The sequence below is a fragment of the Amblyomma americanum genome, chromosome 7, assembly GCF_052857255.1.
Source record: "Amblyomma americanum isolate KBUSLIRL-KWMA chromosome 7, ASM5285725v1, whole genome shotgun sequence".
NCBI classification, from domain to species: Eukaryota; Metazoa; Arthropoda; class Arachnida; order Ixodida; family Ixodidae; genus Amblyomma; species Amblyomma americanum.
In genome coordinates, this window is record NC_135503.1 from 67,306,559 (window position 1) to 67,378,647 (window position 72,089).

At 48.7% G+C, this 72,089-nt stretch overlaps 1 protein-coding gene across 4 annotated transcripts; it reads right to left on the bottom strand.

Moving 5' to 3' along the window:
* Positions 1-11,074: 11,074 nt before the first annotated feature.
* Positions 11,075-59,609, bottom strand: LOC144099265 (uncharacterized). 4 transcript variants are annotated; one of them, XM_077632450.1, is made up of 6 exons: positions 59,295-59,609; positions 42,019-43,287; positions 28,862-29,025; positions 25,936-26,061; positions 17,005-17,341; positions 11,075-15,246 (listed from the first exon to the last, which is right to left on the bottom strand). In XM_077632450.1, exons 2-6 carry the CDS (start codon positions 43,244-43,246, stop codon positions 14,933-14,935), a joined length of 2,169 nt encoding a protein of 722 aa, XP_077488576.1. In that variant the 5' UTR covers positions 43,247-43,287; positions 59,295-59,609; the 3' UTR covers positions 11,075-14,932. The 4 variants fall into 4 exon arrangements, with proteins under 4 accessions (XP_077488576.1, XP_077488574.1, XP_077488577.1 ...); XM_077632448.1 differs by having other exon boundaries at positions 28,850-29,025; positions 59,295-59,607; XM_077632451.1 differs by lacking the exon at positions 59,295-59,609 and adding an exon at positions 45,054-45,501.
* Positions 59,610-72,089: the final 12,480 nt, after the last annotated feature.

Genomic DNA, 72,089 nt, shown 5'->3' on the forward strand with positions numbered 1-72,089 from the left:
GCACAGTACACGGACCTCTAGCATTTCGCCATCGAAATGTGACCGCCGGGGCCAGGATCCAACCCGCATCTTACGGGCCGGTAGCCGAACACCGTAACCACTGAGCCACCCTGGCGGCTGAGAAGAAAAAGAAAAGAGAAACGCATGGGCAGTATGAATTGCCGCAGCCAAAGCACATAAATGCATACAGTTCAAGGTACAATAAGGAGCGGCACTGACAGATCGCTGGCACATTTACGCTCTCTTTGTTCTTCTATGACAAGATTTTAATACCTCTCGTGGCTCTGTATTGCAGCTTCTGCCCGGGATTGTTATCTTGTGAAACCATTTCTCACGCATTTCGCCGTGGGAGCAAAGCTGGCATAAACGCGTCCCTCCAGGCATCCTATAGCGACCACTAATGTTTCCTTGCACGTTCATTATCGCACCGTCTGACTTATGTATGCCTTCCCGCAGGTCAGTGTGATCTCATATATGACCCTTGACAATACTCCGCATACCATGTGGCATGTTTTCTTTCTTGCATCTGTTCTTTCTTATCGAGGGAGATGTGAAAGTAATGTTGCGCGTGCTTTCGAGGAGCTCAAAACACCGCTGATCTCCCCCTGTCTATCTTCTTTCCCTCTCTCCACATGTAGGGAAGAGGAGGTAGACGCCGGACGAAGAATGACTCAGCAAGATTTAAAATCACTAAAGACAGCAACTGGCCAACGAGCAAAATTTTTACATATCGTAAGCGCACAATAATTGAGTGGCAGGCTTCCCTGAAACACTTGGTTTAACCTCCCAAAACGACTAAGGCTATGAGAGGCGCCGCAGTGGAGGCCGTGCAATGTCAGTGTGCACTCACATCGCACAATAAACGGACCTCTGTCATTTCACCTCCATCGCAATGCCACCGCCGCGGCCGGGACAGAACCCGAGTATTTCGGGTCAGCAGCCGAACGCCGTAACCACCGAGACACCGTGGCGGCTCGTAGAGTTAGGTCTGGCATGGGCTGATTAGGAGACATGTTTAAGGAGGATAAGTTGAGTGTCAATAATGCAGCGTGAACAGAGAGAGAGTAGGAATTTCATTCTCGCTCAGTACTAGGCGTCCAGGATGTCCAGCACCTGAATCACCTAGAAGTAACCAAGGAGCTATGACACCTCTGTCGTACGCCCTTTTATGTGGTTGTTTACTGGTACGAATGATAACTTTCTCTCGCGACATCTACATTAGGATATCGGGTTACCAGCACAGGCGTCTAGCTGTGATGTCATATGGGGCGCTTTCTGCAAGACATAGCCATCTGGCGGTCTCTGGCTGCCCAAGATTCACCGTGCCACGTCACCACTGTATGTCTAGAATGTTGTCGCGGGTGTTGTAAAATACTTCTTTTTGTATGCTCACGTGCTAGTGACTGTCGTTTGACAATCCTGCGCGACCTGAGCAGATTGAACGTTCTGTTGGACGACATGTCTCGCATCGACTGATGGCTCACAAACTGAGCGGCGAACAGGGACAAAAACTCCCTTGAAATTTTTAGAGGACACTAACCTTATACAAGCGTAGCAGACAGATCAATTAAACGCCTCAGGCGGGAAAATTGCCGACGCTCACTGTAGGCTCACGCGCCTCTACATGAACACAGCACTGCTAACCGAGCAGCTGGCGTGCAAAGTAGAAGGCTTTTCAAACTGCATATTTCTTACAATGCTCAAGATACGAGGGGATTTGCGCAGTCAGTCCATTAATTTTACAGCTCCCAAATACACTTTCACTGCCAGAGGGCCTAAAACAGGCCCATCAGGGGTTTCTATAGCGTATGTTTACAAGTAATGTGATGGCTGAAGATTGCTTATCAGTTGGAACAGGGCTCTTATATTTAGGAGCTGTTTTCCCTCGCAACTTCTCCTGGAATTCTCGTGTGCATAACCTGAAGCTTAACGCTAGATACGTGTTAAAATTCTTCTGATACTATTTTAAGCAGGCACCGTTTATTCTAAGATAACCATTATATTTGTCAAATGTTTGTCCCGTACTTGAAAAGGCTTGAAAAGCATGGGACCTTTCAGCAAAGTCCCACATCGAACAAACTGAACGCATGCAGCCACGTTTAGCCCGCATTGTGACAGGCGATTGCGGTTTCCAAACAGATCCCGCGATATTTACGAAAAGCTCCGGTAGCCTCTCCTCAAAGTAAGAAGAAAATACCTGCACTTGAAGTTGACACCTAACACCCTCAGTAGTAGTCTGGGCGGCCATAAAAAATAAATAGGAAAAAACAGTACCAACGAAAGATATATGAATGCGCGCATTATTTGAATTTGTCGTCGTTTTTTCACGTCATAATCACGCATCAGCGCCAAGAAATGAAGATAAAAAAGATTTTTACAACCAAATTTGTGTATCCGCGCCTACCGACCATTCTTTGAGGGTCAGTGTACTTGCAGGACAAGCTTAATTAAGTACAAGTTTTGTTCCCAAGGGCAATGCATGAGTGTAACGCGTTACCACAAGAAATTTGAGAAAAATTTTAGAAAACTTATTTTTAAATAAGTCCACCGCTTTCTGCTTACAATTTTTTAACGTTTTGTCGCACTTAACGCCCAGAAATTTTACAGTACAGCAACATGTGTCAGTGCGTGATTCAAGGGTGCAAAAATCGCAGGCAGACACTAGCACTCTATTAATCTTCTTGTCGTTGATTAGAAACCAACTCTCAGATGCCATATATTATCTAATGTTGTTTCTTTCTCACCCCTGTAGTTGCCATAAAGGTGCTATAAGTAGCTGTATAAATAAATAAACAAATGCTTATAACAACGCGTCAGTTAACCATGCCGAAAACATTTAGGTAAAATTAATGCGTCTGTCCCACCATCAGAACGCTTACTGCTTGCCACAGCTGTTCACTATAGTCGGAGACAACTCAAGAACCAAGCGGCTTTTCCCTGGCAAAGGACCCCACTCCAGCCAATGGCGTCGGCTGATTCTCATGAACCTGCTTGCATGGCAATGGAAGTAGCTGCGTGATAATACAGGGACTATTCCCGACCATGGAAGGAGGGGATTACCCCTTTCATCTGCCACTCCCTGCGCTGCGGCGCTGGCAGGCTGATGTGACTCGACCGACGCCATTGGCTGGAAGAGATTACTTTGACGGGGGAAAGCCGCTTCGTTCTTGAGTTGTATTCGGCTATAACTCATTCGTTGTGCATAACAAACATAATAAAGAGTGAAACTGTTACGCAGTGCGCTTCTCGCATTTTTCGGTCTACCTCTGAAGCCAGCTTCCCTGTCGTGCCCGAAGATCACTCGCCCACCTTCCCACATGTACAATTCGTTTACGGCTGTGCTCGTATTGAGCGACAGAAAAGTTATTAGTAATAAATATTTCTTCTTTGGTTAAGCTGTGGCCGCTACGGACTACGAATAGGGTAGCCAGTAGGCTTCAATTCAGCATTGCGTCTTTAGTCCTGCCGGACTTTACTAATGCGCAACCTTCATCAAACATCCGCACTTTCATTCACGTGGCGCCATCTATGAACAACCTGTAGAAGATAGTCACCCAAGGAAGGAGACAGTTTCGGTTTCGGTTTTCTCTGCGTGGTCACCGTTCCCTTTTGATTGCATAAATGTGAAGGGCAATACTTGGATGCGTGGTTTCAAAAAATCAAGGTCGTGCAGACTTCCGTATATACTTCGGAATTTTGTTTTCGTACTTTCCTCGTGGGCATATCTTTTGAAATTCTTCGTTTCTTTTCCGCATTCCAAATGGCATCCCATCCTACTGCTTGTTCTGAGATGTAAATGTACTGACTTGTTGATTTAGCATTGCAAAAACAGCGCAAGAGCTCTACAGGAGAACTACCCACCACAACAGCGCTTAAGCAGCTGTGCGTTTTCTCTCTTTTTTTACAGCAACGTGCCTTTGCAGCAAACACGCCCCAATTCCCGAGGTTGCGTACGTTGGTGTTGTGGTCCGCACAGAGGTGGTGGTGATAAACTTTAATAAATATTGAGCCATATCTGAAACTATTCTTGGGTTGACTCTTGGTCGCGTGAAGTGGTCGGCAGTCGGTGACGTCCAACGGCTTCCAAAGCACAGCCCACCAGGTGCTTTTGGACAGCTGGGTCGGAGCTGGACACCGCGACCTCCCATCGCTCTAGGTCAGTGAGTTTCCACTCTGATGGCTGCTGGAACTCAGGGCATATGTACAGTATGTGATGGAAATCAGCTCTTGGGGCTCCGCATAGGGTACACTCTGGAGAGAACAGCCCTGGGTGCATTAGTGCTAAAAGGGCGGGGAAGAGAAAAGTGCGAGATTGTAGCTGGCGCCACGTCAGCGGAGGATAGCGGAGTCGTTGCTCTCTGTAGTGGAGTGAAATTTCGTGGTATGTGATCAATCGGTCACGGGCGCTCCCTGGCTCGGCGGCTTGCCCTGCTCGGTTGACGTACGCTCGAGCGGCGTCATGGGCGGCTCCGTTGCCTGGATGGCCCGCATGCGCGGGGACCCATATGAGCTGAATGAGCCTAGTGGGGGGAGGGGGGGGGGGGGGGCTGAGAGGAAGGAGTTGAGAATTTTATGGGCGACGGCATGCGTCCGTCCTTTTGCAAAGTTTCTGATCGCGGTTTTTGGATCACTAAATACGAGCGTGGCAGTGGTGGAGGAGATTGCAAGGGTAATTGCAGCTTCTTCGGCTTCTAGCGAGGTGTGCGTTAGGACCGATACAGCTGCTAGAGGTGAAAGATTGTGGCCGATTGCGGAAATGGCAAAGGCCGGCTGAGCGGTGTATGCCGCGGCATCTACGTAGACAGCCTCCGTGTGTTGGTTATAGCGTTTGTGTAGTGCCTGAGTTCTTGCTGCGCGTCGAGCTTGGCGGTGGACTGGGTGCATGTTTTTTGGGAGTGGATGTACTGTTAGAAGCTTTTTTGATAACATCAGCCACTCCGCCATCCTAGAAGCGCTCTCGGCACTAGGAACCGGCCCGCGCACCTTCAACTACATTTCAGCTTACCTAAGACACCTCACAGCAGAAATCTGCTTCGGGTCTCTCTCCTCTCCAACCTTCGCACTCGGCAGCAGAGGCACCCCGCAAGGGTCAGTCCTCTCTCCGCTGCTCTTCATTACCATGACCAAGGCGTTAAACGCAGTACCTAATCTCTCGCACTCCTTCTATGCCGACCACATTACACTTTGGACAACCACAGGAAATGCCGGAGCCATAGAACAAACATTGTCCGCACAGAGGAAAAGCTGCCGCCGCGGTGGCTCAGTGGTTAATGGCGCTCGGCTGCTGACCCGAAAGACGCGTCTGCGCCGGTCGAATTTCGATGGAGGCGAAATTCTAGAGGCCCGTGTTCTGTGCGATGTCAGTGCACGTTAAAGAACCCCAGGTGGTCGAAATTTCCGGTGCCTTTCACTACGGCGTTCCTCATAGCCTGAGTCTCTACGGGACGTTAAACCCCCATGACCCATAAACCAAACCACAGAGAAAAAGGGTGGAAAGGGAGAGAGAAGGCACCGAGAAGTGTGAAGACTGACGCGCCTGAGCCGAGGAAAGCCAGTGTGGCTACACCATTTTCGCGGCGTGCGTTCGCACCATGCGTGTCAGCGCACGTGGTGTGAGTGTGCCGTGGTGTGAGGCTCGCGCTATTTATGCCTCATCCTAGGTGAGCATCTACAGCAGCGCTGCTTGCGCGGGTCGCGCATGGGTTTGTGCGCATATGAGAGCACCGGCAAATGTTGAGACAGTGCTTTTGCGAGGTGAATGTTCACGCCACCACCAAGTAAGATCAGTAAGCCGTAGCTTGTGAGGACAGCCGGACAAGCGGCCGTGCAAGTTCGCTCCACCGTGAAAGAATGTAAGATGCCGGCCGTGAAGTTTCTTTATATGCACAGCACACTTACCCCCGCCCCCTGAACATCATCTAATGGCCTCGAAAGAGGCACTTTTCGATGATATCCTGAGCAAATAAATAAAAAATACCGCATGAAGTCGATGCCACGTCAGCGCCAAGAAACTAGTTCGAGCTGTCATTCGTGTGTTTCATCGTTTATAAAACGGTGGTGCGTCCTAAGTTGCGGTTTGAGGCTGGAAACATTTTCTAACAGCTTCCGCTAGAATTGTCGTTGAGTGGTAAAATGGCTGTCAATTTCTCGTTGAATTCTGTTCTGGTACCGCGTCGTCTATTCAACGCGGTTTGTTCTCATGTTTTAAACTCCCTTCCTTTGTTATGGGCAAATAGAAAACGTGCGTAAATCCACAAGTCAACTATTTAATAACAAAGAAATCCAAGTCTGATAAATGTAACTAGGCTGCCTAGACTGTTTTCCGCCAGCAGCTCTGCCATTCAAAAGCGCCGTTTTGTTTTGATCCAGGCGTCTGTTTCTCAATGGCTAATGGCTTTTCAATTTCTGTCCTTTCTTTGCCACAGATATTAAGGCAAATAAGCTGTTCTTCAGTCTTCTCTCAACCCCATGCCAAAAAACAAACGCTGTAATGCTGCTGCCAACCCCTGATCCCGTTTCCACGTGTTTTTTTTTTAAATTATTATTCTCCACAGGCCACCCTTACCCTTTTCAATACCAGGCTAACCGGCCTTATCACGTACGCTGATTGAACTTCGCAGTTTTGCTACTCACGTCTGAAAAACACGGTTACATACTAGTCGATGGGTTTTTGTATGACGTATGACGCAAATAATTGTGGAGGTCGTGCTCATAGTTTTTACGCGAAACGCTTCGCTGCGCTAGGTAAAGCAGTCGGCCGGAGAATGACCCTGAACGACCTTCAGCTCAACCACGTTAGCCGTGTATGGCCATATGTTGTAGTTATGTGTGGTACACTTATGTCGAACCCTTGACCCCTGACGTTGACCCATGACCTTTAGTTGACCTTTGACATTGGGTGACCTTCCGGTTGACCTTTGACCTTAAGAGCATCTGATTGGTGATGTGAAGCCACGTGATGACATCCGATGGAGGTGTCGTAAGACCATGTGATACCATGTCATAGCCACGTGGTCGTGGGGGTATATATAGAACGGCTGTCGAGAGCATGCAGCGCAGCTGCCATGGACGAGCCTCAGACGCTTAACAAGCGTCGTTGCTTTTCGCTGAATTCCAGGGTTAGCCAAGTTAAGCCACTGCCAATTTTTAGTATAGCATCTCTTTTTCTTCTTTGTAAACTACTCGTCAGTTTCTTATGATCGCGAACATTGTGCGAACAGTCTCTGTATATCACACTCGTTCCAGTTAAAACGAACCAACAAGCTTTTCTTGGCGCAGAGATCAGTTAGCCCGTCGCAAACATGAGAGCGCAGGCTAGAAGAATCCTTTGCCTAGCTAAGCTCACGTATTCGCAGCATCTTTATTGGGAAAATAAAGTGTCGGATCAGTATAACCGAGTTGGTTAAACCTCAAGTGATGACTTCTCGATCGCTTTAAACCGCACACGTAAGATATCTAGACCTATTTTGTTACAACTAAACATTTTGCCGTTCACTAACAAAAGGGCGACTTCCTTACAACGAGAATTTTCAATCCAAAGAGCCACGCTTCATTTGGGAGATAGATGAGTGAGCTGGAAGCTCTTGTCCATAACTGGCGAGCATGGTTATGTTATTGAAAGTCAATTAATGTCAATTAAAAGTCAGCATAAACTTAACACAACCTCCTGCAGCCACTTCTAACTCCTGCTCTGCCGTTTGGTCGCTCCAGGTGCGCCGAATCGACGCCTGGTGCCATCAGAAACAAGCCAGATGTGAGTGTGAAGTACTAAGCTATGCCTTCCACGCAGATGCTTAAAGCACCACGGAACACCGGCCATAATTTGGCGGAATCGATGGCACCCTTAACTGAATGTATTATTTGCAGATAACCTACAGAACAGTCATTCAATCCTAGTATCAGCGGAGGAAAGAATTCGATTCGTTTCTTTTGCAAGAGGGTTATGAGTTCGCTCGTATTCTTCCAGGAGCTGTTCACGTAACACTTGTTTTTCGCAGGATTGATATGAACGCCTCGATGCCTGCCTGCTGTATTACTATAAAACCGAAGAATATCTTAATATCTGAGTCATTTGGCTGTAGCGAGAACGTGCAGCGTTAAAGATTTACTGAAACCTTGCAATGAATTATTAACTTTTAAGACAGAGGTAGGCCTTTGGCCATGATGGGGGATAGAGAAGAGGAGGATCCGTTACATGAAGTAATAATTCAGTTACAGGTCATAGGGCTGCAATTCGGAAAGGAGAAGGAAGAAGAAGAGGAAAAGCAGGTGGGTTAACTGGTAGAATAATCGGTTGGCTACCCTGCACGGGGGGAAAGGGGTGAGGGGATAAAAATTGAAAGAGAAAAGAGAGCCACTATGAAAAGTCAGCATTCGTTAAAGTTACAGCCTATCGTGCAGGCCAGAAGTTTTCAAGAAGCGGAGCAGTGCCTTGGAGGCTTTCGCCACCAGCGATCGTCGCGGCCAGTGGCCGAGAACATTCATTTCTGTCAGTGGGCGTGGATCTAGACGCTCCAGCGCACGACAGAACGGCTGCCTTTCGGCGCTGTAGGCAGGGCAGACACAAAGAATGTGGGATATAGCCTCGTCATACCCTGAAATGGCACATGCAGGGCTATCAGCCATACTGATTAAGAACGAGTAATGGTTGGTGAAAGCTGCATCAAGCCACAAGCGACACAGCAAAGTATCTTCACGTTGTGGTAGGCCGTATGGAAGCCGGAGCTTCAGTTCTGGGTCCAAGGCTTTTAAACGTGAATTGAAGAATTGGTCGGAATTCCATGCGGCAAGCGTGATGTCCTGCGCAAGATTGCGAAGCCTGCCCGCTGCGTCTGATCTCGAAGAGGGTATCGACACAAAATCGCAGTCGGGGTGATCAGTTCGCGCGACCTCGTCCGCGCGGTAATTACCTGCTATGCCCTTGTGCCCCGGTAGCCATTGATGTCGTGCCCTTTATTTATAGCACAGTGATGTAGTTGCCGGATTTCCGCGACCAGTTGTTCATGGACTCCACAGGTAAGAGAAGTTTGTAAGGCTTGGAGGGCAGTTCTTGGATCGGTGAAAATAGACCACCGCTGAGGGCGCTGCTGACTGATGTGTTCAATGGCGACACGAAGAGTGGTCAGTTCTGCACCCGTCGAAGAAGTCTGGTGAGCTATCCTAACTGTAATTTCTGTAGTTCTTGCCGGGATGACCACAGAGACCGAAGAACTAGTAGGGTTCACTGAGCCGTCGGTGTAGACGTGCACCCGGTTTGCATGGCGCTCATGGAAATACTCAAGAGTGACTAGTTTTAGTTCTATCGGCGATAAATCGATCTTCCTTCTACTAGGTATTGAAAGAAGCACATGGGGATTGTGTAGGCTCCAAAGTGGCGAGGTTGGTATAGGGGCGGGTGTAAACTGGGACGGCAGAATGGCGCGATGTGCATCAATGGCGACTGTAAACGATGTGCACGGCCTGGTAATAGGTAGACTGGCAAGATGGTGAGAGGTTACCCGGGATATATGTCGAAAATGTGCCCTCAATGCGTCAGCTGTTAGGTAGGTATGAATTGGATGCTCCTGGGCGATGAGTAGAGATGCTACCATAGAGGCACATTTCGGCAATCCTAGACAAGTCCGGAGAGCTTGAGCTTGGACGCTTTACAGACTTCGTATGTTTTGTTTTTCGAATGTTTCCAACTGCAAAGAGGCTGTAGCAAAGAAATCACATGAATAAGGCATTGTATAGCTGCATCATCGACCGCACTGACGCTCTCCACGACTTTCCCCAAGAAAGGCGAGAACGTGAGAAATCTCTGTCAGTCTTCTTTGTCATGTCTGAAATATGGGGGGTCCGTGAGAGATTTCGGTCGATGATTACTCCCATAAACCGATGGCTCTTTGCGTAGGGTAATGCTGTGCCGTTTATGCATACGGTATAATGAGAAATGTTCTTGCGTGTAAAGGCAACAAGCGAGCACTTTTCGGTTGAAATATGTATCCCTTGCAGATGGAGGTAGACCGCAAGAATACTTCACGCCTTTTGAAGTCTTGCTCGAACTTTTGGCGCGTAACTCCAGCTGCCCAGGTACAGGTGTCATCCGCATAGATTGAGAGTTGCGCCGACTGTTGTAGTATGCCGACAAACCCAACAAGTGTAAGGTTAAACAGCGTAGGGCTAAGCACTCCACCATGCGGGACTCCATGGGAAGTGAACTGAGAAGATGTTGGGCCATCCTCAGTCTGCACAAAGAGAGATCTCTTGGATAAATGACTACGTATCCAGCAGAACACGCGACCACCAAGCTCGGCAGCTTCCACAGCGTCCAAAATAGCCTGGTGGGTTACATTGTCGTATGCGCCCTTTATATCCAAGAACAATGCCGCGGTCAAGCGCTTCAAATATTTTTTTTGGCGCTGGATGGATGACACCACGTCAATTCGGAAAGGGGGTAAGAGTAACCCACTAAGTGGGGTGAGAACTTAAGCGCCACCTCACACTGATCTTATAAGGTCACTTTGTCTACCATAGGCAGCAAATTGCTCATTTATGCTGTTGAAGCATAAAGAAAGCAGTTAACTGTAAGCATAACGTGGCTCTTTGCGGTCCTCTACAAATGAACTGCGGTGCCCCTACAATATTCAACGCAGCTTTTCTTCAGAATTTCTCACTTGCCGCTTATTTCATGATGATGATGATGGTGATTTGATTTTTGTGGCGCAAGGGCTACTTTGGCCAAAAAGCCCAGGGCACAAGGTCTTTTTCGTGTAGACAAAGTGTGGTCGAAGAACCATTTTCCATCCATTCGCATTTAAGAAGCGGAGTATCCGGCCAGGTGAAAGCTAACCATTTTTTCACCGCTGGGTACCCGGTGGCACTGTGGTTCAAACCCCGCACCTGCTGCTTGCAAGGCAGATACTCAAGCCACTAGGCCACCAGTGCGGTTGGGCTGACGGCCTTTTTTTTTTCAAGGCTTAAATGCGATTAATGCTGCCATATCAGTGCTACTGCAGAGTACATGATCTCTCAGCAAAATGCATGGCCTTTGGGACAATGTTCGTTTGCAGACAAAACAAAACAACGCACACCGTTTCCTGAGCAAAATTTATTGAACCCAAGAAATAAAACGTGAAGAAACAAATTCGACAAAAGAGTGGCACACAAGCTAGTGTACGAACAATTCTTTTGGACGTTCTTACCCGTTTCTTTTTGGATCTAAAAAGAAAAAAAACGCCCTTCATTTGCTCTTATAAGCGTTGCCAGCAAGACTGAATGCAAATAAACAAGCACATCAGGGGCAGAAAAACGAAATGGGTGATGACAATACATGGGCTTACAGTTAACGACATTGCTACCACAACACAAAAGCGCGGCGAGATCTTCCTAGTTTAGGCTGTTAATCTAGCCAAATCACATCAAATAAGAGCGCCCTTTTTAAGATGACAGCATGCACGCTCACACAGTTACTCAACAACTAAATTCCCAACATTTCAAATAACTCAAAAAGGAACACAATACGACACACAAAAAAAGAGCAATTGCCCCAATAAATCACTGTGAATGCAACACAAAGAAAATTTCTTTGGCAAATAAAGCACTGCTACCGATTCGAAATACTGTTCTTGAGGCACAGTATTTACTAGTATATTAAGGCACAAAATCCAACTGCGCACCTTTCATTATCCACTCCTTGCTGGAATAAACGACTTAGCTCGCACGCACCCCGTTCGTTCCTCAAACTAGCGGGTTATCACTGCGGCTATACGGTGTCTCTGATAAGGCCGAGGATAAAACGGCCGCCCTGAATGCCGAATGAGTGCCAACATGTTCTCGTGCAACTGGAGACAAAGACCAGGCAAAGGTGAGGAGGGCAAGAAATCTCGTTGTGTGGCTGTATAATGCACGCCGTCGTTAGGTACAGTAAAAAGGCACTTTGATATGAGCACGCGGTGTTGGCGGCTCTGATAAGAAAAACGCGCACGCGATAAGGCCGGTCACACTCTTCAGCTTTAGGGCTCAGCAGAACCCAGTGCACAGCAATTTTTAAGAAACTCCTTAAGTTCCACTAGTGGCGAATGAAAAGTCTTCCGATGATTTGTTCTTTTCCAGTGCTCGTTGCAAAATCTTCTCTATAAAGCCTATATTATACTTCTCTCCTGAAAAGCCTTCCGAATACGAAAGTGGTGCGGAGCTTCCTAAACCTGTCAGGCCTTAAGCCAGACATGCCAGCAAAAGCTAAAAAAAAACATGCATTTGAGCAAGTTTGATTTTTTTTTTCATGCCACATTGTTCGTGCGCCTGTGCTGACACATACTTGAGATTGGTTATCTGACAACGCCAGGAAGGTGTAGACAAAAAAAAAAGACTAAATGCCGCGAAATGAGGCAACATTCACGTATTGCTTTGGTGGGGAAGCTGTGCTCAGGCAGAAGAAATAGCTGACAGTTAAACGAACGTCCCCTTACACAAACTTGAGTTGCGCCCACTACAGCATTCCAAGCAATTCAGGCACACACACACGCACACAAACTCGCTGCAGAAAAGCAGCTTTATGCAAAACTCGAGTATGAGCAAGGCACCTTGTGACTCTGGAGAGATAATTCGCTAAAACGAACACGGCCACAGTGATGCCTATGTAAACTGAGCAACATCGAGCGTTTTGGCACAGTAGCGAGTATTTCATTTTTATACACATAAAACCATTTCTTCACACTGTGTCACATGAGCGCACACTTTTTTCGAGGCGCCACCTTAGCCATGGCCTAAAGTACTTGCCCGAGAGAAGAAGATTATAGTCTCTCTCGAGTACTGGATTTGACCTCAGAACTCAGCTTTGTACTCTATGGAAAAGTATAGACTGACACTCGCGAATACGACCTGTTGCATAATACACAGCATACACATAGACTCTGGGCGCCACGATAGGATAAGCGCGCAAAAAATAAATTGGCACCTGTCAGCACTAAGTTTCTAACAAATAATGCAATTAGCAACCACTACAGAAGGTTCAATTTAGTACCCGACACTTAATGAACTAACACTAATAAAAAGTGGCAGGACAGCGCGACTGATGTGGTTTTCAGAATAAAGCACATGTGGAAAAAATTCATTTTACCCACTGAAGCGTAAAGTGCTTCCAACTGAAAACATTCAGTGACATTCCACCTATTCAGAAAACAAACCAAACATTAGAATACCATGCAACACAGATTAAACAAACATTATTGCAACATTAGTCTCTGTACAGCACTTCACAAAGACACTGTTCACTTGCACTGCACTTCCTGGTCAAGACCAACTACACACACAGAGGCCTAGCCTTGTAGCTTCTCGACGAATTTTCTCGGCCTTGTGACATGCAAGGTTTTCAAGCCAAGAAACCTCTAAATATTGCACATTTAAGCAGGAAAAGTTGCAACTTGCGTTATTAAAAATTCACTGGGTGGATCCCTGCAGTTAGTTTTTGCCCCCCATAAAAATATTATTGCACTCTCATATTCTGCAACCAGCCTAGTCGATAGTGTATAGCAATGAACAAGTGAGTGTCACAGAAAACGCTCGCATGTCTCTTTCCTGATCGCTGGTCTTGAATTAAAGTTCACTCAATTGTCCACAATTACCATGTACATAATCATCCCACACTGCCATTCTATAGTGAATGGTTTTGATTGGCACTCCAACTATATAAGACACACTTCAAAGGCACCAAATCAATATTGAACACAAGCAAAACACTCCGCATTCCAGAGTCCATTCTCACAAGCACAGTGCCAGCATGCCACACTGACATGTCAGCTGTTCTTCCTGAAAAAATAAGTTGTGCCTGTAATTCTTTTCAATGCTCAATCTATGCACATTTAAAACACGTTCCAAGAATGAAAGGCATTGGGCGCGTGTTATGCTAAATGTCTAGGCAAACACATGCGACAGTGTGCCGGTTAAGGCATGCGGAACACGCCTTACCAGACATCGTGAACAGACCAGAACATTAAACTTCTTATCTTACTCTAAATGTTCCCCTTATAAGGCGATGAATGTAAGCAGCTTCATCACTGCGTCATGCTGGTCCGTCACATGATACAACGCTACTTTCAAGCGCAGCGCGAGCATAATAGGGCTTATGTTTTGTACTATGGTCTGTCCAGTACTTGATCAACTCTGTGCACTAAGAAAATTAGAGGAAAACTAGGGAGAGGAAGCTAGGATTATTTTAGTTTATTTTATTTCTACTTTTTTTGTTCCTAGGTATTAAATTCCTCCCTTTATCACTCGTTTCCTTTCTGCATGCAGTGCAAAAGAGATGATACTGGAAGCCTGTAATGCCGGTCCGGTGATGCCGATGCTCGGCCAATTTTCATAAGCCTTGAACATACCGACGCTCCTAACGAAATCTAAGGCAAATATTACTGGGCACTTCACAGCAGTGTCCATGGTAGTTGATTTCCCAGAAGCACTCTTGCACAAGGAAACGATTTGGTAGCACAAGCTAATCCGCTTTGTACTCTTGTAGAAGCAGAGCAGAAATCTCATGCTCATGCCTTGAATCTTCTCAACACACAAACCGGAATGCTTCCGAGCTCCGCACATTGGAACTGACACACATCACTTCTCCGGTTCCAGCTTAAACAACGACATCACCAGGGCAGGCCGCCATGAATGGTCGCGAGCGCTGACGTCACTAAGTACGACAAAATCCACACGGTGTGAACATTCAAGAGTCACGGAAGAGGCTGCTAAAAGCCTCATGCGTCTCTGCCAACGTCGCCCTTCCACAAGTGATGTGAAGCCGTCTAACACTTGAAGGTCCACCAGCACTCCACTCAACGACTCCACCGGTTTTCCACTAGACCACCAGCAATGCTTAGAAGGCCCTCAGCAGTATTTTACAGCGGCTCTAAAACAACTAGTCGATCATCGTCGATCAGATGAGGCACCAGCTCCGGCCGTTTCATGACGTGAGGCTCATGAGGTTGGAGGCCCTCTGCTCGGCCGATTGGGCCGCGACTATAGGGTCCAGGGCTGAAAGCGGTGGCGGCGCGTAGTGGCCATTAGTCTGAGGGCGTAGCACGCCGCCTGGTACGCCGTACCCTACTAGTGAGGTCAGCGCCATGACGGCGGGCATGCGGAGAGCGCTGCTGGTGGCGCCAGGCTGACTAGAGGGCGCAGCGGTCGTCAGCGTCGCCGTCTGGTTGAAGTTGAAAGGTAGGGCGAGGCTGATGTGCGGGAGTGTGCCATTCTTATTAAGCAGGCTGCTCATGTCAGCTGCATAGGCAAGAGTAGATCGGAATCGTTCGTTACCGCAATGTAAGCCACAGTTTCAAATAAAAATAATAGCAAGAAGATGATCGCGGGAGCAACTGCTATTATTGCGTAACCACTACTGCACATATTGCGCTATTGCAGCATTATTGCACAACCACTATCTTTGTGTAAGGTTCTGGTTTGAGAAATCTAGACATTCTAAAAAATCGAACGATATAATCGCACAAACATTTCCTTGAAACGTCCCGTTAAATCTACATCTTATATTTTGCACTAAGAAAGTCGTTTCACCACCGATGGGACAGCGGATAGTTCTGTACAAAAAATGATTACATGGTGTCTTTACTTTCATCCATGCTAACACTAATTTGAATGCGGCATCTTGCCGTGAAGCGCACCATACCGCTACCAATGTGCTGATCTTGCTATGAAATCAAATGGCTGCTTGCATTTACGCGTTTCCTTAATCGAGCAAAAAAACGCCAATAAAATTCTATCCTGCACGCCATTCGTCGGCCGTCCGACAAGGCATCGTGTGTTTTGAGCACACCACCTGAGGTTGAGGGTCTTTGCGGTCAAAGTAATATCTGGCTATAAACATGAATAGTTGAAGGCGGTAAACTGAGCGCATAAAAATCCGTGATGACAAGTTTAAACTGCAGTTTAATAAACATAACCCACATAAACAGAGAACCACTGACCGGCCAGCTAACCCTAGTGCCTTATGAAAATCTCTTAGAAAGGGTTCGGATACGATGCAGAGCATGACGTGTTCTCACTTATACAGAAAAGCATTTTATCTTGACGCCAAAAGTAACATTGCGAGAATGATAACCTAACTTCAACTCAATGACACTGTCCACCATGAGCATGCTAGCCATGCGACCTAGAGCCAGAAATCCGTTCCCTCTTATATTCCGCTGTTGCCCCAGGGACAATCTGCGTGCTCGTGCTCTAACATCGGAACAGGTATTACCGAGAAAACTGCCCATTTACAACAAGCGGGAATGAAGCACAAAGCGAAATTTTCCTTCGGTTCAGTTCTCTCGGCGCAGATGCTCTCGCGCCAGAGTTTTGGTAAGGTCACCTGAAGCTCCAGTACGTTTAGCGACAGGATCAAATAGTACGGCCTGGTGATGCAAAAGTGGAGTTCCCGTTTGTGATACAAATATAAAAAAATGGCCACTAAAACCGATTCGCTAGCGCGTTTGGCTCCTCAGTGTTAGGTTCTCAGTAAAGTATATCTCACTCTTGTTCTGTGATTTCCGTCGCAGAATTTTTGCAAACATTAGATAGATTCTTGCTGCAGTGACACTTACAATAAATTTCTTATGAAAAGAACCTGAAAGACTTCAGCAGAAAGCACTCATGCGTTCATATCCACAATGAGTCTTTCGGCCATGTACATGCATAGCGGAAGGGGAATTCCCGCAACCATCAAATGCGGCACATTAATCTATCAGCGAAGCTGTCGCAATGAATCCAGGGCTCCTTTACAACGTGTTGCTTGCTGCCATGTATGCATCACGACAGCGAAAAGAAAACAATCCGGTTATGGTTAAAATAATTTATTCTCGCGTCTGGGCCTTTCTTCACAACCGGCATCAGTTTCGGCATTAAGGCCTTCAGTCCGTAAACAGTGGACGACCAGATGCCACCCAAGAGTCTCCCACGAGTCCACTCGCCGTTTGATCTAGCAAGCTCGCATAAGGCATCTATCTCGATGGCCCTAAAAGAAGTCACTCGGCCAACTCTCACCCATGGCTGGTTCAGGAATGCGTGAGGGAGCCAGAAGCTGCTGCTGCTGCTGCTGCTGTTGCTGTTGGTGGTCTTCCTGCTCCTGCTGCCCCTGCGGGGGGTGCTGATGCGCGTGGTCCGCAGAGCTGGCGGACATCAGGACACCGGCGTGCTGTGCGCCGGCAGCCATCGCGGCCGCGGCTGCCGCTGCTGCCACAGCCGCAGAGTTTGCCGCGTCCATGTCAGCCTTCATAGCTGACGCACTGCCTGCAGCTGCACTGGCACTGCCGGCCGCGTTCTTGGGCTTGCGCTTCCGGGTCTGGATGCAGTCCTTCTTCATAGCCAGGGGACGGTTCACCTACAGACACCAGGCGAAGCGGTAAAGTTAACGAAAGCTTGTGGAGGTGTGTGCCCTGCTGTAGCGGCTTTTTGCCTTAGCACGATTTAAAATGTTTTTTTTTGTTTATAGGAAGCTCCCTAGCTTTACGTCTTCAGCGCGAAAGCCACATGTCCTAATTGTTCTTTTATGCATCGGTCCTAATTGTTCTTTTATGCATAGTTTTCCACATTTGTTTTCAAAGACCTGCACGGAAAGCTATGTTAATTTTCTGGCAGCATAAACAGCCATGAGTGCAACGCTCTTTCATGGCTTAAATACCATTGAGACCATATCGGCTAGTGGTTTCAAAAAACATTAAAGAGAGAAGCGGGGCCATTTTATCCTGCAGGGCTTTCCTTTATACTCTGATGGCTCAGAACCAAAGTATTACTGCGCTTGGACAGCATTGAAACGGTGACAGTATTGAAAACATTCCCCTATGCGCCTTGCTTGCGGTGGCTGTCGGCTTAGCGAGGCAATGCAGGGAGTGGCATGACAGACAGAGCAGGGAAACGACTATCCTCTACAATGCAGGGATGGGACTACGTCTTTCATATGCCATTCCCTGCACTGTCACTAGTAGGTTCATGAGAATAGGCCGACGAAATTGGCTTGGAGGGGTCCTTACAGGAGGAAAAGCCGTTTTTTTTTCTTGACCAGTATCGGACTCATTGTTCTATACGGTTCAGTTTAGACGACTAGAAAAGGGTACAACTCAAGAACGAATCTGCTTTTCACTGTGAAAGGAGCGCCTTCCAGCCGATGGCATCGGCCAATTCGCATTATCTTGCTAGCGCGACAATGCACGCAGGGCACTATCCGCGACCATGGAGGAAGGGGGACTATCCCTTTTCATCCGCCACTCGCTGCTTTGCCACCCTAGCAGTGTCATGAGGCTCGGCCGACCGCATTGGCTGGAAAAGTGTCCTTTGACGGGGAAAATCCGTTTCGTTCTTCAGTTGCATCCGACTATTCCATCAACGCCTGTAGACGAGGAGGCGTTACCCGCCCATGCACCAGGCAGCCCCGACTCGCCGTGCACCGCGATTGGCTCCGCCCGTGCGTCTCACCCACAGCGGTGCGTCCCAAATGCGAGGCATTCAAGCAGCCATGCACGCGTAGTGTGTCGCAGCTCGCGCCTACTCAAGTGTCTCCAAAAATATGTTTACGCCTCGCGAGCAAGCTGACGAAAGACGTCGCACTTTTTTGTGTGTGTGTGCTTTCCGTTGACACGGTCACACGACCAGGATGTGCGCCACGCTTGACCTCGGCCTGTCCAGCACTGGCTGAAACCGAAGCGGACACGTCCTCAGCCCGTCTCCCCGGCCAACTTCTCCCTTTACAATTTTTGCTTGCTCTCTTACTCGACCGGCGGCTAGTTATTCCCCCGCTGCCGCCGTTTCTCGGGAAAAACGATCCCTGCCCGCAGAGGCTCCCCGGCGCTCGTTTTCTTTCAGATAATTATTTAGTCCGGCCTCTTTTCTTTTTTCTCAACCGGTTTCAGCCACTTCGCGAGAGCAGGACGACGAGACGCGGCGTCATGGAGGGGCTGGCGCAGGTCATGCATGAGACGCTATGCAAGCGCTCTTGACAGGTCGCGCCAACGACGTGCTCGGCGTGTGCCTTCTCTCCGACGCAACTCGCACCCTCATACGGGCGTTGTTCAAGATGGCTACGGTACCTAAGAGGCGCACGTTCAAATAAGGGCAGAGAGGAGGCGCGGCGTAGACGTTGAATGAGGTTTGCTTACTAAGCTCACGTCAATGCGTCTTGTCAACAGATTTTTTTATTTTTTTTCAGAGCGTAGCTTCTAAGCGCCCGTTCCTGGGTTCAGCCGCGTCACCGCCGTCGGAGTAACCCCAACAAACCATAAATAAAAAATAATCAGTGCCACGACTGGGATTGGAACCCGCGGCGCCGCGAACAGATAGGCTTCTATAGCCACTGCACGAATGATGATGATGATGATGATGATGATGATGATGATGATGATGATGATGATGATGATGATGATGATGATGATGGCCCTGGCTGAATGCACTGTGCAGCGCACATCGTCGTCTTCTTCAACTAATACTGCTATCGAACTAATATCGTCGCCAGACGTGCCGACGACACAGCAAAGCAGAACACGAGCCTACAGAGATCGAGAGCTCTAAGCCCACGCCGCAGCCGATGATGCCTCGTGTTAAACTGCAACACACTCTTGCGCTGTAAATTGCACATCGTCGTCTGCTACTGATACTGCTATCGAAATACATATTCTCGCGAGCTGTGCATTGCACATCGACTTCTTCAGCTAGTACTTCTATCGAACTAATATCATCGCTAAACGTGCGAACGACTCGTCAAAGCAAAGCAATGCGCCTGCAGAGCGTAAAACACCGACATGGCTGCGCTCAAATTTCACATTGGAGAGAATCGTAATGGTCATTAGAATTTCCTTTTATAGCTTCCAGATGCTTCCATAATTTACGGTTAATGAATAAAGGGGACATTCGACAAGCCTATAACTTTATCCCGAAAAAAAAAGATGTATATAGCGCTCGTCACACAGAAGTTCGCGCCTTTTGCAAAGAGCTCCGTTCAATGATTTCTTGTACGCGCAACACAAAAGCAACGTGTCATGTCCCGCAGAGCTTTCGCCTTAGAACTGTAAAACTAATTAAATTATCGGCCCGATGCGTAAGAAAATTAAACACGCATTGTTTTCAGGGTTACTAAATGAGAACAAATTTTAGTGCCTGGTGTTCATAAGCTCGGTTCAAGTGACAGAAATAAATATTTAGTGGCCGCAAAGGTGTCATTTTGCACGCAGAGGTAACGAAGCAATGCCTCAAGGTTTGGATAAGTGTGACCAGGAAGAAAAATTGAAGATTCGCATGAACGGTAAGGTTTGTTCATAGACAGTTGTGGGCAAGTACTACACCAGGGTGGCCAAATTGTGTTCTGGTGAGGGAGTGCGTTGTCGGTTTTGATCACCGAGATCAGGCCGCACCCTCGGCCTGTTTATCCAATTACATCGACACGCGGAGGTTTTTTTTTTTTAACCCGGAGGAGAATTACGCAGGGCACGTAGTGCGAAGGCAAGATAACTGCTGGTCCTTAAGGGTAACGGAGTGGATTCCAAGAGAAGGCAAGCGTAGCAGGGGGCGGCAGAAGGTTAGGTGGGCGGATGAGATTCAGAAGTTTGCAGGCATAGTGTGGGCGCAGCTGTCAAAGCACAGGGTTAATTGGAGAGACATGGGAGAGGCATTTGCCCTGCAGTGGGTGTAGTCAGGCTGATGATGATGATGATGATGATGATGATGTGAGCGATAAGTGCCACATTGCCCTTGTGCTTTATGGATTACCTGCATGCGTTTACATGCAATGGGCCGACGTAATTTATACTAAGCTACGTTTCAAATACCTCTGGAAGCCGCTCAGTGACAGATTCCCGGTAGCAACTGCAGCAATCCAAAGCAATGGAAATGCACAAGCACCACCGGTGTTGAATGTCAAACACGTCGACACTTGTCTCGAGGCTTTCACAACCGTTCACCCGTGTAACCCGGACGACAAAATAACATTGCGAAACATTAGCTTACCTCTCGTGAATTCCACTTCAAGGTAGCATGCAGTAAGTCTCCTAAATCTGCTACAGAGCTTGAAAGCTGACATAGGAAACTTTGACGACTAGCAAAAAACAAAAAAAATCTGGCATCGACAATAAAAAGCAGAGTTTTTTTATTTTTCTGAGAGGAAGGCAATATCTCATGTTGCCGGCTCCTAGCAGGGCGAGCGCGGTATCACCAAACCTGAGCTCGGTTAGCGGGTCGTCAACAGTCCGCGGAGACGCGTGCGCGCGAGGCCCGGGAGCCGGTCGTAGGGGCGACGAAAGCGGACACCTGCTGATAGACGGCGCCGGCGCGGTGGCGACCAGGGCGGCCCGATATAAAATAACATCGCACGAGATAGCGGACCCCCTTATCTGCCCTATTAAGGGCCTTCATGAACGAATGCCCCCTTGCGTGCGAGGACAAGCATCACGCTCAGGCCCAAAGACCGGCTTCCGCTGCACCACTAGGAGCAGCGCGCAGTCGACGTTGGTCCCGAAAGTCTATTCTCCGGCCGGGAAATACGGTGCTTGCAAAGGAGGACGGTAACGTCGCCACATCTCACGAGGAAAAAGGCACTGCCCCATAGAATTTGCGAAAGAAGGTTCTCGGGAGTCGCTTGACGAGCACGATGTATTACAAGCTTGCAGTCGTAATGGATATGTTCAATCCAAGGTGCAAGTTTGGAAGAGCGTGGGTGTGCAAAAAACGTAGTAAAATTGCAACACGCCTTCAGGCGGCTTTCGTGGGTGGCCTTATAGAGGTAACCTGACGTATTTCTCTACTTTCTGAAGCAGCATGAGTAGCAGACACCGCTTGGATCATGGGCCGGGTGCTGACCCCGTAATCTTCAGTGTACGCGGTTTAGTCATGTACCACAGTCATTACTAAAAATTTCCGAAAGCAAAATAGCGGCTTTCCTTGTAGGTCATGCAGTGCAGCTCTCTCTGCATTTCTAGTTCTTCAAACCTCTCTAGGGTGAGGAAAACTCACTCTCACCTCTGCAACGTTGTCTAGCAGAAAATTTGGTGCGCTTGGAACTTAAGAAAAACACCGCACATGAGCGCCTATACACACACACGGCGAAACACACTCCGCGCCAAGAAATACCGATGCCGATGAAACGCTTCCGATTGGTTTGTCAGCCACTCCCACCGTGTGGCTGCCGGGATGTGCGAGCAAACTCTCAGACTCACGACTGCTTATTTCTGCGGCGTACTCACATTCTGATCAGACTTAACTAAGTCGTAGTCCAGTGCGTTATGGGGAATTAGAATTGGGAGTACTTTCGACTGGGACACATCGAGTACCGTCGCCATTGCAGAGTGTTCGGAACGTGTAACAGTACGCATGCGCTCGTTGCCACCTGTTCAGGCGTGGCGAACATCGGGTATCTGAAGCAGGCCGCGTTACGCAGCAGTATCAAGCGCACGCAGCATGCATGAGCTTAGCATCCCCTGAGGGCCGCGATAGATGTTTTAAGTGTTGTTTGCAATTCCAAGGCTTTCTTTCATATTTTATGCCGGCTAGCCAAGCTACGAATCTACGAAATGGCATTTAGAGAGCATGACCATCAGTATTGTGTCCGTTCGGGAAACGATTTCAGTTTAAGCCGAAAATCTTTCACTATGCTGGTCGAATATACACCAAAGATTGCATGCGTAGAAAAGCGCTATATGTAGCTCGACTCAGGGCGTGTATTCCCAGCGGTAAGCAACGCAGCATGTTCCAGGGCTCATTTGTAGAACAGTCGAGATCTGGGTCAGTTGGTACATAGTTATGCGAAAAACTCATTTGTAGCTTCGACTCATAAGTATACGTTATCTTGCTTTTCATTACTTACAGTAATATATGCCCCAAGGATAATCAATTCAAAGTTCACTGCACTAACACAAAGAAGACTAATGACTACATTCGGTGACCTATTTGCTAAGTGAAGGTGTTAACTTTGCTAATGAACATAGTGGAAAATGTGAAGTATGCACTGCGCTCTTCGGTGCTCCGGAATTGCGTATCAACGCGAAAGCGACGTTGTCGCATCCGTACGCAATGCCTCGGGGCTTGGTTCGTCGCCACAGCATGCACAGCAAGGGCGTAGGCTGTCGCTTGGTGCCAGAAAAAAAAAAAAATATTACGAACCAGAGGAAGCAGGCGGCCCGGCGACACGAAGGCGTCGCGGACATCCTAGACGCCGCGGCCTTAGTCTTAGTCGCCGCAGCATGCGGTTATGATCAAAATCTTGACGCTCCGGGTTATCGCAAAAAGACGGGGTTGAGGGGGCGCGGAGCACGTTCACAGCGCACAGCAGCGGTGGGTGTCCGCTGCTGCCTGGATGACGCGGCTGGCAGACTCAAGACGAGAGGAGAGCCCAAGGTTCGCGTCGCGGCCAGATAACGTCACTCGTGCCTCGCTGCACGCGTCAGATGCACGCACATGAGCCCACTATGATGAAACTGAATGTTCAAGACCGGTTCTTGCTTTTAATTGCTTCTTGCCCTGCTGGCACGCGGACGCGCATGCGCACAGCCCCCGAGCAGGCATGCACCCGCGTACGGTGCTCAACGTGAGAAGTATATAGCCACATGCAGTGGACGCCCGCCCCGAAAGGACAAGGCAGCGGAATCCGTCCTGCTTTGCACACGACCTCTATGAAGTTTACTGCTGCCCAGAAGAAGGTGTTCAGCCGATCTAATGAGCAAGAAATTATTTATAATGCCAGCGGGATCGCGACGCTTGCACTTGTAGGTGCTGTTGGTAACCCGCTTTTATAAAGAGTACACTATCATCATCATCTTCATCGCCAAAATCACGGAAAAAATATTCTAGGTTGTACCCGAGTTCGAACTATATCGCATAAGGCAGGTGTGGGCGGCAGTGCACGCATATTTTGTTTTTCTTTTCCTCTGGGCAAGTAAGAAAGACGGAGGTGTCCTTCAAACTTGTAAATAAGACATTCGTATGAACTGTTATAAGAAACGACAGAGACTACACCTTAAGTAAAGCTCACAGTATAAACTTCAAATACTGCCAGTTCCAGCAACACACGAATGATGTTGATTGAGGCTGCAAGAATTTGCGTGTACGAGCTAGAATAAAAACTTCTCTTACACCTTACACAATTACCCGTGCACTGAGCAAAATTCAAGTTTTCAAATCTGACACTGGAAAACTGCGCTTGTCGGACTTCCCTGTAGCGCATGTTTCTCTTTGCATGCTAATACTGCGTAAGCAAAGCTTGAGATATGAAATAAAATATTAGCTATCATCAGCGGTGCACTTTTTCCTTCTGTAACAGTTGGCTGAACAAACCAGACACGTCGCCTTTACGTACCTCCTAATTAAACGCTCCTCGCGATGCTTGGCTCTAATGCCCGTTCAAACAACGCCGCCGAGTCACGTGCATGCAAAGGCGCATCGTGCCGGACAAGAACGAAGTCCTCTGATCCCATCGCTAAGGCTGCGGCTGTACGGACGGACCAACTTTCACACGCTAGCGCAAGGCAGAACAACGGTCGAAGAACATCAGAGAAAAAAAAAAATTACCGGCTGCAGTGAAGGAACTTACGTGCGAATGATACGAAAGCATTGCAGCTCTATACAAACTGTATTCTAGTTAAATTCCTATTTTATTTCAATTCTTTTCTATTCCTTTGTAATTGATGCAGTTGTAAGTACCATTCCCGACTATTCGTGGTCAACATTCCGTAATTTCCCGTTTCTGATGACGTCATACCGCTTCCACCAATCGAGAGTTCTGTAACACCGATACTCTTTGGGCGACGCCGAGTTTTCGTATTGATGAGTAATCCAGTGCTTTCACATTAATAATGATCATTACTGCGCACTAATCTGGTGGATAATACTATACAAGGCACTCGAAACTTTACGGGGCGATGAGTGCGGCAAGGCACGGCCCCAAGCAGCGCATCTCACAACAGAAACCAACATGGAAGCCATTTTCACAATAAGCGGCGCCCGAATGGATTGGCCGAAATAAGCCGACCCTAATACCAAAGTCGTCATCAGTGACTCTCAACAGGCTATTCGCAATTACGATGCTGGCCGTATCTCTTGCCAGGCGTTACACATTCTACGTTCTACAGCACCCTCTTCCACATCTCGCTTACTTCTTTGGGCTCCAGCCCACGAGTCGCTCAGCGGAAACGCCCAGGCACACACTCTCGCTCGAGATCTCAGCTGCCGAGCCGAGAGTGTGATCAGCCACCCTGCTTCCGCTGACACTAATATCCCACGCGCTTCACTATCTCTACTCACCACTTACACGGACATACTCCAGCACTACAGACTCCAAAGGTGCACATATCCTCCCGCACACCGCGATCTAACAAGGCGCGAGGCCGTCCAATGGCGCAAACTACAAACTGGCAGCTTCCCACACCCCCTCTTATACAGCAGGATCTTTCCGGAACAGATAGCCCCCATGTGTAAACACTGCTCAACTCCGGCCACACTCATACACATGGTGTGGACTTGTCCACATTACAACAGAGACAACGCAAACACCCCAGAGACGTGGGAGTCTCTCCTGTGTACTTCCAAGCCAGCAGACCAACGCTGGCTTATCCAGCGCGCGGTGGAGGCCGCGGCATCCCAAAGGATCCCCGCCGACCTCCTCTAAGTCAGCGCAACCGGTCCTTTGACTGGTCCCCTGTTTTTGGGCGCAATAAAAGAGTTTACCTACCTACCGAAATTCGTGCGATAGTGACTGAAAACAAATGCACGCGGGAGACGCAAGCGCGATCACGAGCAGCCAGCTGCGGCTGCGAAGCTGCCGCCATCTGTCGCATGCGCCTCTCACTAATATGAACTGGGCATGCGCAGTGGGAGCCGGCGGTTTCATTTTCAACCAGTGGAGCCGGAGGAGAAGAGACGCGCATGCGCACAGCGGCCTTGTGAAAAAAAAAGGCGTATTGTGCAAGGTTGCAGAGCAGAAAGGGAGCGCGTCAAACTTACCCCGTGCAGTCGGAAGTAGAGGCCGCAGGCGTTGCACACGGGCTCGCCAAGGTTGTTCCGCCTCCAGAGCGACGTGGTGGCAGTCTGGCAGTTCGAGCAGGTCAGGCCCGCGCGTCGAGATGCAGACTGTCACGCGTGCCGCAAGAGAAGCAAATCCTCGCATGAATATAACAGCTACTGGCAACGGCAATACGCCTGCGTACAACTCAATGCTCCACCAAGGATGCTCAACCTGTACACTTTGACTGTACGGTGCACTAAAAGTCTTCACGATCTCCACTCACGAAGAGAACCTCAGGAAGAAGCAGGCGCAAGTGCAAACGATAACTCAATATATCTTTGGAGTTTGAGCATATCTTCAAGCAGATAAGCACTACGGTAGCCGCTCTCCGCATGAAAGACAACGCCGCAAATACCCCAAGGTAGGAAAATACCGCGGCCGCATTAAGCGATGTCGTTCCTATTTGTGTGATTTGCAACCTACTGGTAATGGTTTGAAAACTGACCTCTTTATACGAGAGGCAGGGGGAAGTGCCCACAGGGCAGGCTCGGGCCGCCTGAATAGAGCGCTGAGTGCCTATTTCGACTTTAAGCTTTTTTTTTTTTTTTGCAGCATGGGAGAATCCCGAACAGCGAATGTGCGCGAGCATTGCCTCAAGTATTTCGCTTAGTAGCACTACCGACGTGAAAGTTGTGGAAAATGCCCTCAAAAATAAAAAACCAGATCTTCGTCGAGAAAGCAAATAGCAAAAAACATCAAGGATTTCTTAAGACTGCCGACAACCTTCGCGCTTCACCTCTGGATAGTCCACCTGCACCCTCCTCTACACAAGTCTACCCATCAACCCTGATCTTGCCTTCTGCAGAGGTTTACACCAAAACAGGAGGAATTCAAAGTTTTCACGCGATGAAACGTTTCCAATCAAATTATAAACAAACTGTTCTTCGCTACGAGTGATCGCGATTTTGCAGCTCGCAACTGATTGGCTCTGAAGCTGGCATTCTGTTTACTGTAAGAGATAGACCAAGGCTGTCAGTACGGTTAAATATATACTTTCTGACCTGAACCAATCCCTCCAGTCATGTTACACGCCATCACATTGCCATAGGAAGCTCAACGCTCAAATGTCTTCAAAACGCGGGCGTATTGCGAGAACATGAATATCTGATTGAACCAAAAAAAGATGGATTCAACCAGGGCATGAGCCCATGAATTACTTTCTTTTTTTCCTCTCCCTTCCATGATTTCAGGAAGAGATGCATGGCCAGGTCGGGCAAATATATACGTTTCAGCAGAGCAAAGTAATACTACACACAACCTGTGCAGATAACGGAACGAACTTGGACAGCTGGCTTCCCGTCACTAATTTGGTTCGACTGCACAATGGCTATGAGGGATGCCTCAGTGAAGGGCTCCGGAAATTTCGATCACCTGGGATTCTTTAACGTGCACTGACATCGCACAGTACACGGGCCTCTATAATTTCGCCTCCATCGAAATTCGACCGCCTCGGCCGGGGTCGAACCCACGTCTTTCGGGTCAGCAGCCGAGCGCCCTAACCGCTGAGCCACCGCGGCAGCTACTGGAATGGCATTTTTCTTTTACGAGAATCAAGTCAAAAGTGCCCAACGCAACTGCATGTGCACGTAGAAGCCGCTAATTTTTCTGATTCTCATGTCGCCACTTTCAAACCGTCAGTTATTATAAGCAAAATGTGTATTTATTAAGCCTGGCAGCGTGGCCCCAATAAAAACACAGCAGAGGTGTCTGAAGCCAGCTTATCGGCGTCTTTCAGCCAGCGATTAGACAAGCAGCAAGTACTTAACAAGGCCGTCGCCTTAATGGCGGAGCAGCTTTCAACCGATCAACTGCAAAGAAGCAAGAGCTCAAGGCTTGTGCAAAAGAGGGCGCCACGCCAGACATATCTTTAACGGCCCAAGGCAACACAAGCCACGAGCCGGCGAAAGCCCACGCCATCACTCTTGCTGTCGCGGCAGCGCGGCCGGGACAAAGACAAACTCTTGTGCGGGGCTGGGTGTTAGCCCGATCGGCATCGGTTACAAAGACAGCCCCGCCACGGAGTGTTTGGACACAGCAGCGAGTGTCCCCGTCTAGTGGTGGTCTGGCAGCTTCTGGACCAGTGGATGGGTCCAATGTATTTATGCACCAGTGAACAAATGATCTCGCATAATGCGACGGCTCGTTTGAGTTGTTTCCAGTCTCTCTTTTAATGAACAGTCCGGTATGTGTGTCACGTGTCGCGCCATACATGATCAAATATAGAACTCCAACGGGTGTGAATAGCAGCGCCAGCCAACCGCTGTAGTGCTAATTTGGTAGCTGACGTTCTGTCAACGTATTAGGTCTAATGCTGCTACCTGCCAGGCAAGGCGGCGTTCGTTGTGCAAATGTACTCAAATCACTACACAAGGCTAATCTGTAACATTGTCGATCTCTATGCTCTTTTCAGCCAATTCCAGCGGCATTACTGGTATGTTTTGCTCAATTATTGGACGCGCACGAAAGCTACTGCACACATCTTAACAAAGCCAGCGTTCATCAATGCAAAAGGAGCGCATAATTGAGCGAAAAAAAAATATAAAGCTGGGGAAAGTAGCGAAATGATCTTTTCCACCACATTCACTCCTCCCGGCTTAATGAGATCGTTCTCCTGGTTGTTATCCCGGCATGTGTGCTAGCCTTTGCTGGTCAGGGATCTTCAATCTTGCTACCCAGTAACGCCGTTCACCCATTTACGCGCGCTGCTCAACTGACAGATGCCGATCAATTAGCCTAGGGGAGCCGGGACAAGGGCACGCTTAACGCGAAAATAGGTGGGTAAAAAACGCAACGTCGTCTATGTACACGAATGAGGGAGCAGAGAGAACGCTTGGTGCGAGCCTGCTTGCTCACCAGTCTGCTCACCACTCTGCGGGGCGTCTTGACGACCGGCCTGTGGGCGCCGTTCATCTTGTTGTAGAGTCCGCACGCGTTGCAGAGGTAGTGGCCCGTGCCATCCCGGCGCCACAGGGGAGTCGAGATGGCCCCGCAGTTGACACACTCGCGGCCCTCGGCGAAGTAGTCCAGGTCTGCGGCGAAGGAGCAAAGAAGAATGAGCGGAGCGAAGGGTCATCCATCAATTTTGCCAACGAGCTCACGAATGCGCCGCCAGGAAGCTCTAAACAAACACCCGCCCCCTCCCTGCCTCGAGAGCCACGCATCAAGGCACACGTGGTGTCGAGTTTCAACGCCCGTGTCACGATGGCGGAGCTCCGGACGGCACTCTGTTACAGTGCAACGATGGCAAACCAGCGGGACGTGCAAGAAAATGCGTGGGTGTCGCTGCTCGCGCCGATCTACAAGGATTCAGTTCTCTGCGTGTTGGCCTATTAGGGACTCGACGTCGTGAAAGCTAATCGTGACAGGCCTCTCTTGCTCAAGACAGCACAAGAAGCTCTGCCGACAATGGGGGTAAACTGCGTGGGTCCCCTAATGACCAAAATGTTGCCCATAAGCATCTTCAACACCGCGGTGTGCCCGGTCATTTGCAGTATTTTCTCTTGCGTGTATTACATGGACCCACATGCAGACTTCAGCAGCAGTCTTTCAGTGTATCTGTGATCGAAAAGCTCGCAGTCCACTGTTCCGTGAAGCCCGGTATCACTCGCATTCCTCGAGGCATCATTGCACGCCATTGCGTACATCTCAGACACGCTCAACCTTTAGCGTCGCATTCCCTTGGCTACAGCTTCAATCATTTTCTGTGGCTGTTCAGTAAAGCGAAAACTCGACTGGAAAAAGAGCAATTGGATGTAGGCGGAGCTATGATTGTCATCACTTTGGCTCGTCGAAGGCCATGTGAGTGCGCCGAACACATTCAACATGCAGGTCGCGGAATCTAATCCGGCCGCTGCGGCCGCATTACCGTGGAGACTGAATGGGAAAATTGATACTACGTACTGTGCGATGTCAGTACACTTTAAAGAACCCAAAGTGGTCGGAATTAATCGGAAGTCCTTCATTACGGCGTCTGTCGTAGTTCACGAGCAGATTTGTGATGTTAAATCCCATATGCCTTACCACACAACATCCCTCCACGACAGTTTTGGAAACTTGCGAAACACTATTTTGTTTATCTCTCATACTGTACAGCTCCTCGCTCGAAGCGCATCTAAAAAGCTCGTCTCTTTTTAATCCAGGCAACAAGTTATACCGATACATTCTGCACAATAACATCTTTTCACAAAACAAAACTTACTTTACGCTTAAGAGCTTACATTACCCCTCCCATATGCCAACCTGCTTCTTTCTGCCAGGAGAGATCGCAGTCAACAAGGACATGGCGATATATTTGGCGCGCTTTACTTTATCAAAGTTATGCAATGTCAGCCCTGTTAATGACATCCTCTGGAATGCTATTAAGAACCTAAGAAGAGGTCAGTGACTTATAAGGAAAATTATCAAATCGAGCATGCGGGATTATTGTATAATTGTGCATGCTTCCGTGACGTTTATAGCCGGACAGAGCCATCTACGACGAGAAGCATCGAAATCGAATTGAGCCCAGTCATTTAAACAGTTTATTCTAGCATGGTCGTGCAACTCTTAAAGAAACAAGGAACTGGGTAACAGAAACCACTTGCGAAAAAGGTTGTAATCTTTGTCGCCTTGACTACTCATCGGAATTGTGTACACTGTTGTTATTAGTTACTGAGTCAAGTTAGAGGACACGGATATCTTAACAAATCCGTCTGTATCTTCCATGATTCATCGACCAACGATCTCAATAAACGTCTACGGTTTTCTCCGATCAGTGGAATAGCACCTGCACTAGAACAAGCTTCTACAGCTCCGCTTTTTGGCCATTAAATTAAAGGCGAACAAAAAGCCGGAGTCCTTTCCCAAAAAGCCCTGAATGGTAGGAACTCAAGTCGCAGCGCAGCCAGTCCGCGGCGCCTCTTAGCGAAACCATGGTTAGTCTTTTGCGGCAAGGATCATCAACTAAGCCTCTCGCTTCATATGCCAGGGGCAAACGGAAGCAGCAGGCAGATCCTTCGCGGGCATTTACGGCCCGACGTCGGCCCGAAACCCCGCAGGCCAGTGATCTGTGGCTTGCCATTCTTTTTACGAGCGCAGGCGCCGAGCGGTGGTGTCGTGTTAGCGCGCGATGTGCTGAAGGCGCTATGTCTTCGAAGGGCTCCTGATATTTATGTGGACCGTACACTTGGTGTCCCCTTCCCCAGCCTCCGGCCGTTGCTGCCGCGGATCGAGCTCCCAACTGCTTTGCATCACGGGGACGATGACCGTCTAATTTCCGCCCTTTAGGCGCGCTTCAGTCGGGTGATCCGATCGTACAGGATTGCACGGCGTCTCGCCGACTCTTCAGATTGAGCACGCAGGGAACCTCAGAGCGTAGACTTGAGAAAAAAAAAAAGAAGCTTATTAATAAATACAAAATGCTTCCGTACTGTCTTCAGGCGGGAACGAAGTTATGCGGTTGTGCAGAAACAAAAAATTATTTCAGCGAAAGCACGCGAAGCAGACTGAAATGCCTGCAAGTGTGAAGGGGCCGTGCATTCTCCGTCTGGCAGTACCAATACAATGCATCTGCGCTGCGAGGCACTGCGAGAATAAAATTGTTTCGTAGCACACGCGCGTCCCGAAAACTTTTGCTGCTGACTGGCTTTACTGCTTCATCACATTACGATGCAATACCATTATTTTTCTACAAAACGCCAGCAGAGTTGGTATAATATAACGATTCCTTCAAGAATCTATTCCATTCTCGAACTTCCCGCCCATCGCCATTGGCTGAAGGGCGGCAAATTCAAAAATGGCATGGAATCAGTTAAGGGAATCGTTCGCTTAAACCAGCCCATTTCTTTTCAAGCGGTACATGAGATTGATAATCCAGTAAGAAATAGTAATGGTATTAAAATTCTGAAAAGTCCATACATAATTCAAGCGCCTCCGAAGTCACCAGCGATATCTTCCTTTAAATGTAAACGTTGGAGGTTGTCCTTGTTTTAGGCTTTTCAGGAACTTTTATCCCCAGTGTGAGTCACTAATCCAGATCAGGACAAAGGTCGTCGTTGGAGCGCTGCAGTATGTGCCTAACGGCAGACGAATCGCTGCGATATCACGACACTGCGCTATACTCTACATCGATGCGTGCAAGATTGCCGTACAGTCGCCTCTCTCTTTGCTCGGTTCAATCTCCCCGCGTGCACTCAGATCTCACGCCCCCTTTGTAGCGCCGATATCCCTCTTATCTCCTCTAGTCGACTGAGCATCAGGGCTGCAGCAGTGAGCCCTCGCCGAGCTGCAGGCTCAAACCACGGCACCCAGAGATGTCGTTGAGCGCTGCAAAACGACTCCAGCCACAGGACGCCAAGGAGGGCAAAATCTCACGCCCTGAGGCGGGTCGCGAGTCCCTTTGAAACGAACACTTCGGCGAGGCACCATAACGCCGACGCCACCACGGCAAAACCAAACAACACGCACCCGCAATGTGTCAGGCGGCAGTGATCAAGCCGCCACGACAAATCCCGCGCTAGCACTAAGCGGCTCGGCAAAAGCGAATGAATCAAAGAGCGCACGACGGAAGGGAGACCAGAGGGCGCTTCATCAACACCCAGTGTCCCGTTACTGGGTTGAACAGTGCCGCCGACTGGCGCGAATGAGACGAGGAGACGGAGGGAAAGGCGCTGGTGTCGCGCGCGGCGGCGAAATAAATACGTCACGTCAGTGGCCGACGGGCGGCAAGGCAGGGCGCGTATTCGCTTGCGAAAAAGCAGGACCATGGCGCTTCTCCGATGCCGGCTGTAGCATACTTACTACCACTGCCTGCCGACATCGCTCGATCGTGAAAACGGCTGTCGTGAGGCCGAGAAGCCGTATGGGGGTGCACGGGACTGACTATATGGGAGCGCGCCACTGGATGTGCTGTACAGTACGCTTCCATTTGAGGCAAGCCAGACGTGCAAAGAGGCCGGAACCAGCGTGCTTACAGGCAAAGAAATATACGTTGATGATCATCTTGTGAATAGGCCGCATCGAAACTGGGTCTTCCGTCTTAACATCTTTCTTACGGACACTCAATTCGCAGCTCGGCTTTTGCTAACGGACGTCAAGTGAACAACGCAAGAAAAATGCATTGTAACATCGTGAATGATTCTTTGTGCTGCGTTGCGGCTTCGGATGTTTGGGGCCTGTGTCTTGACTCCTTTACCGCTCTTCGTGCCTCAGTGTGAATGTTCATGGTTTATGGGGGTTTAACGTCCAAAAGCGAATCAAGCTATGAGGGACGCCGTAGTGAAGGGCTCCGGAAATTTCGACCACCTGGAGTTATTTAACGTGCACTGACATCGCACAGTACACGGGCCTCTAGAATTTCGCCTTCATAGAGATTCCGCCGCCGCGGGCGGGATCGAACCAGCGTCTTTTCAGTGTAAATGTGGGCACTGAAGCAGGAACCTACGGTTCTTTATCATTCAAGATAACCGCTGTACACAACAGATTAGATCTAAAGTCATTCGTGAGTCATTAGGGAGCGTGTGCAGCGAGAGCAATGCAGCTTGTCTATAGATTGTCAACGATAGCATGTTAAGATTTACGTGCCCACTAACAGTACGGAAGGGAATCAGAAATATCAAAGATGAAGGCTGAAAAAATTAACAGCAGTAGGCACTTCGGCAGCGTGAGAAAACTTGTCTGGGACTTCTCAGAGATGGTAAGCGCGATGGATAGTTGTTCTGCTTATGCAAGCTAAAAATGAGACACCGAGTTTCAACGACAGCTGACCGCCAGAGGCCGCAAGGTGTTATTGAGTTTTACACGAATAATTGCACACAACAACGCTAAACACAGCGCAGAAATCAAGCGCGTGTTCTGTCTGAGTTACGTCTGGCTTCTTTGTTTTAAGTTCAGTTAAAAATTACTGCCAAGTTTTCCAACTCTCGGCCTTAACTATCGTTTATTAACCTTGGATGCATTTGGAGGTTTTATCCGGCTTCAGAGTTGAATAGAAATTTCACGAAACAGTGTTTCTTTTCTTTTTCTTTGCATATAGCTATTGCGTGCATGCTTTCAGTTCTGAGCCACTTCTAAATGGCGAAACGATTGTCGCCTGGTGTTGGGGTGAATCAGCAGGCACCAAGCGCCAAAGTTCGTCCACACAGTCAGGAGCATGGATCTCATCTCGGCTCCAATCGCCGCTGTGGCTGAGTGGCTACGGTTCTCGTCTGCTGACCCGAAATACGCGTGTTCGATCCTGGCCGCGGCGGTCGAATTCTAGAGCCCCGTGTATTGTATGATGTCGGTGCATGTTAAAGAACCCCAGGTGGTTGAAATTTCCGGAGCCCTTCACTACGGCGTCCCTCATAGCGTGAGTCGCTTTGGGCCATTAAACCTCCATAAACCAAGCAACCATCTCTGCTCCAAGACCGAAAAACGAGCTTTCTCATACCTTCACACTTTGTGCGCAACTTTGTGGTCGATTCCCCGACCTTGGCTTTAATTCTGCCACGACAATATAAAAGTCCGAGCTCCAGTGACCGTGAGAGTCCGGATCCGTCCCGCCCTCCACTTGAGCTGCCTGGTCGAGGTGCAACAGCGACATGCCGCTGCTTTCTATCTTTGGGAATGATGAAAGACTCGCAAAATGCACTGTGCGTCGCATGTGTCCCTCGGTCAGTTATCGCGAGTTCGATCGTACTGGAGGACTACGGCTCGAGATGGACCGCCGGTGGGCTGTGGTTTCAAGACCGTTGCCATATCGGTTACCAGATAAGAAAACCTCCCGAGCTATGGAACAACAACTCAGCCTATCTCTGGGCGCTGGCTCCTTGAGAGAGCAGGCGTTACACCAATGAATACGCCTAACTGCGAGCGCGGTGGCCTATCGTCGCAATTCCTGCAGAAAGAAAAGCATTTTAGTTCTGCTTGCTACTTTTCAGAAGGCAACACGCTGATACCCATCACTACCCAAACCCATTAGTATGGGTAATACCCATTAGTAATTAGTACTCGGGTTCGTTCCAATTAGCTTAAAAGTTCAAATTAACTGGAATGCAAGTTTAAGGCAGACAGTTGTTCGCTACAGAGAAGTTTGTAGGCCTCCACAGCAGCGTTATAAACGTTTTGCGACTATAGTGCCAAACGAGTTTAGAGCTTGAACCATTACATTCAGGATCATATATTTTTTCTCATACTGTCCTGAAAATGTTGGCTCAATGAATATTTTCATTTTGCCCACAGACAACCAATCGCTCGAAGTAGTTCTGCTCAGGACACTGCACAAAACGCGAAACGTCCACGTTTCTGAGTGGAATTCGGGGTAGAACAAAAAGCTCCGTCCATGGCTTCAGCGAGAGCTCCTCAAGCAAATCCGCCGGCATCCAGATAATGTGAACAAAACAGTCAACAATTTATCCTTCCAATTCAACAGAGACTATAATACTATCACGCGAGTCTTTACTTCACACTGAATGCAAAAAGCATGCTGAAAAATCTACCCGTAAAACATCCATTGTCATGATAAACGTCCCTTGAGATATTTCTGGAGTCGACAAGAAAGCCTATTTTCGTATCTACAATGAAACAATGCGAAGTGTTAGTGCGTGAAACATTCGCGGAAAAATACCGAAGCAAGAATGAGCCCTGCCATCATCGACGGGCATTCCCATCACAACGAGTACGCTATACTATAGTAGCGCGCTGGCAAACACGCCGCATGCAGCGCCCGATCGAGAAGGAACCCCTGCACTGCAAAGATAAGGCGGCCGCGGGTCCCCGCACCGGTTGCGACATCGTTGGCGAGCAAGAAGTCGAGAAAAAGCAAAACAAAGAAACAGCGCCTCCGTCACACGGGGCCGTACCTCCTCTCTGAGCGAGTCGCTTGTGATGGAACATGGCTCCCTTTTTTTTTCTCCGTGCTGCTGCTGCTGCTGCTGCTGTCGCTGCTGCCGTGACGGGCGGTGCGCGGTCCGGCGTGCTGTCTCGGGAAGAACGGATGCCGTCTGTGTGCGCGTGCGAGCCAAGGCTTCGGCGGCGTGTACGTGCTTCTTATCGCCGCGCCTCCAGCTAGCCTACAGTCCCGCCTATCAGGCCTTATCGACTGTCTGCAGATACATCGGCCCAGTGCAATAAACACCGCCGCGAACGACCCAGATTACGGCAACGAGCACCCCGAGAGGCGAGGCGGTAGCGCACACAGACTATACGCTCCTCTGTTGCACTGTTGCATGCAGAAGCTGAGCTTTGGAGATCGCCGGTGTTTTCCAATGCAAATCGTCCCCGCGCCCCCACGCAGTTTGAACGCTGTCAACTGAGGACTTCTATAGACGGCCCGACAGCGATTCTGGGGATACCGCGAAAATAGCGCGTATGTATAATTTTGACAGACAGCCATGTGCTACAGTTGGATACAAGTAAAAACCCCCTTCCAGCCCCTTCCAGCCAATGGCGTAGGCCGAGTCTTACAAACATGCTATAGCGTGACAATGCAGGGAGTCGCAGATGAGTGGGGGTAGTCTCCACACTGCACTGTCGGGAATAGTCCCCTCCATGTGCTGTCACGCCACTCCCTGCACTGTCAGGCTACTCACGACAGCAGGCTCATGAGAATTTCCCGACGCCATTTGCTGGTATGAGGTTCTTTGATGGGGAAACGCTGCTTTTTTCTTGACTTTTATTCGACTACAAAGAGTTAGCCCTCAGCGCCCCCTTTCAGTCTTTTACGGCCTAGACGAACGTGCGTCACATTAGAGCTGCCACTTGGTAGTGCACCGCGCCGCTTTCAAGTGCTGCACCCTTCGCGTGATCTCAAACCACTCGTGACGTCACAGCCACCGTTCAGGGCTACAAACACCACTGAAAATACGTAGCAAACGTTCAGCTCTGGATTACTGTCTGTGCGCGGGCCAATTCCACATGGTGACCGATTGAGCGATTTCGTATTATTTCAAATAAAATATAGGCGACACAGCATCTGGTGTCTGTAGCACCCGTTCTCAGCGCATGCCCTTAATTACAAATCATTTCACCCAGAACGCTTCTGCACATCAGCAGCACTATCCGCCAGTTGTACTTTGTTACCGTTGAGCAACATATTGACAATGAGCTCTTTTGTTTGCTTCTTTTTCCTTTGAGACACAAAGAGCATGTTCGCATTATTTTTTTGCCATATTATCCACATTTCCATATTGCACAGGTTTGTACTACGGCTACAGCCCTCTAAGTTGCACAGCAGATGAGGTATATTAGACGTGCAGTTCTTTTTAGTGTTTTTTCTTCAATTTGACTTGCACTACCTTCCAGTGCCCGGACTGCTGTTTACCATCGATAATGTATGTTATTTTAGTGACGCGATGTATTTTGTAATGTGAAATGAAATTTTGTGCGTTCAATTCTTCGCTTTTCTCTACATAATGTCAGTCTTATTGCATTCTCAATGTCTGCGCGCACAAAAGAAGGCTCTACCAGTATCGGACTCAGATTTCCATTACACTTTTACGCGCTTAAAATCAAAGGGGAAACGAAATATAATTCTCTTTACCACAAGAGCACAAGCTCCGACATGCCTGAAGCAACGTATGCAGAAAAGAAGCGGACATGAAACGCAGGCAGTTATGATAACGTGGTACTTTTCCTGTGTTGGTCAATGAAAAGTAAAAATTAAAACTAATTTCGCTAATTTGAAACATATAAACTAATTTTAGGCAGCCTGAGCAAGATTCCAAGAGAAAAAAAATGCTATGCGCTCTGGCCAACCAATTGAATAGGTACGCAGGCGTTAGCATTGCGTTCAGAAATTTCTTAATTCGCCAAGAGGGGAATTGCTCGACAAAAAAAAATATACGCAATAGCAGAAAGTGAACTTCGTAAGAAACGTACAGTCCTTACACTTTTACGCTCTATGCTAGTAATGTGAGAAAATTTGGCGCGTTTTCATTTGAACCCCAGACCTCACGGTCACAGCTGCAACCTTACGAGGAGTGAAACGAGAAATATTAACTCCAACAAGAAGACACCATAATGTGACAGACAGCTCTTCGAGAAACTGGCAGCGGTTTTCGTTTGCAAAAAGCTGATTTCGTAGCTGCGCATCTCATGAGCGGAATCTCCCGATTTCCTCCCCCATTTACACCACCACAAACACGGACGGCGTTATCATTTTTCTGATGTGCAACCGCCCCAGCTTTCAGCGGATCAGAAAAAAGAAAAAAAAAAAGCATATTCGCCCGGCAATAGCACAGTTCTTTGTTGCCATACTGATCAAGAGATGGCGCCAGCAGTCTATTTACAATCTACCATGCAATGAAGCCGTCCTGCCTGGACGTGACAACCTCCCTCCTCGGGAAAAGTGAATAACACAAAAAGCTTACATTTTTTTAATCTGCTGCGCCCAAGTAGGCCGATTAGGTGGCAGGCGATGCGAGCGACGCTTCGAATTCACGTACAACAGCACCGGTCTCCGCACCGACATCCTCTCAATTCGATAGTACAAGCGCCTGAAAACAATTTTGCACGTGAAACTACAAACCAACCGTGAGCGGCGAAGAATCGACTTCAGAGGGCACGCTTACTAGATTGCGCAAGAGCTGTTTGTCTTGAATGTCCAATTCTCTGGTTTTTTTACAAGCAGCTTTGTAGGTAAAAAAGGTGCATTTGATTCTCAGTCTAGCTCGAGTTCGAACTTCCTTTAGTGCCCTTTCAGTCTCATTGGACCCTTTTGTTTATGATAATCATGATTGGAAAGGCTTCATCGGAGCCTTCGTGTGACCAAATGGCGTCACCGCCGCGGAGCTGAGTACAGTTCTAATAGAGGCAGTTATCAGTGGCTCCCTTCTCCCAAGTTCGGTCCAGACCCGGACGGAGGAAAGAACACGTGACCAATTTATAATTTCTCTCGCACCTCGGAGTGGAGAAACACGTAGGCAGCCGGCAGGCACTGACAAGCGAGTCCTCCCATGGCGCTAAAACTCTCTCGTTTGCAGTTGGAGGCCCCTGACGATAAACTGCTGACAGCGATGGTCTCAGAGACCAAATTGTGGAAGATGAATTAAGTGCTGATGTTGGGGCAACGATGTGCACCGCTCTGTGCGACCCGGTGTGAGAGATCGGAGTGCCCTCCAGCGATAATGCCGGCTGTTTCATTCTAAGTGAAAAAAAACAACAACAAAGGAAACCTTCCCGTCGCTCACCAAGCGAAGGCTCGCGAACTGGAAGCTCGCCGATTGACAAGGGGGCAAGCAGCAAACAAGCCATGAACTGCTAGACGTTACATTCACTGTTGGACTCCAAACTGGTTTCCCAACTGGAACCACAGCTGGACAACTACAGTTCGATACGACTCAAGAACGAAGCGGCTTTTCCCCGTCAAAGGACCCCCTTCCAGACAATGGCGTCGGCCGGTTCTCATCACCCTGCTAGCGTGGCAGTGCATGGAGTGTAGTATGAAAGGAGATATCCCCTCTCTCCGTGGTCGGGTACAGTACCCTTCCTGCATTGTCACGCTACTCCCTGCATAGTAACGCTAGTAGGTCCATGAGAATCGGCAGACGCCTTTGGCGGGAAGGAGGTCTTTTGACGGGGAAAAACCTCTTCGTTCTTGAGTTGTATCAGACAATACGCTTGGTTTACATTCTACTTGTTTTACATGCTCATAACGGCTTTTGCTCCGAGACCGCGACGCTGCTCCAGTACCATTTTTTGCGTTCATGCTGCCAGTACGTGAATAGGATTGTTCAGGGCTCAAAATACGTTGCGTTTTCTTGTCTTTTTTTTTTGGTCATTCAGTGTTAACATTAGGGGTGTGCGAATATTGAAATTTTCGAATACGAATCGAATACGAATATGAAGAAAAGATGGCTTCGAATATGAAATCGAATATCGAATATCTGGTCTGCACAAAAAATAAATTCGGAAAAGAAAAAAAAGAAAACATTGTTGCTCATTTTTTTTTTTTCAAAATAGTGTATGACCTTTGTAACCGATATAAACAAAACTGGACTGCCTGAGCACCGTATAAAAAAAAAACGATGTGCGCAGAAATGTATACTACTTAATTTAACAGCATAGCAGTATACAACCTGTAATGTGGTCAGGCAAAATGAAATCCATAACATGACAAGACTGGAAACAAAAATAACATGATGGCTAGTAAACCTCATTAATTCGGAGTTCAAAGAATGCCCGGGTTATTTGAAGGCCGATTTATAAAACGCCCCGCGCCACCGAAAAAAAAAATCTACCGTAAATGTGGTAGTCTTATGAGGCGGCTCTATCGTGCAAACACCTGTAATCCCGTGACAAGCACCGAGTTTCGGCGTGCTCGAAGACATCGCGAACAAAAAAATAATGACCAGCGACGCGTCAGTCAGCGTCTGAAAGCGGCACGGTGCTGAGATTGGACTACTGGCGAATTCGCGAGCCGACAGTTGCCATTGCCACGGGCGAGTGGCGAAGCTAAGAAACCAAAACTACGCGGCCAGGTTATTGACCTAGTGACAGGGGGCCTCCGAACGTTGTCAAGCCTGCCGTTACGACCACTTAAGAGGTGCATGGGTTACAGTGCACCATGCAATAGGCGGGATTGTTACAGGATCGCTTGGCCTGTTGTGACACCTCGACTCGCCCCTTCGGGCGCCTCACGCGAAATTTGCACGTAGGCTTTCCCGCATAGCGTAGTTGACCAAAACAAGATGGTGGTGGTCACTCTGGGAGAGTTAAGGTGACAGAACGAATGACCATGAGTGTGAGCATTAATTATGTAGCATATTACGGAAGGATAAAAAAATAAACGCGCTTTCGCGTTGCAGTTGTTAGAAGCGGGTCGTCCCACATCTTGTTCGCAGCACGTGTGGTATGTGGGAAAGCCCACTTGCGGAATTGCGCACAAGGTCAAGCTATAGCGGCATCGAAATGCGATCGGTCCACGCGATAAACGATGGAGAAGAAACAGAACTGGGACTTTATATTGTTTTCCTGGAACTTTAAACAATATATTCAGATAATTTGTCCAGATATTGCGCTTTTGCCACAATCAAATTTACGAAAGTAGGCGCGGTGTACGATCGCTGCCGAGTATTCGGGAATTTTCGAATATTCGGAAATTCACAAATATCACTTCTCGAATACGAATATGAAGCATATTCGATTCGTATTCGAAATTTCGAATATTCGCACACCCCTGGTTAACATGACTAAAGTGTTGCGTTATAAACTGTAGTGAACCCTGATTGAAGAATAGCTTGCAACGGCCAAGAAGAGAAAAAAAAACTTGTTGGCTCTTCACGCACTGCGAGGCTCGGGTAAGTTGCTTCCATGTGCATGGCTAAATGGGTAGCAGTGCATTCCAGCCGATTACTTCATAAATTAAAAATTACACGACGGCTACTGCACTTCCTTTGATCTGACTTTCGCATTAAAGAGCGCCCAAGGGGCTTGCACCAACGTCCATGAATTTCTGCACAGATGTTACGCGGTGTCCATCGCAGCGAGTATACGAGACTTCGTTTCTCGGTGTATGTGGTTTTGCTAAGTTCGCAGCGGCCGCCAGTCGCTGTGCGCGTTGTTTGCTGCCGGAGGAGCTGTTTTATGCTACAAGCGAAGATGCTAACGCAATTTCTCAGTCGAGGTGCCCGCGGCAGGAGCAAAACTGACCCACAGCTCAACACGCCGCAGTAACGCTGTAGACTTGTGTCTGGATGCCTGAAATGGCTGCCAATACCAGTGCGGGTAGAGTCTCAAGCGGTAGAACGTTTGGCCAGCGAAATCTGGCTCTTCCAAACATTTAGAATTTGCAGTCACATAAGCTGCGTACATAAAACAAAACAAACCCTGGACTGTCGTGTAGTGATTTGCCAGATGACTGGTCTACAATAAAAGCATCGAAAGATTATGTGAGGTCAGGAGATTGTTATAAAACGTAACACTGAGGCGCGTTCAGATTGGTGTGTCGAGGACGACCCACTGCCGTTTTTTTGGGGGGTCGGTTTTTCGGTGAGAACGCTCCTTCAGGTGGCCACACTCTTGAATTCTGGCGACAATAGGTAAAGAGAAAAGGTGTGTGGACTCACGGAATTCGCCGAGTGGGGCCATCTTGTCCCCGGACCGCTGAGGGTAAGAGGCCAGGCTGGTTACTGATACTCCTCCCTGCCCATTGTCCATGCTGTGAGACCAGGCAAGGGGCGAGGGCTGCGCCATCTGGTGCTCCATCGTGGGCAGGTACTGCGAGTAGTTCTGCGCCGCCTGCTGGCCGTTGCCCTGCGGTGTCCTGGGCGGACTCATCTGGGACGGCTGCAGCTGGTGGTGGAGGTGGTGGGTGGAGTGTTGGATCCGGGACGCCGCTGACGGCAGCGACGGGTTGCCCAGCTGTTGATGGGGCGGCGCCGTCCACATGGCGTTCGGCGACGCCAGCATGACGGGACTCGAGGGTGAAGTGGACTCGGGAGGCGAGTACTGCTGGTGGTAACTTTTCTGATCCGTCGGCGAGTGCATCTGGTAGGGACTACCGGGCGGATAGCCCAGTGGATCGGTGCTCGCCGGCGTCAGGTGGGAGTAGGTGGCGTTCTGTTCATCCAGAAGAGCGCCATCGCGCACGCTGCCACCGCTGCTCGAGGAGGAAGCCATGGTTGAAGAGATCGGTGGTGAATAGTAGGACGGGGACTGGACGACCACTCCGGAAGTGGACGACTGGTACCGGAGCACAGTCGAACCGTCCACGATGTGCGGGCTGGACATGGAGGACGTGACGACGGGTCCATGGTAAAAGCCGTTTTCGTCAAAACCGCTACCAATCGCGCTGTATTTGCCGGCGTAGTACGAAGCTTGTGATTCAGCCATGCTCCGCGGAGTCACGATGCTCTGTCTCTGCTGCTGCTGTTGCTGCTGCTGCTGCTGCTGCTGCTGCTGCTGCTGCTGCTGCTGCTGCTGCATTTCGTGGTCGATGACTTCGGTCTTGATGTGCGTCGGCGACGAAGAAGCGGCGTGGGCGCTTCCCAAATCTCGAGAGCCGCCCAGGACTGAGCCGTACTCGCCCTCGGCCTGCCGCTGATGTTGCCGCAGCTGCTGCTGAGCTTCCGGTGAGGAGCTCGATGCGTAGTCATTCCGGGGTTGGGACGGGGAGCCTTGCTGGTTAAGATTGACGGGGGACCTGCCCGCCGGTTCCTCTTCGGGGCGCTCCTCTTTAATCCACGTCTGCAGTCCCTGTGGGGAGGCTTCCCGCTGCGACTGCTGCTGATTAGAAGTCTGGTCAGCCATGCCTTCGGACTGTTGCCCGGGGGAAGACGCCAGTGTGCGCGTCATTGGGTCGGCCTAGTTATCGATCGGTTCCCGAAGACGAACGCCTGCGTGTGCAAGAGCAGGAAGAGAAAGGGAAAAATATGAAGCGCAAATTCAACTGTGAGGATTCTGGTAAGGCTGCTTTTGCCCGCACCCTTAAAGACACCAGAAGGAGATAGTGGCCAACAAGCAGCGGTTGTTTGCGCAGATAGCCAGAGTTGATGTCGTTTGAGAAGCCCGCAGCGTTTCGGACCCTTCTCCGGACAGATAAGCTGGTCGTTTTTATCGACTGAAGGGGTAAGGAGAAGCCGCTTCTCGGCCTCCTCCTCGCTTGGAGGGTAGGCAAGGTCAGTACATCTGGACTGACTCCTTCACGATGAGTTGCATTCGAGGTCGGCTGACTGTAGCCTGCTTGACTACTGGACCATGGTTCTGGAGGAAAAATATTGACGCAAAGAAAGCAATATTCTCCTTAACGCAGCTTAGCTTTATGCTGCTGTAAACTTAGGTGCACACAAGCGTAAGTCACAAATAAGTCTATTAGTTGCGCTAGTAGTACGCCGTTATCTGGCGCACTACTCCACTTTTCAAGCGTCACGGAAGTGGTGAAAAACTATAGAAGGCCTAAGCTCCGTACAGTGCTGTTGCCGTACCCCTCATGGCTGTTGATATTGCGGCCTACGCATATGAAAGCAGCGCAGAAGCGCCGTTTGTTTCTCGGGAGTATAGCAGCATCAAGAATGTGTTGGCACCACAATGTTACTTCGTGCACAACATCAAACCCATTTCAACTGCTAGCGGCCCTTGCAATGCAATACCTGTCGGCTTCTGCGCTGACAGGTGACATCATTAATAGTGGACGTAATCCCAGAACACTGAGGGCTCTGAAGAGATGTCTCTAAAGACACGACCTTGAGAAAGGCAAAGCATCGCCCGCCTTCCAAAAACAAAGTTCAGGAGTCGGTAAGAGTACTATGCACACCTCCGTGTGAAACAAAGAACCACTTCAAGCAAACTTTCAATGACGAACGCAAAAAGCCTCGCTGCGGCACAGATGCAGTGAAGGTTAGCCGTAAGGCATCACCGTTCTCATTATGTTTCCTCAAAGGATCACTAAATGCCAAGCGAGAGGCAGCTCAGTCATGCTTTCGAATTTTTCAAAGGCTACTGGTCTTCTGGAGCAGTGGCAGGAGCTCTAACCTTCTTTAGCATTACCTAGCACAAATGGAGCCCAAGTGAAAAGCTTTACTGTAGTGTTATTCTTACTGCATGCCTTTCGTTACAATCGCCACCACAGAACGATAGGACTGTTCTTGAGGCCTCTGAAAATGAATCCCCCTTCCGTAAAGGACCGGCCCGACCAAGCAAAACAACGGGGGCCAACCAAGTTTACAAGTGCATCGGTATCGTGAAAGCCAGCTACGCTACGCACGGTAGCAGTAGCAACGTTGGCAGTAGCCGAGAGACCTCCGATATGCCCGCGGAACCATTTCGCACAACTGGCGATTCGCGAGTCGTCCCTTCGCCCTATCAAGAACCAGGGCAAACCGATAAAACGGGCTGCTAAAAATAAGGCCACCACGTAACACGGTGGCCGTAGTACGTACTCTTTTATCGGGAGCGGTACACACACGCGATGCGGCGCCGGGAGGACCCGCGCGCGCGGCCCGTCCTGATAGCGCGCAGCGCTAGAAACAGCCCCAGCCGAAGCCTCATACATATCGGCCGCCGAAGAGTTCGCGCGTAGGGCGGTGGTGTGGCGGCGGCCGGAACAGTTGATAACCCAAGGGAAGAGACAAGATAGGCGTTCTCTAATCAAGCGGCGCGTTACCTTGCATATAAGGCGTCCGGCAGCGCTGGGCTCCGCCAGTGAGAACTGTTCCGGCGCTGGCACTGGTGGTCGTTGAACAGGACGTCGACAACGCCGGTTCCGGGAGTGCGACGGCTCGATCGGAGTGGCGAACGAGTGAACCGCGAGGAAGCAGCGGGGGGAACTGGCGGCAAACGGAGCCGGCGGTGGCGTGCGATGCACCAGGAACGCAAGAGGCATGCGCAACGGACCGAGTGCTGCTGCGCGCGGGATTGAACGTGGCTTCGTTTGACGAGAAACGGTTCCCGGGCATCCGGCGAGGTGGCCACTGAAGGGAAGAAGAAAAGCTGCCGCCGGGATTGGCCGTCGCAGTCTTCGTGGCCCGATCTTAGTCAGCGTTATGTGGCGCGGTCCGCGCTGCTCTCCGGTGACAGCCGCGCCTAGCGCGAAGCAAGATGGACGCTGCTGTGTCGCAACCTGCGCGCTCGGGGACGGTTTTTTCTTCTTCGTTTTCGTTTTACTTCAGTAATTCGGCACTCTTATTTTCATTCGGTCACTGCACATGCGCTCGCCAAAAGCTGCCTACGAGGAATGACTGCAGCGGCAAAAACTTTTTTTTTTAGATCTAGACTTTTCCAGACTTCGTTCGGCAGTGACTTGGCTAGCAGAAGGGGGCTTCGCGTTGCGCGTGCAGTGAAAGGAAGTTGAACGTCATGGTTCACCTGCCTGCCGAAGAAACGGCAGTGCGCTCGGGGACACGGAGAGCCGCACCGGCTAAGTGTATACGAGGCGAGGCGTGTGCAATTCGTTGCGATCCAAGCTTTCCGGAATGCGCCCCAGCGCGCAGATCTTGCCTTCGTTGAAGTGCGGCGCGCCGAAATTCTTGGTGCGTCAACTAAGCCGTAAGGCGCTGTCATCCTCATCGTCCAGTGAACACGTGGCTATATCTTGCACTCGTTCTTTTCTTGCGAGAGGGAATGCAGCCCCTTTCACCCGTGCTTTTCACGGCGCATGCCATGTGGGAATGACTTAGGCTGTGTATTAGACAGAGAAAGGAATTCTGGGAGTTTAATGCGAGCAACATTTCACCGTGAAATGCGGCAGAAGCAGCATTTGACACAGATATAAACTTGTCGGGCTCGCCGCGCATCATCGGCATTGACTTCCCCGCGAAGCATTCAGCAAATAGTCTAAGCACGTCTCTAGTTTCAGGCACCACAGCGAAACCTACACTCCAAGCACAGCGCCGACTGGCAACAACCTATAAACGACAGCTTGTCGAGACGGATGCCAGGAACGAGATGACTGGCTGGATCGGATCCCGAAAGCTGGCGCATAAAATACCCTCTGTGATATTTACTTCTTTCTACACAGCATCTCCGTTTCAGTGTATCGTCCCAGCAGCGGCAGGGGTCAAGTGAGAGAGAGACTTCGAGCCAAGCGCCGCTCGCTGTTTCTGCCGCTCCAGCTGTGTCCGGCGGCGCCTTGCGGCGTCAGTCCGGTGACTTATGTTTCTCAAAGAGTGTCAAATTTGCTGACGGCCAGGGCCGTGGCTAGGGTCCCCAGAGGAAGGGGGGGGGGGGGGGGGGTACTCCTTATCTGCAGCGAAGGCTGCAGAAGCAGCAAGCAGTAGCTTTGACGGGGCACTCCCTCTGCCGCGGCCGTTTCTAGGCCTCCCACGACCGGGCGCTTTAGCAAGCCACAGCGCAAAGCTTGCAAGCCCGGCGGTGACGCCAAGCGTATAAATAAGCTGACGAACGAGCTAAAGGATTCAGCGACGAAAGACCGAAGTTGATGAAGTACTATAAAGCGTCATGCAGAGCACGTAATCACGTTCCATTCTCCGACACCACTTGAATTATTAGGCAGAGTGCCATGTCGTTCAGCTATACACGTACCCCACGTGATGAAAGGTGTAGTAGTGTACAACATACAGAAACGGCAGTTGGCCCGCCGTGTCTTGTATTGCTCCGCTAGCCAACCGCGCAACAGTAATCGAAATCAGCACCTTATTGTTTGACTTGATTAAACAAGCCAGAGGCATCAAAACTCGTCACCTTGTAATTTTGGCTAGCGATTTGATTCTTGTTTAAGCAACTAGAAAACCCTTAGCAATGGAATACGTGTTGTCGTGGATCAATTCTGTGCAGCGGCCCTTAGTATGGGCGGAGCTTCGATGCAGACTTGAGTTGTATCCCACTATAAACGTGTAACAGATCTGCAAAGCAACCTTCGTGCTGCTTGCTGCTCTCCATGCCCATCAGTTGCTCGAAAAGAAAGCGCGATTACTAACGGAGAATTAAGCGAAGCGTTTTTCCCTGCTCCTGACCACTTTCCCTCTCCCTCAGAACAAGAGCGTTCCGCTTTCCTACCACCGGCGATATGTCACCCTTGTCTAAACTTGAAGTAACTCTCCTTCAAGATACTAAAAAGTGGCCTCCACGATCGAAGAAGCCCGGAGCAGCCGCCTTGCTGGAGCTCATTCAGTGTTGACTGCAGTGTTGCCGGACAGAAACGCTGCAAAAGTATAAAAATTTAAATCAAAATCTCAAATTTCATAAGGGTGGTTCACCTATAAGACTTTACACGACTTTTTAAAAAGGCTTTTTCATTTAGGAGAGCGCTTTTTTCGGCGTAACACTGTCAGCGGCGTAGCACATCAGAATGCAGCTAAGGCGTGCCAACTAGCGGGCTGGTTAACTAATATTAAATAGATCACTTTTTAAGACCGCAACGGTAGCCGAGTGGTTGAGCATCGGCCTCGCATCGGGAGGTGCGGGGTTCGATCCCCAGCGCCGCCGGATACCACCGGTGATACAATGGGTACAAGCTTACCCCTGCATGGTCTGATGCTCGGCTTATTTAGGGTGAAATGCTTGTGTCTATGACGCCACCGTGACAGAAAATACCTTGTGCCATGGCGCTCTTTGGCTATAGATGCCCTTGCGCCATAAAAATTCATAATCATCATCAGATAACTTTTTAGCAATTACCGTTAGGCTTCTTAAATATTGGGAGGTGTGTAGACCACTGTAAGTAACATCCATATCAGCTTTTAGAAATTCGAAAACGCGATTACCCTCGGCGCTTTGGCCCCACAAAATTTCGCTATTTCGACAAGTTGCGTGCACTGGAGAGGTTGCCCTGCGTGCAAGCATCTCGAAATCGCATGCATTTCGGCGCGATGTAACGACCAGCTCCAGCCAACGGCGTATGCCGATTTTTACGACACCGCGGTTGGTCCGAATAAATTGTGGTCAGTCCTCTTTCACCTGCCACCCAATGGGATGTCACGAGAGGATCGATTGGAAGGCCTTTTTTGAGTGCATTCCCCGCTTCATCTTTGAGTTGTGTCCGACTATAGGCTCTTTTATTGGGGTCAGAACCGTCACAACATATACACAAACAGCGAAGCTCCTTTTCGGGGTACAAGCAACACACAGGTAAAAGAGAAACGCCGATTGCATGCAGTCCCACGAGTTTAGAACTGGCAGTGTTGCTTCAGAAGAGAGTCACATAAAAGCATTCTACGACAAATTTAATGCAAAAGTCCAGGCTTAGGTTTTCAATGGCACTCATTTTAGTCAGCCTGACGGACGCTTTTTGTTTTTGTTTTGAGGAGCTGACGCAAACTCAATACGCCAGTGAAAAGCGCGAACGACATGATGAGTCATGGTGTCTGACAAGTCCCGGCGCTCCCAGCTTAAACTCTGCTAATTAATGTTGCACCTGCGAATATTGTGTGTTAAAAGTGATTAATTTACAGAGATATGAGTAAATGAAGACACATTAAGTTCCCGACTCGAGCTGTCTCTGCACTTCGTCCGTTCTACGCTTAATGGACACTGCTGCAGATCACTGAGACCTTCCAAAGCGAAGGGAGAACCGTTAGCAACCTCCGGAGCGCCTGGCAACATGCACAGCACACGCGAGGCACGTAGCGCGCGCACAGAAAAGGCCACGTGGTGCAATACATGCACCGGATGTCCCCAGCGCGCCGCGCTTTTCGGCGTCTATTCCTGCTTCCCCGGCGGTCGCCTCCGGGCAGCCGCTGCTGGAAGGCGGCCGCCGGATGCCGTCGGAACGGGAAATGTACGGGGGTGTGAAGACAGCGCGGGACGTCGACGCAGCGAGCGCGAGTCACATGACGCCGGGTTTTTTTTTTTTTTTCACGGGGCAACAAGCACCACCACAGGCAGCGAGTCACACAGTGGCGCACGCTGGAAGTTCAACAACACCCGCGAAGCGAATGCGCAGTTAGGAACAGAGCAGCCGCCGGCAAGGCGTATTCTCCACAGAATGCATGAGCTTTACTGTGAAGCCTCGCCCGGGCCGTGTCTGCAAAGACTTGGTGGCCGACCAAAACGGCTGCTGAGAGCAGAGATGTACAACAACGGAGGGTTTTCGAGCCCGTTAGCGACGTGTCATGAGGCGCTACGAAAGTGACTCACCAGTTTCGAGATTTGCTCTTTGTATAGACGGCCGCCTAGTTTGCACCAAACAGCCTGACACGTTATTCCCGGGAATTGAACACGCCGGAACAAGGTTATGAAATTTCAGTGCGTCATAACTAATGGTCTCTTCTTAGTCCAAATGTGAAAAAAAAAAACGGGTTGATTAGGGCATAAATAAATTTACCAGTCCTTGATTATTTTTTTTCTCTAAAACGAATTAAAATGGGCGTAAACTTGCTGGCGCCTGAAGTATAAAGCGAAAGAAAAATTCAAAACTTCGCTATTATCTGCACGGGCACCATCACGACCATAAAGACTGCATGTTGTTTTGCCGCTATGGTTCGCCTTCGCGTTAATTCACTTTCAGCAAATGTCCCGCGCCCCGCCGCGGTGGCTCAGTGGCTAGGGCGCTCGACTACTGATCCGGAGTTCCCGGGTTCGAACCCGACCGAGGCGGCTGCGTTTTTATGGAGGAAAAACGCTAAGGCGCCCGTGTGTTGTGCGATGTCAGTGCACGTTAAAGATCCCCAGGTGGTCGAAATTATCCCGGAGTCCTCCACTACGGCACCTCTTCTTCCTTTCTTCTTTCACTCCCTCCTTTATCCCTTCCCTTACGGCGCGGTTCAGGTGTCCAACGATATACTAGACAGATACTGCGCCATTTCCTTTCCCCCAAAAACCAATTATTATTATTATTAATCTCCCGCGTCTCTGACAGCTGACGAACTGACCTCGAATTGATGTGCGCCTTCTTGGGGGGGCTATTATTTCTTCTAAAAGCTATTCACGATCTTGTCCCTACAATCTTTGTTCAGTTGGTGAGTATGTAACCAATTTAAATATTTAAGCGGCACCTGCAACATGCATGTGACGCCCCGAGCATCAAAGAGTTAACGTATGTCGAAGTAGATCGCGCGCCGCTTAAGCCAGCAATAGGACCGGCAGACCGGTCACGCAAGAAGCACCACCCAACAGCTGAGCTGCCGCGGCTTTTTTGGGTAAACGTCTGATTGTCGATGCGCGCACATGCACAGGCGTTAAGTGCGCACTTCAAAGGGGCCATGGATATGCGACACAGGGTATTTTGTCCCTGGAATACATAAATTTCTTGTTAACTGAACCGGCAAATTAGTCAGTCGTTTAGTTAACCAGTCGTTTCCGCTTTGGTTATTGCGGAGGATATTCTTGCTGCTGGCATATACACCATGCATCTGCGGTTCACTCAGGCGCTGAATGTGCCGGCATTTAATGTCGCTTTTAGCGAGGAGTCCATACAAACGAGGCAAGGTAGTAAAATTTACAGCATATGTAATGGTAATGGGAGCATTATTTAACCTTCGCCGATGACACACAGCAGCAGTTATTCGTTAGCAATTATATAACTATTAACCTTGTTAGCCTTGTACTAGGGCATAACCGAAACACAAATATGCGTTGAGTGTCGATCATCACTCGACTTCTCGATACAGCAGCTATGCGTGACAAGTTTCCCAGGTTTTATTTATTTCTTTATATATATTGCAGTCCCTACATCGGGATATTGCAGAAATGGGCATACACATCAACAAACCTATTGCAAAAACAACAAAAACAATTCACATAAAGTACGGCACAGCACAATAAATGACTTGAAGGTGGTAACACAGAAATAGGCGTGAAGTGTAACGTATCACGGCCTTTCATCAAGCCCGGGTGTGGCCAGGAGCTGTGCATAAATTACAGTGGAAATTTTAACTGTATGAGAGCGCAATAAGCGTATGAAGTGCTCATTTCAGGTGTTCTATGCACAAGGGCATAATAATTGCTGAGTGTTTGTTGATACACTAACGTATTATTTTAGTTCTTGGGAACAATCTATAAATTTGCGCCTCTCATCTTTGAGTCCATATCGTGAATCCAACAGCGACAACACGCGGTCCGGTTTCTGCCTGTGAAAGTATCACACGTCCACGCGCGGCATGCTGTCACCGCGCCACGCCGCTTCAGCGAGCGCCTCATTTCAGTGGCCAAACATTTCCCTGCTTTGGCAGTTCGCGGGAAGATCGTCGCGGACGTCGAACCCGGGCCCTTCGGATATCAGAAGAGCGCAGTTAGCCACGCACCGCACCCTACTCGGGATGTGTGACTCTCCCCTCTTCTCGGATCGCTGGTCCATTCGAGGCGGTAGCCGAGCGGCAGGATGCTTGCCGCCGCAGATAGGGAGGTATCTCCTCCGACGGGGAGCTCCAAACCGTTTAAGATAGCAGCGGACTTGACGACATTGACAACGGGTGCAAAGGGGGACGCCACGGGTGAGGTGGAACTGATTCCTCCTCCTCCACCGGGCCGCACACAGGAGACAGTCTAAATTTAGAAGGATTCTGAGCGCGGCTTCACCGTGACGACGTGGACTGATGAATTTTATAGCATCACCTTTGAATCGGGGTGGTGGCTCGCACCACCGCGCCCAGTATATTGAAGCGGCCATCTAACCTTAGTTCGCATTTTTTTTTTACTTTAATTCTTATTCTAGTTCCTTGCCGCGCTCTTTTAATTGTCCTCTTCCCGTGCTTTATATTATTCATTGTCCTATATTAAAGGCCAGTAAATAACACAGCTTGTATTAAAATTATATTATTTTCATTTCTGGAACAGTTCGCGCAATTTTCCATTCCTCTCCCCTATATGTAGCTCTGGTGGCACCTGTGGACACCGGTACATGACATACATAGAATACACCGGTACATGGCAGCCTCCCTCTCCACGTGGTGGCTCAAAGGAGCGTGCTACTATAATAATACGCCCAGGGTCTCGAGTGCGGTCGCGTCTAGACAACGGCTATAGACGTAAAAGTGACTATGTATTGATGCTTCGATGCTCTCTCAGTACGAAGGCTGATTCATATCTGAAGCGAGGGATATTTCAATAGGTGACCGTACATGACGCAGCAACGAAACGAGTAACGATGCACGGTACTTGACAATATCGGCATTGATGCCGATTCAGAGAAAAATGTGAAGTTGAAGTTATTAGTTCACGGCATATGATCCTGGTACACATTTTCAGGCAATCATAGCCAGTCTGCGAGCGCATGCATAAATCGGCCACGCAGCGCTGAAGGCAAAGGGATCGGGTTGTCTTTAGTGGCAGCAAAACTATCATCACCATCATCATGAACAGCCTATAACTATGTCCACCACAGGAAACCTGTCCCTCCCTCTGATCTTTAACTAACCCTGTCTCAAAACTGCTGATCCCACCTTCCCACCTCACTCACTGTCGCCCCCTACTTCGCTTGCCTTTATTTGAAACACCTCCGTTACCCCAAGAGACCATCGATTATCTTTCCGTTTCCTGTGCCCACTTGTCCGTCTCAAGCTTGTTACTTAACCAACTAGGAACACTGCCTAGCCCTGGACGCTACCGCTGTCATTCTCCTTTCCGTCGCTCGCTGCGTTGTCCTCGATTTCTTTCATTAGCCTGCAAGTTCGTACACTATATGGGACTACCGGCAAAATAAAACGATTATATACCTCCATTACTTACCAACATAATGAGAACAGTTTAGTTTGCAGTCAATATATTGGTCGCTCAAGCTTACTCTGACGAGCAAAACCGAATCAGCGCCCCGAAGTCTCGCTGTCTAATTTCCCTGCGAACACAGCTGCCTACTGTATAGGTAGCAATGATTAAAATGCTCCTAAACATATAATAATTCAATAAGTGGCCACAAAAGTTTTCAGAAAATCTGCGTTAACGTCAACGGGAGGAAAAGGTTTTAGGGGAGAAAGGCCAGTCCCCATGTGTCCAGTGTTCACGGGAATTCTCCAAGATGGAGAAGATTTGCGCTAATGGAGTAAGCGCTCATTAACATCGAGCCAAGCGTAGCCAAACGCTCACACTGGAAGCTTGTTGATCAAAGCTGCCTCGCCCTGCCATTTGGTAGCCGTCCTGGTTAACTTAAAGGGCTAAAACACCTCACCTTAGCTACATGTTTCCGCGTCTGCAGTGATGCCTGAGACATTAAATTACGTGAGTCACCACATGGTATTCGCCTACGACCACTGAAAAAATTTAGATTTGAATTTCTTGTCTTATGCTGCTTTGGTTTCATAAACCAGACGATGTCTGTGACATGTAAGAAGTGTCTGGGTCACAGAAGCATGAAAAAAACTGCAATATAAACGCTGATAAGTCGTCATTCGCAGCTCTTGAAGCAAGCTGGCTTAACCACCGCAGCGAATGAAACTTCGCATATTGCAGTTTCTTTCATGCCTCACGTGACCAAAACACACCTTATACGTCATAGCCATCGTTCGGTTGATGAAATCGAAACATCATGAAAGAAAAGAAATTAAAATATAAAACAATCAGGAGTCGCAAAAAAATGCTTCGAGCTGACTTATGTATACTACTGTATAACGCGTCGTTTTAACGAAGAAGACACGCAAACAAAAATGTGGTGTTCATAGCGCTGCCGAAGCGTGGCGTCGATTTTGTGAAAATCGCGAGTACTAACCCTCAATTCACTCACAGCACCCATCTCTGCATTCCCTATTTAGTGGCATGGGCGCGCCACAAGTGTGTTTGCTAGCATGCTTTTTGCCAATCAATCGTATACGCGTGAAATCAGAAGCGATCATAGTTACTCAAGTTCCCAAAATCTTTATCATCCCCGAGCCTAAGAAAGCAGCCTCCTCCCAACCCACCCACCCCACACTACCATCGCCTGATCCGACCCATGAGAAGCAGGCGTCTGCTGCAGGTCTAACAAAAACCAAGCTCAGCTTGATCCATGCAAAGCAGGTATCACATATTTCGGTCCCAGCGAGCCACGTAGATAGTTATCTCATTAGCCAGCAAATGACCAACCATTCCGGAGGGAGTTCCGTACAATGCATGCAACTACCTTTGCAACCTTGATTTCCTGCTCAACGGCAGTTACACATACAGTAGTCAGTCAGCGATAAACAAACAGTACGTACATTCTGCCGTCGTCTTCTAAGTTTTGTTGGCGTGACATATAGAGGTGCTCGGCTTTGTTTGGGGGTACACGGTGCAGCTGTCGACATGAACCAGAGACCCCCGATAAGTCGTTGCTGTGGTGTCGCTTCGAGGCCCCACCAACATATATACTTTGTGGACGGATCAGCCGTCCGCAAAGCTCGCACGAAAAAAAAAAAAAAAACGCGGTCGCGCGGTAACTTTGTGCCCATGAGTAACGCGCTGACAGCCGCCTGTCGCGAATCGAAGATGTATTAGGTGCCAGACAGGCATCGCCCATTACGCTATCTCGCAGAGCAAAGCTATAGCCGCGTCCTCGATAAGACTGGATACGCGGCTCCCTGTCCGCCAATCCATTACCCGCAAATCACGCAGCAGCGACGGCCTGCATGTTCCGCGCATGCGCCGCAGCGGGGACAATATCGCGAGTCTCCGGAGCCTCCAGGGAGTGAATGGCTGGAAGCGCCAAGCATTTCACGGCGTACAATCAACAGACAACGCAACTGCCAAAATGACTAAACACAGCGTTCGCACCTTGCGGACGTCCTTACTGCAACTTTGCAGAGCGTATGACGGCGCAGTAAAGATGCTCAGGGACCCGGCATCGGAATACAACAACCGAGGCAGAGCCGACGTCTCTTCCTCCACACCTACAGCCCGGCAGCAACAAAGAGCCATTCCATTTTTTTTTTTGGTACTATCTCTCACCCCTCTGCAACGCCAACAGTGACGGCTTAAAAAAACAAAACAGGCCCTGCATCAATCTTCGAACACAGCACGCGTTATTACAAACGCCTATCACGTATAGCAAGCTTCAGTCTTTGCTGCGGACAGTACAGCCTTTTGATATCCTCCGAAAGACCACCTCACGAGTTTTCGCTCTCCTGTAACCAGCAGCGGCGAAGTAACAAAACACCTGCACTTCTTTCAACCCCATCCTCACGGCGCCGTTCTGGTGGCTGGTAGTAAGACAGCCACCGCGCCTTTCATTTCCTTCTGGCTTCACGCACCAATGTGCAAGTTGTAACGGTCATTAGTGCATTAGTCCGTTGCCGGGAATACACCCCCCTGCATTGAACCTGCTGGCAGGTTCAATGCAGGGAGGGGGTATACCCGGCAATGGAGGGAAGGGGTTATCCCCTTTCATCTGCCACTCCCTGCATTGCCATGCTAGCAGGGTCCCGACAGTCGGCGCTATTGGCTGGAAGAGATTACTTTGACGGGGAAAAGCCGCTTCGTTCTTGAGTTGATATCCGACTATAGTCAATCTTGACGCAGCAGCAGCTGCGGCATGGCGCGACCAGTGAGGGATGACCTGATGAATTTATAGCGGTCTTTTTTTTCAAAATGAGGACAATAATTACCACTGACCTGCCCCCGATACTCGTCTGTTCGATGAGCGTTGGTTACTATGCGCCCTATTGTAGTAGTCATTTCAAGGGGAAAGGGGCGTAGGGCGCGGCTGCCTTTCCCATGAAGTGAGGAAATGTCTATAGGAACACAATGCCAAATCCTATTGTTCCGCCGCAGGAAGTCCGAGAGTGTATTCAGCAAATAGGACCGCCTTCTCCTTCAATCGCACCCTCATAGAGTTGCCGATAAATCCTTCTCCGCCGTAGTGGGACCGCTATATCGAACACAAATAGTGTTCTGCCTAAGTAATCGAGATCAAAAATAGTCACACACGCTCTAAAGATGAAGAAGTAAAGAGGGAATAAGCTGTTCACTACATCACTCCCTTTTATGAAAGAGAGCTGGCTAAAAAATAGCTTACTCTCTTTAAAGTCACCCCCATACACACGTATTCGTGTTTAGTGTAAGTCAACTGCACCTGTAAACATGCCACTCGATTCTCAGATATACGCCGCCCACGTTATCAATGAATACCGACCGGCACAAAAGCGTCGCAAAGGATATGCTTTTCAAGAGGAATACCCAAGATTTAAACAATTACCTCCATCATACAGAAAAAGCTGCCGCGGTGGCTGAGTGGTTATGGCGCTCGGCTGCTGGCCCGAAAGACGCGGGTTCGATCCCAGCCGCGGCGGTCGAACTTCGATGAAGATGAAATTCTGAAGGCCCGTGTACTGGGCGATGTCAGTGCACGTTAAAGCACCCCAGGTGGTCGAAATTTCCGGAGCCCTCCACTACGGCGTCTCTCATAGCCTGAGTCGCCTTGGGACGTTAAACCCCCATAAACCAAATCAAACCAACCATCATACAGAAAGGGAAACAAATACCCAAGAAAAATAAAAGAAAGTGAAATTAAACTTAAAGAAACTGCTAGGGCTCATACTTTTGAACTGTTCTTTTTGTGGCTGATTCTTTTTTCCTTTGCCTTCGTCATCTTCTGCGCAGGCGTATGCCATTACTTGCTTAGCTGTCAATCATGATATCACAAATCGCAGTTACCAATAGCCAAAGAATCAGTCGGTAAAAGAATCAGTACAAAATACGGCCCCTGATAGTTGCGGCACATGATCACGAACATTTAAACCGATAGCGTCTTAACGGACATCACAGTGAAAATCATGTCGGAAAAGGTATCAGTACATGCGAAAACGATCACGATGTTTATAGACTGTTAATTGGGCTCTTCTTCCTGTTGTTTTCCTGTTAAAGTCGGATACAACTTAAGAACGCAGGGGCTTGTCCCCGTCAAAGGACCCCTTTCCAGCCAATGTCGTTAGCCGATTATCATGACCCTGCTAGTGGGACAAAGCAGGGAGTGGTAGATGAAACGGCATAATCCCTTCCCTCTATAGTAGGGGATAGACCCCTCGATCCATTGTGGTGCCGCTCCCTGCATTGTCACGCTAGCAGGGTCATGAGAATCGCCCGACACTATTGGCTAGAAGCGAGTCCTTTGACGAGGAAAAGCCGCTCCATTCTTGAGTTGTATCCAACTATATAGTAAACGAGGCGTTTGCTGCAGCTTTATCTGTTTATGGTGCCATTTAAAGGTGCGTGTCTATAACACAGTGATATCGCCAGAGGTCTGTGGCACATTGCCGTTCCCGCCGTCAGCTGCAGGCCCCTTAAGTGATGTCACTCTGGCTGATCGATCCCGCCACGTTTTAAAGCTCCGGTTAGCTCTATTGGTAGCTGAATGGCGGTCGGTTCAGGGCACCGTGTAAGCATGTCGGAGTCTTCAGGCTGCTCACGATGCGCTCAATCGGCCTGAGAAGAAAGCCAAGTTGTCCATGCCATGGAGAGGTTGCGACCGGCTTTTCGTTGAATTGGTAGCTTCGACTAGGACCTCAGCCGCCACGCTTTGGGCACAGCGAGTATACACGGTGTATGCTTCTAAACGTTGCAGTCGCACCGTGTATTTGCATCATTGTTCCTTTCAGACCATGCACCTTTGATGAAGTGAGGTGCCTTTGTAAGACCTTGGACAAGACCAGTATGAAAATCTATTACTCTGCGATTGCCAGTTAAAGAACTGGACTTAAAAGAACGCTGAAGGTGTCACCTATACCCGCCTCATTTGCAGAGCATACCACAAAAGTAACGGATTTCTTTCAGCAATCACAACGTGTAAAGTCGAGAATTTCGCGCTGTTTTGGTTTATGGGGTTTAACGTCCCAAAGCGACTCAGGCTATGAGAGAAGCCGTAGTGAAGGGCTCCGGGCAATTTCAATCACATGTGGTTCTTTAACGTGCATTGACATCGCACAGTACACGGGCCTCTAGAATTTCGCCTCCATCGAAATTCGACTGCCGCGGCCGGGATCGAACCCGCGTCTTTCGGGCCGTCAGCCGAGCGCTGTGGTTATAACCACTCAGCCACCGCGGCGGCTTTTCGCACTGTTTTAAAAACTAGGTACTTGTTTAGGGCCGCTGACAAGAATACACATGTCCAGCATTTTTGGGAAAAAAATTTGCATATTTGATTAGTGCGAGATACTGTTATGCAAATATTGAAGGTATTGGTCCGTCTTCCGATGCGTAGCAAAAACTTCCTCTTAGTTTTTCCATCTCTCGCATCGAGCAGTTGAGGCTGCCATAGAAAACCGATGGGGAACTTTTTTCACATTAGCAAAAACGGCAACAACAAAAAATGGAAGCCTGCTCAAGGGAGATCTGCGGATATATTGATTGTTATAGTGAAATCTTACAACGTATGAAAACTTTGCGCGCATAAGCTCTTTCCTGTTTAAAAATGCTTTTCTCAAACAATTGTTGAGAGTATGGCGAGGATAACAATGCAACAGTGCGAGCAGCGCAAGAAATCATGAGGTGAAGGTAAACAGTTGTTCATCTATGCAGGAGATGGCTCCGCTGATGGGCCCAGAAGTAGAACGCGCTGTTGTAATTCAAAACTAAAGTTTGTGACGCTCTAGTTTAATAAATGTTCGACATTATTTTACATTTTACTTCCGCAGAGTTCTTTTCTTACTACCTCGCCAATCTACGCCGCGACAGCAGGGCCGGCAGTTGCGTGCTTCTAAATACCGCTGGCATGGGCATTAGAAATCGAGTTCAGATTAGAATCTATCATATCAGCGATGGCTCGTGTGATACCAGTCGTACGTGTGGTGCGCACTATGAAAACAAACAAAATACATAAGTCCTGGGCACATGACAGCGCAATCAAAGGAGCTGGGAAAAAAAAAGAAAAGAATTCTTTATCCATGATAGTGTCACCGGTGCTCTATTTGCTGCCTAAAATTGAAATGGCATAATATATTCAATAGTCATGGTGGTCTATCTGGTGAGCTATCGGCCAATCAGCATCTCGAAAGATTGTCACGGAATAATAGGGAAGAAGGCTCATTTGCATCTCGGAGTACACGGCACGTGATCGTCGATGATGACTCACCGAGTCACGTCAAACGTGGACGGCGTCCACTGAAGACAGGCCGCCGACAAAACGCCTTGCAATTTCTCTGGCTGGATGGCGAAGCGCACGCCAGTGCCGTCATCGGGCGTTGCAACCGCCAGCAATACATCAGCACCGAAAGGCCGGCTACGGCAATTAAAATACGCGTCAGCGAGACTGCTCGTGTTATCGTCGTTGCCACCGTCGGTAAGAGGCAGTCGGCATCACACTACGCGGCGACATGGACGTCCGACAGCACGCGGCGCCTCTCCGAAGCGACCGCCCCCTGGTGCCGACTGCCGGCAGCGCAAGTGCACATAACGCGCGAGCGCTCAGCAGGAGCCCGCAAACCGGGGCGGGCGGCTGGGAAGGCAGGCCTTTCCGCTCGCGGGGGAGGTCCCCGGCGGGACGGACACCTCCCTCCGCCTGGCCCTCCGCTCCTGACGCAACACCGCCTACGGAGGCAGCAGCAGCGGCGGCGGCACAGCGGGTACGAAAATAAAATAAATGAAAGGAGAGGAAGTAGGGGAGAAAACAAGTTTGCCGCCGCCAAGAGCTGTCAACAAGGCACGACGCCAAGGGAGGAAAGCGTCGCCGGGCGGCTGCGTCGTTCGCCGCGTGCCCGTCCCACCGTGGAAGACGTCCACGCAGGCCGCGTCGTTGCCAGACGGCAGCAGAGGAAGGACTCTGGAGTCACTCAGCGGCTGACGAGCGCGGCATAAGCATGGAAGGGTCACGTTTCTTCAAGAAGGACGAGTTGACAACTAAGCATAAGATGGCCGTAAAGCTCTGGCTGGATGTCCAGTGGCATTCGTGCCAACTTCCGTGATATTACACGAATCTTTCTTTGGCGTCGAAAAGAACCCTCTCGAAAACGCAGCTCACTGCAGGCGTTTACAGACGTTGGTAATGCCTAGATACTCGACGGAGCCTGGCCGAAGAGTACCGCAAGGTGATTTTCCACGACCAGCAGCAGGAAAGATCATTTTCAGTCGAGGCACTCATCTCGTATCAGAAATATTGACTGCGATAGCGGATCGTCAGCATCGAAGGAAAAAAGATCGCGTGTTTATGGATCGTCTTCTGCCTACATTTAGGGGCTAACTTAAACGTTGTTTTGGACGTTATATTCACAGATACTGAATGTCGAATACCTTGTACGCTATCCAAACGGTTCTCGTGTACTTGTGACCTTTTTATAGAGGAATAAAAGTGCGGTAAATTTAGTGCGTGGTAAGTATCTATTATTCGCCGAACTAAAAAGAAAGAACAATCCAGTCGCTCCCTAACTCAAAGTATTTGCACAGATCTGTAAGGAATATTTCACGTGAACTGAAATTTTGATAGCTGATGTCCACGCACGTGTTTTTTTTTTTTTATCCTAAAGGGCTGCCCAAATAATAATAAAGCTAACAAAGAAGACAGAATGGTCCGCAGTTTCTAGTATTTCCTTGTCAATCACAACAGTAAACAAAGCCCGTTAACCCTTGACCCTCAGTCCCCAGTGGCTGCGGAGCAAGTGACCAAGGCGACGGTCAGACATGTGACGCAGCGGCGGGTGCTAAAAATCTCTGGCTCCGGTCATGAAAGTTAGGCGGGCGGATGAGTTTAAGAAGTTTACGGAAATGCGGTGGCCGCAACTGACACAGGACAGGGTTAATTGCAGAGATATGGGAGAGGCCTTTGTCCTTCCGTGGACGTAGTCAGCCTGAGGATGATGATAATACTAAACAGGCCAGAGGCATCAAAACTCTTGAGCTTATGATTCCATCTTGTGAATAGCTTCTTGTTTAGGTAACAAGAAAAGTTTAACAACAGACAACTTTTGTGTCGTGCAGGAATTTTGCGTGGCCATCTTGAATGTGGACGGAGCTTGACTGCAGACTTACTTCTAGGGGTTGGAGACTTCGGTTTAAACCAAAGAATACAATATGCTTCTAGAGAATTTTTTTTATTTTTTTAACCGAGAAAGGCCAGTATTCTTCAGATGCACAAGCTCTATTTTTCTGGCTATTGAGTACGAGTTACAATTGGTGACAAGAGAGAATTACCAGAGTGCGGAAGCAAGGAGCGCGGTCAGACGACGCGATTGTTGGATTAAGTGGTGGATTGGCACGTCTTGAGGCTTTGCCCTTCTACTTTAGGTAAACACAGGGTGAATATCGAGAGGCTCCACTACCTGGTCAAGCTTCATCCACTAGAGTTGCACTCTCCACTCACTGACTGTCATCATGTTATCAGAGTAGTTACTTTGTTATGGAGTTTTAGCACGTACACGCAAGGAGATGGACAATATTTGTAGCTGTAACAAACTGCCTTCAGCCAGGAACCACGCACATGAGCTACCAAAGTGCCATTTTCTGGCTCCGGCGACGGTTCAACGGCGATGCCGTCTCCACGCAGACTTTCGTGTGAAATCTTTCGTGCCTTCAGAGTTTGTTTAGACTGAAGGCGTGCACAGTATGTCGCGAGGAACGAATACTCTTTGCCTTTATCCCCACACGTACCCAACAATTCTTGAAAACAGCTCTTTTCAACGGGAAAAAAGTTCATGGGGACAATTCTATCGTGTATTGTAAGGTTTCACGAATCCATATATCCGCATATCTCCCTTCGGCATGCTTTCATTTTGTTGACGTTGTTTCTATCGCCAAAAACGTTTCCCATTGGTATTCTATGGCAATGGGAAACGTTTTTGGCGATAGAAAACACGTCAATAGTATTCTATGGTTGCCCCGCCGCGGTGGCTCAGTGGTTAGGGCGCTCGACTACTGATCCGGAGTTCCCGGGTTCGAACCCGACCGCGGCGGCTGCGTCTTTATGTGCGATGTCAGTGCACGTTAAAGATCCCCAGGTGGTCGAAATTATTCCGGAGCCCTCCACTACGGCCCCTTTCTTTCTTTCTTCTTTCACTCCCTCCCTTATCCCTTCCCTTACGGCGCGGTTCAGGTGTCCAACGATATATGAGACAGATACTGCGCCATTTCCGTTCCCCAAAACCAATTATTTGGTATTCTATGGCAGTCTTGAAAACTTGCTGCGTGCGATGGAAAAACTTTAAAAGAAAGATTTTGCTACCCATCAGAAGAATGGACCATCAACTTCGATATATCCATAAAAGTACCTTAAAAATTGCAATATTTAAAATTTTTCTCCAAAAATGCTGTACATGACCGATAAAGCTATTCCGACAGGAAGAAGACTACACAGAAGGCTTGGCTTCACTTCAATACGAGGCAGGTATAAAAATCGTTTCTTCTTAACCTTTACAGATTTTTATTTCCAGAACTGCGCGATATACGATGGTGCGGTCTGTTGAGCTGGATTGTACAGCAGGGTGGTCATGATGTTCATATGGATGAATAACTAGACTGCTCCAAATTGATGGCCGTCAACATCGAAAGGGAGCTGTGTTATTAAATTTTCTTAAACGAAAATTTGTTTACAAATATCGACCGTCAAAAATATTCATTCGATTATTCGTTGAGCTGGCCTTCCTGCAATGCATATCTATAAAATGCTGTCTCGGACTTTCTTATGCAGGCTCAGTTGTTGAATTCGATGATGTAGTAGAAGTTAATTGGACTTCCGTGATGATACAATGCGCAGCAACGCCATTTTCAAATTTTGCACTGTGGGAAAGCCAACTCAACAAGCTTTCAAATGCGTATTTTTGACGTTCGATATTTCGAACCACACTGGCGATTTAAATACGGGGCTCCCTTTCGTTGTTGACGGCAAGGAATTTCGGAATATAACCATTCCAGCTGAAATAAAAGCAACAAAGTTTATCGGTTAATTTAGGGTAATTAGTCGCCTAATTATTACTCCAAGCGAGGCACATAATATACACTTTGTAAAATCTAGCTAACACAACAGCAGCGATATATCTCTCACAGTTCTTGAAACAAAAATCTATAAGGAACCCTCTATATATATGTGTGTTGCTACCCTGTTGCTTTCACTTCTACTTTATTCTTGTTTTTTTTTTTGACGGAGTAAGGAGAGTAGGGATTTTTAGCAATACAATTTATAGAAACAAACTTCAATTCACGTTTTTGTCTTATGGACTGATCAGACTCGCGTGCTGTTTTTTTTTTTACGATGGAGTGATCAGACTCGCGTGCTGGTATTTTTTTGTCTTTTACGATGACAGTATTTCTTATTGCAACCACCATGCTGAACACACTTTGTACGTCAATCTTTTGTAGGTAAGCTGCTCTTCCTAACAAAACAAGCCAAGATAAAACTTATAAAATAAGATAAATAAGCTAATAAGATAAGATATAAGATAAAACGTGAACAGTGAGTGTACAGAGATGCCACATATATCACCTCAACAAAAAAATAAACGATAAATTTTCTGTGGAAAATAATTTTCGGCGATAAAAATTGAAACTCGCATTCTGAAATAAACACCTACAAAACTCTGCCCAATTTTCAAAAAAATAAAAACTGCAAAGCCCAATCCCAACTTACGTCGTATCTGGGTGCAGCCGACACCTCCGCTCTGAAGCCTACAGGCTTGACCGCTAGGGGCCGCCACGCGCCCGGGACGTTCCCATCGCGTCGCACGACGCGCTCCCTCACCCTTCTGTGAACGCGCGTGCTGCTGTTATCTGCCAGGGCGCCCATGATAACCGCACGCGGGCCGAGCGAAGATTAATCACACTTATATCACCCTATGACAGCTGCCAATCACAGCCAAATCGCTATTCGGGCGGCGCAAGCGCTCGCGATGCGAGAGGCGCACCGCATTTGCGCGCCCTCAAGTGGGGAGGAAAGAAAAATGGAGCAGGCTCCCGACAACGGATCCAAGTGAAAAGCGACGGCGTTCGGGTGAACGCACTAGTGTGGAGTAGTGAAGCCCTGCGCGCACTCGGGGGTATACCACACAACGAGTTGTGCAGGGAACGTGATTGACAGCGTCTGCAAAAGTGGTAATGAGAAGCGTACGTCCTAAAGACGGTAAAAATAGTAATAACTGCGGTCACCTCTGTGCAGAACGCCTCGCCATTTGAAGATACTTTAAATCTATTCTTAATAAAATGGAGAAGCAACGTGTCTCCTGGAAAGAAAGTGAGGCCTTTAAGCGCGCGTTCGTGTGTGTGTTTCGAGTATTCGCACACGCGCGGATGAAACTATGTGGAAGGCTGTGTTCTCTTATTTAAAAAAAAAACAGTTATTCTATACCGGGAGGGGAACTTACTCTATATTCAACAATATCGAGCTTAGAATGTAGCAATGTGGATAAGCGCCAGCAGCCTAACTTTAAAGTGGGCTTCCTCAAAACTTACTCAACGATATGTCTTCGGCAGATAATTTACAAACCCCATTTAATCCCAGTGAATGTTCCAATTAAACAGTTACGTTAATCAAACAGACCGCACGTATAACTTTCGCTATGACCGTACGTTTATGAGTTCCTCTCAAAATTATACCGTCATCCTCACCAGAATATTCAGCCTAAAAACACCTATGTGCCCTAACTTGCTTTGCCTGTGGCACACCATCATGTTCTGTAGCGCACGCTAGATTAAATTTATTGCGGATTTTAAACTGCGGACAACATCTAGATGCCTAATACAGGTGCGCCAATGGAAAGGACTATATATGACTTATTTCTGGATGTGTCACACAGGTTCGCCAATGCATTGCACCACAAGAGAGGAGCTCTGCTACGGCCATTACTCAAGTGGGTGCAAAGAAGTGCATAGCAAATAAAGGAAATTGAGCGCATTAATGAGTGCTGGGTGAAGACGCGACCGAATTTGAGCTCAAAACTTGCTATGGCCTGTTTAACATTTGCAATAATTTTTGCGCGTCCCGCGCAATTCATTCCTTTTTCTTCTCACTTACCAAGGGTTGGTCAGGCAGCTTTGTACATAATATTTATGTTATTTGCACAATAGGAGTCCCCGGAAAATAAGCCAGCAGCTGACAAGAAGAGCACGGAGGGTTTTTCGTCCCGTTTAGGCAAGCCTGCGTGCACGGCGGAGCGACCTTGGGCCGGCTTCCCAACTACACACTGGGTGACAGCGGACTCTGCGCTATCTCTTCCGTGTTCAACGACGCATCCTCACACGCCTTCTCTTGTTCGCGTGCGAGCACCATTATCAGGCTGCCACGATAACTGGGCATAACTTACGAAGACTGATGGCTAGAACTTGCCCCAGAGCAAGTGCTAATCTATAGGCTTAACGGTTTCTTCAGCAAAAGCCTACTGGCGAAGCTTATACCTTCGCTTGATACTTGGAAATGATATATAACTATACAGAAGATTATCCAATCTGCCAAACTTATGGGTACTACCTTGAAATTCTGCCTCTTGTGTAAGCGTAATTTTTTTACTCGCACGCTATACGAAAAAGTAAAATACATTCGGAAAACAAAGCATACAAAAACAAATTCACCACAAATGGACATCAAGCGTCATGCATACCATTGGCTCATGCACGGACTGCCCAGGCGGGTGGACGACGTTGAGAGAATGGAATAGTTTTGGAGATAAAGCCACACTGATTAAAATGAATGAAAGAAAAAAAAAAACCTTGAAAATCTGTAACTATTGCATGGAGCATCTTCCTGCATGTTTAATTTTTTACTTTTCATGTGACTGTTTCCTGATCGCGAAGTGTAGCCGCCCTCGATCCTGCAGAATCGAACTCGATCGCGATTGAATTGGCCCTGCAGAAACGCCGCGTCTGCGATGAGTTCCATCCCGATTGAAAGCGCCCGTGTGGCACCAGTATAACGCAACAACGTATCGGTTGCCTTAGCGAACAGTCCGTGCACCACGGAGGTAGTGTGTTAGCAGAAAGAGCCACCGCCTTTGATTTCTTTCACTTTTCTGCTTGTGAGGGGGGGGGGGGGGGGGGGGGGGACAATGTCGGGAAGACAGGATTTCATATCTGTCTGCCACGCGTCTACCTTCTCGCCAGCACACTACACGTGACCGACGCGTGTCTACGAGCCACGCCTTTGTGAGTGCGCAGAGATGATCTCGACAACAAGCTGCCGGCATCGCTTATCTCCCTGAAGCGGCTCACAGTTTTCGGAGCAGGAAGAGTGTACAAACAGTAGAAGGGTCAACGGGCGCGCGCGCACCGCAGCAACGCCCAAGCTAAGTTCTTCGAGATGGCCCCGCCCAGACAACACCCCCTCTGTCCAAAATCCCCCGCGGCACGCGCACACGCATTGAACAGCGCCCTCATGCGGTCTGTGGACGCGCGGCTTCTGCAAGGCCACCTAACGGAGTTCATCCGGGCGTCGCTCAACACAGCTGCTGCAAGCACCAACCCAACCTCTCGCTCCTCCTCAATTGCTTTGAGGACTTGACAGCAGGACAGCGTGCGCGTGGTACGGTCGGTTCTTCCTTTAAACCTTTTCCTTTACTCTCGTTCCCTGCCGCATCCACCACGAAGCTTTTCCTGCTTCGCTTTGTGCTTCTGAGCGCTATTCCACTTCTTTTTTTCCCCTTCCTCCCAGCCGCCGGTGCTAGCGGTGATCCGGTTACTGCCGAGAGGGGCACGTCGCACGCAACTCGAAGATAAACAAACAAAAAAGAAATACGCCCAAACCGACGGGCCGTTTCTTTTTGTGCCCGTGTGCATGCCGCAGAGCTCGTTAGTTACGTCACGGCGACAAGTTACTCAAGCCGAACTCGAGCCGCCGCTTTACAAAAACAAAAAGAAAAAAGAGAGAGAGAAGTGGTAACACGAACAGGAAAGGAATAAATGAAGCAGAAAAAGCTATTGGAGATCAAGTATGCAAGAAATGAAGTATTAGGGCGTGCAATCTGTCATCTGTCGCAGAGGAACCGGCGTCGGTTCACGTTGGCTGCTTAGAAAATCAGGAACATATATGACCACCGTCAAACGAACAGGGCCTCAGTTATTGACCGGCATGCCCTTGTCCATTGCGAAAATGAATAACCTAGCTCGGCAAATAGAAAACCCGGGCTTACAGCGTTTTAGATGTGAAGGTCGAAGGTTGATAGAGTAATCCTTGAAAAAGTGGATGACTTTTCAAACAGCGAATAATTTTTAACGGGCTGCTTCCTTGTCTGTGTATACGTGGTGAGTATAATAAGTCAAGCCTCTACTCGCGGAATGGTGCGCCTAATAGCATATGGGCAGAATCACCGTCCCATAACGACTCAAACAGTGATAAGAACTCCGAGTTAAGGATCAAGAACAGCCAAACATAAGGCAGGTTTATCTTCCCTTTCACTTTTAGGCAATTCTAATCTGCTCGGAAGTTCATTGCCGGCGTAGTATCAGACACCTTCGAAAAGTTTTGCAGTATGCTTGTACAGCTTCGCATCAGAGATGTCATAGGCTAAAGGATAACACCAAAATCGAGCCCCCGGCCTGATGACCAGCTAATCTAATCACCGCGACTATTTCATTTCGCTTCAGCATTATAACGGACCACGTGGATTTGCCGGCGGGGATGATAACGGGCATTCCACGGGTCAGTCCTAAAGTATGATAAGCAGCACAATAAAATAAATCGCCCTGTAATGGTAGTGCAGAAAAAGATGAAAGCGAGCGTCAGCCCCTCATGACAAAATACACGCTAATTAACACGCTAACGAATATTAATGTGAAACTCATTACGCGACTAGCATGTGGTGGCGACATCGGCACCCGGAGGTCCCGACAAACCTGCTGCGTGTAACTTTTTCTGCGCTTAATAGACTGGTACCCCGCCTCTCTGGAAAAACTTGCGCAGAAGTGCGACTAATACTACACAAAAATCACGGCAAATGGGTAAAAAAAATGAGCATGCCTGCTCACTTACCGCTACGTCAAAGGCCGCTTCACGGGGATACGCAAAGCGTCGTTACGCACGAACTTATGGTCTGTAATGATAGATTGGAGTGGTAGGCTGTCGCGAACACTCGCCAACCCGCCCGTAATGTTGCGCTGGGAGGAGATAGCTGCCAGCTCGGAAACTGAGAAGCCAGGCCGCCTCCTCTCGTGCCGACAATGACGAGGCAATTTCCAATAAGCAGCCGCCGGACGCGGCGTCCGGTGCAGGGAGAGGGTTTCTCAGGGACCGGGAGCCCGAGAGGCGTCGTGGCGCGGTTTTCTTTTTCGGGGAAGAAAAGGGCAAAGCGGGTATTGGCTAACTCCCAATAACAGCCGGGGAGGAAAGGATCATCGTTTGCACATGGCCGCTAACGAAGCAGTTGGCTTTCTTGCTCTGCATTTCCGCAGGAAACCGGCCACTAAGAAGGCTCGCCGCGCTCAAGTTGAACTAATTCTTCCTCTCTCTTTTTTCTCCCTGCTTTCAGTTTCAACAAGCTTGTTTCCTCTACGTGACTGAAACCTGCCGATGTGCCCAGATATCGTTCGAGGAATCCAATAACGACGGAAGAGGGTTGTGACGTCGCTCGGAGAGGACCGAATAAACGCAGTCCCCAAACGGCTGTAGTCGCGACATGTATGGTCTTTAGAAACCTTAAGATATTCGGTACATTCCCAATAGCTTTTAATAGATGCACGCTAACGGAAACAAGCCAACCGACAGAGCAAACTTTACCAAGACGTTTTGTTAACGCATCTGTAAGGACCGAAATAAGAAGGCCACACGGAGTGTGGGGGCGGAAATTGCTGCAACAAAAACGCATAGACCGCGGAACTTGTATTGATATCAATAGCGGCAGTTGTAGATCAAAGAGAAGCCGCCCGAGACCTGAACAGGGCCTGAATACCACCAGGGTCCTGTGGTGTTGCCACAGATACGAGGGGCAGTGTCGGAAACAAGGCAATGCAGGGTGGCACACGAACAGCGTGTCACCAAGAAAAGGGGAGTTGCAAGAAACCCAGATATGTGTCTCGCTTCATTTCCGGGGCGGAGAAGCGCACAAGAAAATTGTGCCCCAAACAACGGCGGGCGATTACGGAACTGAGAAGGCAACAATGCTTAAATGTATGCACTTAGCATGCTTAATTATAGCAGAAAGCTCAGCACCATAATTTTAGTACCGTGCTCAGAACCCAACCGCTAGCTGAAAGTACATGAGTAAGCATAATATTTTTTTCACGTTTTTCGCTTTTATTGCAGCGTTCTGTTTTCAACTTTACTCTTCTGTTCTCCTGTTTTCAGTATTGCTTACTCTTTGTAGTATTTAGCAGCTACTAATTTGTCTCACTTTCATGCTTCATTGCAGGTTTCAGTTACACCTTTATTTCGTAGCCTTTGCCTCTTACTTTGGGTGTTTTATACTGTTTCTGGTGCTTTACGAATATATTGCCCCATTTAGTCAACACTCCTTGCAAGTGTCTGATATGTTATGTTATATTAAAGTAAATACATAAATAAAGAAACAGATTCACTGCGTGCTCTGTATTTACTGGTAATATTCCCAGCTTCTCCTGCCGCCGACCCCAAACTTTTGCCCATATTTTAATCCCCCCATCTTCGCTGGTCAATTAAAATACATAAAAGGGTCCCTTATTCGGCGCACACTGCTACGCAGCCGCGATGATACGATTTTGCCTTTCGAAAATTTTATTTAAAGATATTTAGACCATACCTCTAGATCTTTTTAATGCCTCAAGCGCCAGTATTTGTTGCCAATTTTTTTTATTAAGAAAAGTGGTTTCAAAAAGGCTTTTTTTTTTACTTCCCGCGCTTCACACATGACGTCTCAGTATCACTTTTCATGCAGCATGAGAAACAAACCCAAAACAGCCTGAGGCAAGCCCGGTGCTTGTTTTTCACAAATAAAATGGTATTAAATGAGTAATCCCCGGCGCGAAGCTTGCCTCCGAGAGACAATCGCTTAGATTACAAGCCTTCTCTGCCTGTGCTTCGCCAACAGCCGCACCCCGTTCGGTTCAAAACACAAGCTTAGTGCTGCAGCGTCGTAATTAACGACCAGCGCAGGGCTGACAGCGTGTCCAGGATGATATAGAACCTGCTTGAAATGAACCGGTGAGCCCATGAAAATGATCATAGACGCAGTGTAGTAACCCGATACTTAAATGTGGAGTAACAGGCCAGGGTCACCTTACCGCCGGCTGACCTCTCCACCTTTGCCTTAATTAAATTATTTTCTCTTTCTCTGTCGGATACTTAGAACAAAGCAAAAGGTCTGCGCTCCGCGACACTGGCTTGTATGTGGGAAATAACGTAGAAAAACACCCGGAGTTGCACCACGCATTAAGCCGTGTGCCTATTTTTTTACCTACTGTGTCGATGCTATATTTTCGAAGCATGTTCAGGACTCAATAGACAGGTCTCAACGAGGAATGTCTGGAACAGTTTGGGCGACCGACTTTTCTCCAATTAGTGTTGAATACCTCCGGATCGTATATCTGTCTCGCCCCGAAACACCAGGCGACCACCGCGTCAGCGATCGAAACGTCGCAGGGACGCTGTTTCGAATAGGGTTCATCCTCACGCGAACCCTTCGCGAAGCGCGTCCAAACGAGCCCCGCGCGTCACACCTCCGGAACCCTGAGACACAGCCGGAAGCGGAAGTTACGAGCCGGCGGCAGCAACGGGCCGCTCCAAATTAACGGCGGGAGGGAAATGGGGGCGTCCTGCGCCCAGACCCTGACCCAACTTCCGCGCGAGACATCCTGCCCCAGAGCGGGGAAGGAGCGGGTGCCGAGCGAAAGCAAGCAGCGCGAGCGCCCGAGTGTGCGTGCGTGGCCGTGTACGTGCACACGGCTTCGAGGACACGGACCACGCCTCACATTAAGCTGTCGAGACCGGGGCAACACACCGTGACCTGCCCGGATGCAATGCTTGGTACGCAAGGAATCGCTAAGGGGCCGCGCCCTCGGCACTTCGCAAAATCGAGCGGGTGCAGTCCGAGGCGGCTTAAAGTGACAGCTGCAAGTTGGATTCCACAGCTCCCAGCATTCTTGGACGCCACTACACGCTTCGGCTCTGCCGGACACTAGCGTCATCTGTCGGTTGCCAGCAGCGACCACCGAGTGACTCAGTGGGGAATGTTTTTAACTTCAAAATTTGAGAAAACCTGGATAGTAGGGCGTCGCTCACCGCGAACATGTTGATTACGGTGGACTACTCTTCCTCCTCGCAAAAAAATGTTATCTATAATATTCTTCATGCGCTCACCGCGAACATGTTGATTACGGTGGCCTACTCTTCCTCCTCGCTAAAAAATGTTATCTATAATATTCTTCATGCGTTCTCATCGACAATAGTCCGATACAACTCAAGAATGCAGCGGCGAATAAATGCCGCCTCAAAGAAGGCCTTAACTCCAGCCAATGGCATCGACGGATTGTCATGACTCAGCGGCTGATCCTAAAGCGTTACATCGCAGGCAACTGACACGTTCCTGCGTGAAATGGGGTTAACAGCGACGTCACGACATTCGGTCGATGCTTCAGCAACGCTGTCGACTCTGGGTGAATTGGTAAGACGCAGCCCCTCCTGCATTTTTCTCTTTTGCTCCGCTGAGATTTTTGGCTTGTTTTAAAATGGAAGATGGGTCGATGCCATTGGCGGGAGGATCTCTTTTTTTAGGGGTACCTGTCACTGCGTTCTTGAGCTGCATCCCAATAGTCTAACGCCCATGGAAGATCAATTGGATATACCGGACATTCGAAATTCCTGCGGTGACTTTCAGTGTTCAACGCCACGTGGTGGTAAGCTTGCAAAAACAATAAAAAAAAACAGAAAAGAAAACTGACTTAAGAGAATTTGGGAATTATTTAGTGGACATTACTGTCCTCAATAAGTTGTCAGCTTTTGTAAATTTACTCCCAACAATGCACGCAAGAGCGCATTTGCCGCCATTTAACC

Excerpts from the sequence above, each read along its gene's own strand:
- LOC144099265 (XM_077632448.1), bottom strand. The coding sequence starts at position 43,246 with ATGACGCGCACACTGGCGTCTTCCCCCGGGCAACAGTCCGAAGGCATG. Across the intron at positions 26,062-28,849 it reads GCAGAGTGGTGAGCAGACTG|TCTGCATCTCGACGCGCGGG; the intron begins GTGAGCAAGCAG and ends CACGCGTGACAG. Across the intron at positions 17,342-25,935 it reads TCTACTTCCGACTGCACGGG|GTGAACCGTCCCCTGGCTAT; the intron begins GTAAGTTTGACG and ends TGGTGTCTGTAG.